Source organism: Ursus americanus, chromosome 15, assembly GCF_024610735.1.
Source record: "Ursus americanus isolate L20-20 chromosome 15, mUrsAme1.1.p, whole genome shotgun sequence".
Lineage (NCBI taxonomy): Eukaryota > Metazoa > Chordata > Mammalia > Carnivora > Ursidae > Ursus > Ursus americanus.
The window spans coordinates 24403671-24458301 of NC_142141.1; the positions used below are offsets into that span (position 1 = coordinate 24403671).

The 54631-nt window shown below is 56.3% G+C and overlaps 1 protein-coding gene across 4 annotated transcripts; it reads left to right on the plus strand.

Moving 5' to 3' along the window:
- The first annotated feature begins 8787 nt into the window (after positions 1-8787).
- Positions 8788-48216, plus strand: CAMK2A (calcium/calmodulin dependent protein kinase II alpha). 4 transcript variants are annotated; one of them, XM_087867858.1, is made up of 17 exons: positions 8788-9042; positions 13876-13930; positions 14779-14844; positions 14964-15036; positions 17882-17984; positions 19301-19384; positions 19512-19606; positions 20620-20742; positions 21115-21198; positions 22618-22660; positions 25085-25125; positions 29764-29796; positions 30776-30824; positions 37540-37615; positions 40205-40299; positions 44467-44695; positions 44945-48216. In XM_087867858.1, the coding sequence occupies exons 4-17, from the start codon at positions 15010-15012 to the stop codon at positions 44946-44948; spliced, it is 1086 nt and encodes a 361-aa protein (XP_087723984.1). In that variant the 5' UTR covers positions 8788-9042; positions 13876-13930; positions 14779-14844; positions 14964-15009; the 3' UTR covers positions 44949-48216. The 4 variants fall into 4 exon arrangements, with proteins under 4 accessions (XP_087723984.1, XP_087723983.1, XP_045671245.2 ...); XM_087867857.1 differs by lacking the exons at positions 8788-9042; positions 13876-13930; positions 29764-29796; XM_045815289.2 differs by lacking the exons at positions 8788-9042; positions 13876-13930; positions 44945-48216 and having other exon boundaries at positions 44467-44699.
- The last annotated feature ends 6415 nt before the right edge of the window (positions 48217-54631 follow it).

Sequence of the window (54631 nt, forward strand, 5' to 3'; positions counted from 1 at the left end):
GCTCAGTCAGTTAAGCGGCTGCCTTCAGCTCAGGTCACGATCTCAGCGTCCTGGGATCAAGCCCCGCATCGGGCTCTCCGCTCAGTCAGCGGTGAGTCTGCTTCTCCCTCTCTTTCTGTGATGTCTCTCGCTTTCTCTCTCAAATAAATAAATAAAATCTTTTTAAAAAATCAAATAAAACAGGAAAAGATGTTCAGCCTCCCTCAATATGAGAATTACAAACCAAGCCTACAGTGAGTCACCATTTCCCACATGTCTCACTAGCAAAGATAAGAAAGTTTGAGGACACACTGTGAGCAAGGGTGGAGGAAAATGGTTCCCTCACATACTAGGGAAAGTAAGTTGGTACGATCTCTAAGCTGGATAATCTCCCATCATCCGTCATAATTACCAATAACACCTACTCTTTGACCAAATAATACCAGTTCTCGAAATTTATCCACAGACACTTGCACACATGGGAAAGGTAATTCCAATGCACACAGAGACGGTTAGTCATTGCAGTGCTGTTTGTAATATGGATGGAACTGTGGATTGAACTAACCTAATTGCCCATTGATAGGGAACTGGCTGGGTACATCCTAGGACAGCCATATGATTAAATAATGAGGAGCTCTTTATGTTACAATATGGAAGGAATATCTCCCAAATACTGACTGTGATTCTGACACTACATGATTCTAATGCTTTACAACCTGGTGAGCCCGACTTATTTCAACTCTGGAAGGCGCACCTCTCCTGAGGCCAAGGTCCTCATAATCCGCTGGCAGGGGTGCTCCTGGGTCGCCAGCCCTGCCCTGTCCCTGAGTCAGGCCATGCAGCCCCCGTGAGTTTGAGCAGCCCTGCAGGAGGGCTCCCCAGCCAGCACGGTACAGACGCGTGAACCTGGGCCTGTCCTAGCGATGCATCTGTTGGGCCTGTCCTTACCTCCGCCCCCTTCTCTGTCCTAGGGGAGCCTTCTCGGTGGTGCGCCGTTGCGTGAAGGTGCTGGCTGGCCAGGAGTATGCTGCAAAGATCATCAATACCAAGAAGCTCTCAGCCAGAGGTAGGTGGCGGGTCCACTTATCGCCCGCCCTCTGGGGCTCTTCCTCCCTTGACGCCTTGGGTTAGGAACCGCGACCTGGCTCTGTCCCCTGGGGGATGCTGCAGCGGGGAGATTCTTGTTCCTGTGAGTATTAGAACAGACCCCTCCCTTTTCCTTCCTTAGGGGATCTAGACTGGAGGCCACAGCCTCTCAGACAGGCCAGGCTCTCTGCCTCTCACCCAGGTGAAGGCTAAGGTGCCAGGTGGGACTTCCTTTCCCTGCCCTTCTGCCATTTGCTTCTTTGCTCATCTCCAGACCTGTGCACCCACCACTCCCTTCCCTGGCTCCTTACAAGGCTGGTCCTTTTTCAACCTTCAGGTCTCGGCTCAATGTCACATCCTTTGAGAGACTTCCCTGACCCTTACACCTGAGAGCATCTCCCCCAATTTATATCTGTTATTACTGGTTACCTTCTTGGTGGCTTTCCCCCAATTTGTATCCCATTCACTGGCTTGGTCCCTTGCTTAACACGCATCTTGACTACAAGCTCCAAGAGAGCAGGGACGGAAGGCTCTCGTTCCCTGCTATCCCCAGTACCTAGGACAGCACCCAACTCATTCCCGGGGCTCTACCAGTGTCCACTGAGCTCCAGGTGCATTTGGCTTCAGCCACACAGGTCCGCCCTCTCCTCCCTGAATATATTCCCTAGAACAGGGGCTCCCAAACCAGTCCTCACCCTGGAACCCCCGGAGAGCTTCCAGAACTCCTGATGCCTGGGCCCCACCCCCAGCAGTTGTGACTTCATCCATGTGGGGTGTGACCTGGTTTGAAAAAATCCCAGGTAATTCCGGTTGGGAAGTGGTCCTAGACCAGCAGCGTCAGCATCACCAGGAGATGGCTAGAAATGTACATTCTTGTTTCCAGACTTAAGGAATCAGGATCTGTCTTTTAACAAGGTACCCTGGTGATCCGTGAGGATACTGGAACTCAGAAAGCCTGCCCAGGAGCCTTGCTTCTTGCCCTTAGCATGTGTTTAGAGCAGTAACGGTAGCGACCATGGTCAGTGCATTGGGGCAGGTTATCTTAAAAAATCCAGTGCCCACTCTGAATGCTGTCTTAGCTGCCTTGGGGAGGCCTGGGGGTGGAGGGAATCCTGCTGGGTGCGGCGGGTACAGGTGCAGCATGGGACACGTCATGGGAGGGGCTGGTGTAGTGGCCAGGTGTTCACCTGGCATAGCGGCAGCTGTGTCGGGGCCGGGGCCCAGCAGGGGTGGGGTTCCTAGACGCTGGTACAGGATGTTCACATGGTCCCCTGCAGGCCTCCCAGCAGGCCCCGTGTTGGACCACGTGTTGCTGCCTTTCATCTCTCTGGCTCAGTGTTGCTGGGAGCCCAGCACTTTCTCCTGGTTACTGAACTCCCCTGTAGGCAGCCAGTGTCCTGAGGGGAGAAGAGGCTGGGCGCGTGGAGGGTGGTTCTCTGAGGGCTGGGGGCCGAGATGGCACACATTCAGCCTGGAAGCTGGTGTGGAAGGATGACATGGTGGAAAGTCTGGAGCCGGAGCCGGGGGCAGGGAGCCAGGGTGGGTAGGGTGGCCGCAGGAGTGTGGCCTCATGTCCAGATGCTAGGATCTGCCTTGCTTACTGTGTGACGAGGGGCAATCAGGCGGCTTCCTGTGCTTTAGGTCTCTCGTGGTCAAAGGAGATGTCCCAATCCCTGAGATACAAGGGGGCAAGATTAGAGCCATGACTCGGGGTGACTGGTTGAGGTTGCTTCAAAATGAGGGAGGGTCAGGAGTCAGGGTCCTCCCTGGAGGCCGGAGCACTTGGGTCAGTTCACGGCATTCTCAGAGCGACACCGCTCCCCGCCTCCTGGTTCTCTCTCTCTCTCTCTCTCTCTCATACACACACACACACACACACACACTCTGACAGGAAGAGACAGATGTGTATGGGGGACAATGGAAGGGGCACTGCCTCTTTTCTGGAAGGTGCCTAAGCATTCCTTGGGCAGTGAGGACTCTGGGCCGTGCCAGGAGGAAATCAGCAAGTCCCCTGTCTTTGGCAATTTCTTGAGCCTTTGACATCCTTAAAGGAAGGTGGCCCAGGCCTAGGTGAGTGTGGAGGGTGGGGATGGGGAGGTTCTCAGGGGAACCTTCTCAAAGAAGTCTGCCAACTGCCAATGCTTCTCTCCCCAGTGGGAGAGGAGGAGCCGAGCTGCTTCTAGCAAGTTCCTTTGTTTGCCACTCATGGTGCCTGGGGAGGGGAGCGATTTGATGCTGAATATTTGGCAACATACCCTAAGCTTCTCCTGCTGGCACTCCCAGGGACTTTGGCAGCTCCTGGCGGGGCCTGGCCCACCTGGGGCGTCCGTCCTCCCCCCAACCCCAGGGAGCTGAGGCTTCCCCTTCCCCACCCGGGTCAGCCTCTTCTTCTGTTGAGTGGCTCCCCAACCCAGGAGATATTTTTCATATGTATTTTAAAACTACTCTTTTAGATAAAACGCTCATAGTGTAAACAATTTTAAGAAGTCACAAAGACATGGAATGGAAAGCGAAAATTTTGCCTGTCTCAGGCCCTGCCAGATCCTCTTGGGAGCCTTTAAAAAAATGCGGCTGCCTTATTTACACTCTGGAGGGCTGGAGTCAGCCGGTGAGGCCCCAGCTCCCGCAGTGTCGATAGCTGGTGCGCTCAGCGGTAACTCCCTGCCAGGGGCTCCGTGGGCTTCCAGCCACAGCCTCACCCAGCGCACAGAAGACACTCATTACCATTCTAGGGGACGCTGGGCACATGGATGCGGCCCGTGCAGCCAGGAGTGAATGACGGGGGTACAGAGACCTCCACGGTAACCACTGTCCACCCGAGTGCTGAGGGGTCACTTCCTCAGCTCCCTGGCAATCAGTCCCAGGACATGGGGTGAGAAGCATGGCATGAGCTAATCCAGGCTGCCCCTGAGCCTCAGGTCCGTGCTGTGAAGGAGGCAGTGAGACAGAGCCATCCCGTCCTCCTCGTCTTATTCCCCACCCCTGCTCGGCACTCTTGGCCCCTGGGATTATTCTGCCAACCTCCCAGGATCAGGGCCCCTGTTGAGGCCTCTAGAGGGTCTGGGCATTTCCTCTTCCGAGACCTGGAAGTCTATTTTTTCCCTGGTTCCTGTGCCTCGGGCCAGAGTCACATCTGCCTGCTGGAGCACTCCCCCTAAGCCCCCCACCCTGGCTCCACTTTGCTGGCGGAGCCTTCCAGGCTGCCCAGTTGTATTTCCCCCATGCTCTGCTCCGTCTTGCCCTGCCCTGCTGGCACTATCTGGCCCCAGGAACCTCACCCTGAACCTTACTTTCACTCATCCCTCCCTGCCAAGCTCTTGGGCAGGGCAGGGCCCCTTCACTCCAACACCCCGGAGGCCTGCCCCTAGGGAGGGAGGGAGAAGGTTCACAAGGTATCATAATGAGCATTAGGGGCAATCCTGGGCGGGAGGCTTCCCTCAGGCCTTTTACCATTGTGAGACTGTATCCAGCTGAATGGATTGATCTATCAAGTAATTAATTATGAGAAGGGGAAGCAATATAGTAATTTTCAACATGGGTTGAAATCCCAGCTTTGCCATTTCTTAGCTATGGGTCCTTAGACAAGCTGTTTAGTGGCTCTGGGCCCTGGGGCATGGCCGTGACTGACAGACAAGGTCTTGCTCTCATTGCACCTGCTTTCTAGGGAGGAAGACTGTAAAGAACATTAAACATGTAAATACTCTAGCAACGAGTTATAAAGAAAACGAGATAGGGTAGTGGGGAAGTGATGGACCGGGAGGGACCCTCAGAAAAGGCAGCCAGGGAAGCTTTCCGAAGAGCTGATATTATGCTAGACCTGCCTGAGAAAAGGAGGCAGCTATGAGAAGACCGAGGGGAAAAGCATTCTGGGCAAAAGGCCCAGCAAGTGCAAAGGCCCTGGGGTGGGAAGGGGGTTGGTGTGCCCGAGGCCAGAAAGGTGGCCACTGTGGCCGAAGCTCCAAGGGCAAGATGAGGCAGGACCAGCGGGGCCTGGCTGGCTGTGGTGAGGAGTTTGGATTACAAGTACAATGGGAAGTTCGAAGAGTTGTTGGAAAGTTTGAAGCCAGGGAGTGACAGCATCTAATTCATATTTTAATAAGAGGTCTGTGGCTGCCAAGGACAATTGGCGGGAGTGGGGAGGGCATCCAGGAGGGGTTCCTCAGAGCTGTGGGCTCTAATGAGGCTTGACCACCTTATTGAGTGACTTTGATAACGGGACAGCTCTTTATCACTGGGCCTCAGTTTCCTTACCTACAGAACAGAGCAAGGCCTCAGAGGTCAAGAGAAACACAGTCCCTAATTTCTTTGAGGAATGTTAGAAAACAAAAACATGTCAGAGTTACAAAAACTGCTGAAGAACATATATGTTTGCATACATTCAACAAATTAATGCTTTTAGCATCGAAAGCTGCAATGTGGGGTGATTGCACTATGCACAAGACGATTAGTTAGCTGCTGGTGTTTCCGGCAGTGCGGGCTGGCCATCGGGCCCGAGTCTGAGGCTGTGTGACCCGCGTGTCCTTTCAATGCTGTCAGTGTAACTCTGCTCCTGGGTAACCTCAGGTGGCGGGGAAACATCAGAATTCTGCTGAATGTGTAGCCTGGACCAGCCTCGTCCCCTGAACCCAGAGCCCCCAGCCCCCTCTGATAGGCCCCACTTGACCCGCCCGATCTCTGGTTCTGCTGGGGATGATGGGGTGGGGGCAGGGTTGTAGCGCCAGGAAAGGGTCCTGCTGTCCTCAGTCCACTGAGGGCCCCCAGCAGCCCTGGATGGACATGCCCCTCCTTTGTGTGGGAACTAGCCTCCTGCCATCCTGGAGGATGTGGAAGCAGGCTGGGAGGCCGGGGGACCAAGGGGGATGTCCCCCAGTGTAGACAACCTCCCCTCCCCCAGCCTGTAGCCTTCAGCTGGGGAGCTGAACTATACTCTATGGAAACAGGAGTGGACTTCCTGCTTTGCTGACGAAAAAGCCACATTTCAGCATTGCTCTTGGCTTCTGCAGCCCGGAGAGGAAGGCCAGTGATTGCTCTAATAAAGGGGCAGGGGAAAGGGGAGCTGGCTGCCTGGGCACAAGGGCTGGGACTTTCTCCATCCTTATTGCCCTCCTTGGTGGCCGCCTGCTCTGAAGGGGCTAGTCAGAGACTGGAGTTCTAATCCTGGCTCTGCCTCGAGTGTCTGCGTGAGTTCCTATGCGCCCCGATTCCCATTCAGAAATTGGGGGCAGGTGGAGGTGGTGGTGATGAGTCAGGGCGTGGAGAGCAGTAGGGCACAGTGAAGCTCACCCCTGCAGTCTGACTGCCTGGGGACCAAGTGTGGCTTCACTGATGGCTGCAGGTGTGACTCTGAGCCTCTAGGAATGTCTGTTTCCTCCTCTGTAAAGTCAGAACGTGACAGCCCCTCCCACAAAGGGCTGTGGTGAGAACAGGAGATGGATACAAAGGTGCTCTGCACAGTGCCTGGCCCAGTGAATATTCTACTGGCTCCCTTTGTATCATGCTGGTTTTTAAAATTAAGGCATTAGCTATGGAATTGTGAGAAAAGCATCAGAAAGTAAATTGAGAAGTGCATAAAATGGGGACAGTGATGCCCTCAGTGCAGGGTGGTTGGGAAGACTGAAGGGAGTCATGGGTGGGATTGTCCCCAGGAGCCTCAGAGCGGGAGACCACGGGGGCAGATCCTGAGCAAGGCCTCTCTTCCTGGGGGTGTGGACAAAAGTCCTGGAAAGCAGGTGGGAGAGCTCCGGGTAAAGCCCCCAGGCAGCCACATACGGGTTCTAGTCTGTAGATTCTTTGGGGCTTTCTCTGCCTCTGGCAGAAGGGAAGTGGCCTCTGTGAATTAATACAGCTCTTCTCCTGCCGAGAAATATACACTCCCCTAAAAAGGGTCATCATTCAATGGTTTAGTCTTTAATTCAATTATTTCTTGAGCACTGACTATGTGCCAGGCATATAAGTAGCATCTACTCATATAAGCATATGAGTAGATGCCAGGTGTATAACAGAGACAAAGTTCTTGCCCTTAATGGTGAAGGTGTCCATGAGACAAAGTGAGATGTGTGGCCCCGGGGCCCTGAGAACACAGAGGAGGGGTCCCTACCAGCCTGGCAGTCAGGACAGGCTGCCAGGAGAGGGTATATCTGAGGATAGGTTGGAGTGAAGGAGTGGTAGCCAGTGAAGGACCGGTGGGAAGTTGAGAGGGAAAGTTCCAAAGCTGAGAGAACTGCACGGGTGGGTGAAGACCCCTAAGCCCAAGCGGGAGGTCTGAGCAGGGTCTGAAGAGATGCCATTTAGCAGTTCAGTCTGGCTGCAGTGCCGTGCGAGGGGCAAGGCTGGCGGCAGGGTGGCGGGAGCCAGCCCCAGTGGAGGGGGGTGCGTTCCAGGCTCTGCGGATGGGGCTCAGGGATGCACTTCATCTGAGAGCCCCGGAAACCACGGCCCAGAGAGAGGAAGGGACTTCTGAGGGGCCGCAACCCTGCCCCCGCCACCCCACATCTGCTGCATCCCACCGCCTTCCTGGAGACCCCCGGACCCCTGCCAGAAAGTCCGGCTTATCCCGGTGGGGCCCAGGGGCTGCCCCAGGAGGTGCCGATCCTAAGAGGCCATGAAGGGGCCGACACGGAGTGGGTGAAGTTTCCTCCCTCACCTGGGACTCAGCTGGGTGTCTGTGTTTCAGACCATCAGAAGCTGGAGCGCGAAGCCCGCATCTGTCGCCTGCTGAAGCACCCCAACATCGGTGAGCTGTGGGGCACGCGCGCGCGAGGGGTGTGGGTGGAGCCTGGCCCTGCTCCCCTGCCTGAGCTGGTGGGTGTTCTGGGCTGGGAGGGCAACTGCTCTCTTCTCTGGGGATGGCGGCAGCAGTGATGGGAAAGGGGGTGCCTTTGATGGTCTCCACATTTCTCAGAGACCAGCTTGGTTGGGGGGAAGGTGAAGAAGGGGCCCTTCCTCCTAGCCCACGCTGCCGGCAGCCTCCTTCAGAAAAGCTGTTTCAGGAAAACTCCCGAAGCTCCGAGAGAGACGAAAATAGGCCAGGCTTGGCCTTGACCGTACGGCCCACTCCCCAAACCTACCCCAAGCTGAGTCAGCCTGGCACTGCGGCCTGCCCACCTACCTGGAGCAGCGGCCTGCCTGCCCCCTAAGGCAGGCGCCATGGTGGCCCCGGCCCCAGGCTGCAGGGGAGAGGTTGGGCCTAGACCACGCATCCCTGCCTGACCTCCCCTCTTCCCCCATGCATGACTGGGGGTCTGCATCCCTGCCCATCAGGGTTCTGAGTTGGGGTGGAGAGGGGAGGAAGAGCGGTTTCTAGATAGAGGTCTGTCAGGGAATGGCTGTGTGACCTTGGGGAGGAGCCCTGCCCTCTCTGGGCCACTTCCCCCCATCTTCACAAGGAGACACCCTCTGTATCATCTGAGCATACTGTTAAAAGGCAGATTCTGGTTCAGTGGGTTTGGGTGGGACCCAAGATTTTGCACTTCTGACGTGCTCCAAGGTGATGCCAGGGCTGCAGGTTCACAGACCTCACTGGGGAACAAGGCCTAGGGGTTCCCTAAGCAATATCCCGACTTTGACAGCTACCACGCCTTTGTCCTTGGCGAGGAAGCATCTCTGTGCCCAGAGCCGCGAGGGTTAACTCCTGCTGGAAAGAAGCATCTCCATCTGCTATTTATACCCCAAAAGGCACCTCCCCTTCCGTGTGCCCAGGGAAGGGGAGCAGAACTGTGCAAACAGCAGCCAGAGGCTCCAGGACCAGAATCGGAGGAGGGGCGGCAGGGCTGCTGGTGGGGAGCAGCTCCGCCTCTGCCCCGACCCTTGACCTGCTTGCGGACTCACCATGGGGCCTAGGTGGCTCCTGCCCTGCTCAGGGCCTCTGGCCGCCCAGCGGTATGATGGAGGGGTTGTGAGGGAGCTCTGACTACAAAGTCCCATGGTTCTTAGAAAGGCTGGCAGCCCCAGAGGAAGGAGGAGGGGAGCGCGTGTGCGGTAAGTGTGCACATCGCAGCTGTCTCAGGTCAACGCTGCCTGCTCCCCCTCTCAGCACCTCCCCCCTTGCCCCGCTATACATGGGGAGCAGTACCTTATGGGCTCTGGGGCTGACAGACTGCAGCTCAAATCCTGGGTTTGCTGCTTCATTGCTGTGTGACCCTGGACATGTTGCCAAACCACTCTGAGGCTGTTTCCTCTTCTGGAAAATGGCGATGGTACCGCCTCATGGGGTTGTGATGATTAATTAAAGCATAGCCCCATGACGGTCCCGAGGTAAGTGCTGCTCGCCTTTTTCCTCAGTCTACACCTTCCCACAAAACAACCTTAGCCCAAAACATAACCTCCATATGCAATCTCACTTGTCCGAGCCATCACGGTGTTTGGGGGACTGTGTTTCACGGGGTGGTTGAGAGAATGGGGTTTGCCCCTGGGGGCCCAATCCCGGCTCTGCTGTTCACTAGGCGATGGAGCGCGCACGGGCCCAGGAGGGTCGTCGTGGGGCCACCCTTTACAACAGCTGGGCGGGTTAAATGAGAAATCGCAAGGGAAGCACTTAGCACAAGCCGGGTCCGTGGTAAAGTCGCAGAAATGACACTTCACCATCGTCATCATGATCAAGGCCTTTACTCCTTCCCTCCTTCCTTCCTTCCTTCCCCCGGCCGCAAGGGTAGCTGGGGCCCCACCGCGTGCCAGGGCCTCTGCTGGGGGCTGAGGCGGGCACGGCTGAGGCACAGGGACGTGGAGGGCAGAGCTGAGCCCCAGACCAGGAGGATGTGGGGAAGGTCCCCGACGCTATCTCAGGGCTGCGAGGGCCCTGGAAGGAGCTGCTTCCTGAGCCTCAAAGCATCTCACTTCTAAGTGATTATAATCCGCCCAAAGAAGGGCAGAGAGGTGCAGCTGCAGATGCAGGACCTGAGAGGCGAGGCCGTGCCCGGAGGGGCTCGACTGAGTCCTAGTCAGCCTGCTCGGTGACTCCAGCCACACTAACTGGCTACTCCCCGTGTGTGGCCCCAGCCCCGAGGGGACCAGGTCAGGGAGGCCCTGGCTCAGCACAGGGTGGGGTCCAAATGTGCTGTGCATGCAGGACAGGGACCGTGCCCCACACTCTACCATCACCACCTGCTGATGGGGCCGACCCCAAAAGCCACCGCAGGGAGCAGGGGACAACCTGAGAGTTTAGCAGGAGATTGGGGGTCAGCAAGAGAAGTGAGGCTGGTCGATGAGGAAGACGACAGTGTCTTCCTTTGTCAAGTTTCTCCCAGTGCCAGGGAAGAACTGCGTTGAGGGCTTTGCGAGCGTCATCGACTAACCCCCCACAGCAGGCCAGTGGTGTTACCACCAGGGGTAGAAAAGGAGGCTCAGAGAGGCTACCTAATGTGCCCAAAGTTACCCAGCTTATAGGAGGCCGAGCTGGGAGGTGAGCCCAGCAAGACGGACTCCAGAGCCCAGGTTCCCAGCCATCATTGAGCTTCCCAAGTGGACATCAGGGGTGTGCCGTCGGGGGGCAGTGGATAGGGGAGCAAGCACTGCCCTTCAGTTTCCAAGAAAAAGACGAATCACTGCTGGAAGTATGAAAGGAATGTCAGAAATTCGTGAGTCCAGCTATAGAAATGAAAACTAGGTTACGGATTTGTTGAATCTATGGCAATATTTTAAAAAGTCAAAAACTGGCAACATAGCTCAATGACCACAGACATGTCAGTCTCTACGAGGTGGTGAGACCCTTTCATACCCCGTGGCGGCTCTTGAATCTTTCTTCTCCTCTTGGGCTTTGGACTGCTCTTTCTCAGGGCAGCCATCCCTGGTGGGAAGGGAGGTTTCATGGGTCCTGTCTCCTGGGTTCTGAGCTGTGATGGTGCCCCCCCTCAGGGACGAAAGCCCACCCCAGTGCCGTTATGCAGGTGGGGGCTGGAATCCAGCCTGGGTCCCCCTTGCCTGGCTGCTTAGAGGGGCAGCCTTTTTTTTTTTTTTTTAAGATTTATTTATTTATTTGAGAGAGAGAGAGCACAAGCAGGGGGGAGGGGGAGAGGGAGAGGGAGAAGCAGGCTCCGTAGGGAGCCTGATGCAGGACTCGATCCCAGGACCCTGGGATTATGACCTGAGCTGAAGGTAGCCACTTAACCAACTGAGCCACCCAGGCACTCAGAAAGAGTCTTTTTAAAAACTTCATCTTGATACACTAATGATGCAAGTTTATTGTAGATTAATGAGAAGACAACTTTTAAAGTATCCTCTATAAACTTGGTACTTAGAGCTAATACTGTATGATACATATTTCCATATGATATATGATGTCTGTACCTTCTCAAGTGTTTCTATACATATTGTCTCAGGTCAGGTTTCTTAGAAGTAGAGCCTGAGGCAGGGATTCAGGTGCTTGTGATCTACTGTGGGAGCGCTCCCAGGGGAGACCTGCAAGGGACGGGGTGAAGCAGGATGGAAAAAGGGAAGGAATTGACCAAAGATGTGGCCTCAGGTCAAGTCTAACTTTCACCTGATTCCAGGTGTGTGTACAGGGTGCAGTGGGGAGGCCTCTGGAACATAAATCTTGTTTTGGGCTTGTCCCTCCCTAAGGCAAGGAGATTGGCCCTTTGCACTGACCCTGCCTTCCCACATTAGTCAGTCATTGGCTGCAGGTTGCAGGTAACCTTGTGCACCAGGCGCCTCCGTCCGTGGTGGGCAATTCACCAGTGAAGGGGAGTAAACGTGGGCTGTCAGCAGCCACCTCTCCCAGAGGCTGCAGGCTGGCCGTCCCATCTTACGGAAGGGGACCTGGCCAGGGCACGCAGAATCTACAGGATGCTCGCCTCAATACACATGTACATGTCAAAACCCAAGCCTACCTCTGCGTTGAAATGTATTAAAAAATTGAAATAGGTGAATAGATAGAGGAATGCTTAGAAATGTAGTAAAACAAGTGTAAGATTAATGATAGAATCTAAGTGGTGGGTCCATGGGTGTTCACTGGAGTGTATGTGTGAATTTTTTTATAATAAAATGTTGATTAAAAAACTAAAGCAGGATTATATAATATGCACTCTTAGGCAACCTGCTTTTTAGTTTTGCTTTACAAAATATTTAAAACAGGGGCGCCTGGCTGGCTCGGTCGGTAGAGCAGGTGACTCTTGATCTCGGGGTCCTAAGTTCCAGCCCCACATTGAGCATAGAGTTTCCTTAAGTATAAAATAAAATATATTTAAAACATCTTGGGGCATCTGAGTGGCTTAGTCGGTTGAGCATCTGCCTTCGGCTCAGGTCACGATCCCAGGGTCCTGGGATCGAGCCCTGTGTCGGGTTCCCTGCTCGTTGGGGAGCCTGCTGCTCCCTCTTCCTTTGCCTCTCTGCCTGCTTGTGCTTGCACTCTCTCTCTCCCTCTAATAAATAAAAAAATTCTAAAAGAAATAAAAATAAAACATCTTGTAGTCATTTAGAAGTACATATCATCATTTAAGAATTTAAAAAATTTTTAATTTAGATTTGAGTTCCAGTGGTGCCTGGTTGGTTCAGTCAGTGGAGTGTGTGACCCTGGTCTCAGGGTTGTGAGTTCTGGCCCTGCATTCAGAGTTTACTTAAATAAATAAATCTTTAAAAAAAAAATCGTGTTCAGGTCCTCCTCCATCTCTGGTCCCCTTCTTCCCCCCTCCCATAGTAGATACCTACACTGGTGGATTTGACGCCTGCCTCTCCAAACTTTATGTGCAGATGGGAGAGCCGTAAGCCATTGAGGGGACTCAAGACTGAGTCAGAAATACATGCATATGGCCAGAATTCCGATGGTACCAGGGCTTACAGTGAAAACAAAGTCTCACCCACCTACTGCTCCTGCTCTCCCAATTCCTCTCCCCAAGGTCCTCCAATGCCCACTTTTTGGTATCCTTGCAGAGAGGCTAATGCCATTAACAGGCTTAAATACATCTTTTTAAAAAGTACCACGCACTGTTTTGCACTTTGCTTTTGTGCCAAACAACATAATTTGGAGATGCTTCTGAACCAGGGGATACGTAACTGTCGTATGATTTTAACAGCTGTGTAATCTTCCGTTGTGCGACATGTCCTGATTCTCTGAGCACACACCCCGCTCTGTGGACGTTTTTAGGCTGTGGCTCAGAGAAGGATGTGAAGCTGTCCCGGGAGAAAATGAGGTTGGCTGGCAGGGTGCAGCCCCCCAGAGTCAGCCCCGGGCCTTGGGCCCTTCCTTCCAGAATCTCAGGGGGTAATTTTGAAAGCTCTGGGTTCCTGGTAGTCTTGCCCCTGTCCTTGGTAAGTGAGGAATGAAGAGAAGGCGGTTTCTCAGCGTGCCTAACTCAGGGACCGCTGTCCTCCCAACAACAGCGGCTCTCTTATCCACACCTGGATCAGGGCTCTTCCCCTAGGGCCACCACTGGATGAACACCGACTGTGTGCCTCATGGAATTCTCACAACGAGCCTGCAGGGCCAGGAGTTTCATTCTCATTGTCCAGGCAAGAAAAGAGAGGCTCAGAAAGGGGTAGCAACTTGCCTGAAATCACACAGCAAGCAAGGAGCAGAGATCTGAGCTATTTCCATGATGCTGGCCTGCCCAGCAAGGAAGCTGAGGGTTGGAGGAAGGAAGAGGCCAAACTTTGACCAAAGCAGAGAGGGGTCTTCCATCTTTAAACCCGGGCCTCTTTTGACGAGGCCCGAGGTCAGTGAGCCATCGTTTACTTGCGTTTGTCAAAGCACCTGTTACCTGGCTTGTGCTCAGTGACTGAGAATTGTCATGTTGGCCGTTGGAGGGGTGAGGTGAGAGGGCAAGAGGGGGTAGGAAGCAGTGCCTCCGGGTTAACTGGCTGCCTGGGCCCCTCCCACAGTCCGGCTCCACGACAGCATCTCCGAGGAGGGACATCATTACCTGATCTTCGACCTGTGAGTTTGCGCCCACCCCGGGATGTACAAGGGCTCTAGGGGCAGCCTGAGCAGGGATGACCTAGCTGGGCCCCTTGGCCTCATTCCTAAATACCCCCAGGCTGGGCTGAATTCCCTCTTCCGAGACAGAAGTTTCCCGAATGTGGTAGGCCTGCCACCCAGACAGTGCAGGTGGGTCTCCCTGAAACGCCAACACACACTTGTTACTTTCATTGTCTTATTGTTTTGTTTCTATTTGTGGCCAGCGATGCTGGCTTTCCATGTCTAGTGGCAATATCAAGTTTCCTTTTGGAGTAATTTAAGTTTCGAAAGCCAGTCAATTGAGTGAAAAACAATAATGAAATGATAGATTCTTGGGTTGGCAGAGAAACTCAGTGAAGACACTGGTCCCATCTGCAAAAAGCAGTTAATCATGGGGAAGGCTCTGGCTGTGTGGGTACATGGGAAATCTCTGTGCCTTCTGCTCAGTGTTGCTGTGTGCCTCAAGTTACTCTAAAAAATAAAGTTTATGAAACCAACAACCAACCAACCACAACAACCCCAGCCCTTGGGCTTCCTAATGAACCTGAAAGATACGCTCCGAGTGTCCCACCCCCTGTCCTAACTCCAGCCTGGACCCAGTGGCAGAGAAGGGCAGGTGATAGATGGGAGGGAAGTCAGTGGAAGGGTGGGCCAGGAGCCAGGAAGAGGCTTGCCCCAGGAGGCATCCCTGGGGCCCCTGGGGTTCCTGCCTTTGGGCTGAGATTCTGAGGTGCCTGGGTCTCACCCTTAGCTTCCTGGAGACTCTTCCAGAAGAGGCAACACCAGGGGCCCTCTGTGGGAAGGTGACTCTGTGCCTGTTTCCCCAGGGTTACCGGTGGGGAGCTGTTTGAGGACATCGTGGCCCGGGAGTATTACAGTGAGGCCGATGCCAGGTGAGCACCATGTGCAGCCTGGCGATGGTGCCTGGGGGCAGGGCATCTCCCCCGCTGGCTTCCCAGCTGCCCAGGGGACGTCTGCCTTCACACAGGGACCCTCTCCTCTCTCTCCCCAGTCACTGTATCCAGCAGATCCTGGAAGCCGTGCTGCACTGTCATCAGATGGGCGTGGTGCACCGCGACCTGAAGGTGAGTGACCCACCTGAGGGGGCAGCTCCCCCAGGAGATTATCAGAATCCCTTGAATCCCCCTGAGTTGGGCTGGGGGGGTGACATCTTGCCCACTGCTCAGATGAGGAAACTGGCCACAGGGAGAAGTATCTAGGCTTAGGATGTAGTCTTCTGAGTCCCAGGCCCACGACGTGCTTCGGGCCAGACCAGGTAAACTGTCCAGACTGGCTCTGGAGGGGTCCAGGTCCCAGCCAGGCCACTCTCCAGCTGCAGGGTCTCAGCTTGCTGATGGTGGGGTTGCCATGGCAACCTCTGCTGGGGTTGCTGATTCTGTCAAAGGAGACAGCACAGTGCCTGGTGCACAGAAACACTGGGATTCTTGTTTCTGGGTCCCTGGCAGGTGCAGGGAGAAGAAACACAGGCTTTGGGGCCCCCGGAGTCCTTCCTCTTGCCACCTGAAGGAGCAGAAGGACAGGCCTAGGCAGATGTGTGATCTAGGGTTGGCGGCAGCCCCGCAGCCTTGCCCGATCAGCACAGACTCCTAGCTCTCCTCTGCTGAGCCTCAAGGCTTCGAGGCTGGCAGCTCGTAACATTCCCCTGACTTTCAGAGCAGCACACAGAGGCCTACAGAGTCTAAGGGACTTGCCCAAGAATGTGCCGGTCAGTTGTGCCTGAGCCAGGACTGGAGCCCTGGCCTTCTGACCCCAGCCCCTGGGCCTGAGGGGGTCCGGGCCAAAAAGCCACTCAGGGCGGTTCCTGCTCCTGCAGTAGCCCCTTCGAGGTGCCTTTGAACCTCTGCTCTTTGGCCTTCGGTGACTCTGGACTCACTTCTTACAGGGCAGCCCCTTGCACCACTGGGAAAGTCTCCTTCCATTTTTCTTGCTGTGGCCTGTGAGCCCCAGTTCTGCCCTTTGGGGCCACACAGATCAAGATCGAGCCTCCAGCTCAGGCCCCAGAGGCACGTGGGCAGCTTTGGGGTACCTCCTCGGTCTTCTGCAGGCTGTTCTTCTCCGTCCCCACCCAGGACAGGCCCTCCAGGCCCTCCTCAGCCTGGACACCTTCTCTGGGGACACTCCTTGGGCATCGTCCAGTAGGTCTGGGTCCCTCTCCGGGGTGCGGTGCTCCGCCCAGAAGCCCTGCCCACCTCCGCCTCTCACAGGGGAGCTCCCTATGGCTCAGTGTAGACCGACGGGCAAGCGTGCGTTCCAAGAGGGTCCTGGCCAGACGGCAGGGCGGCTCTCCCAGAGGGCCTGTTCCCATTATAGCTACGGCCCCTGCATGGGAGGAGAAAAGAGGAGAGGCAGTGAAATTTAGGCCACTCTGGATAGATTAATTAGTGGCATATTCATCAAATCAGGGCAGGACGGCTTCCGAGACCCAGGACACGTTGGGAACGCAGTCCCCAGAGGATAAAGGAGGACTTCGAGAGGGGCAGACGGAGCTATATTTGTTTGGGTCCCGCCTAGCTTTGGGCAGTGAAAGGTCAGAGGTGGGACCCTGTCGGAAGTCCAGTGGGGAAGGGGGTCAGAGGACACCAGTGTCTCCAGGGCCGCGGAACCCATGCCCCACCCCACCCCAAGCAGAGAATCTGAGTGCCGGTGCTCATGGAGCGTGTGCGGCGGGCCGCCGCCAAGTGCTCTGCACGGATCATCGCGACTAATCCGTGCCCCCGAGGTGGGCTCCATCCACTTTGCAGAGAAGTGAAATGGCTTGCCCAAGTTCCACAGCATAGAAGTGGCGGAGCTGGGTCAGAGGCTAGGACTACCCAATGGCAGAGTTCGTTTCAAGCCCCCCTCTGGCCCGTGCAGGGGGATTTCCTGTTCTCTGCACCCAGCAGAAGCCAGAAGCCTTGGGGCTCCTGAGGCCCGGTGGCACGTACGAGGCCCCCTGTCTCTCAGCCCAGGGTGGTTGAGAACATGGCTCTTGAGCCAGACTTTGCCTCAATTCTGATTCTATGTCTTATCAGCTGTGTGACCTTCCTCAAGCCACTTAACTTCTCTGAGCCTTGGCTTCTTCATCTTCCTACGTATGACAAATACTGACGAAGCGCCTGCTGTGTGCTGCCGCCTGCCTTAGGTGCTGGCGAGATAGTGGTGGACAGACAGATAAGGAGCGTCCTGTCCATAGAAGGGACAGATAATGAACAAGCACGTAGACAGATGGGGAAAAATTACAAATCGTGATATCTATGAAGGTAGCAAGTTGCTAAGGCAGAGGATACCTGGGGGCTCCTCCTTTAGATAGTCATGGAGCGATTGTTTGAGGGGCGACATGAAGGGGAGAGCGGGTGGAGAGAAAAGGCCCGCTCTGTGAAGCTTGGAGAAGGAGCGAATCAGACAGGGGCAACAGGAAGTGCAAAGGCCCTGAGGTGGGAACAAGCAAGACTGTCTCAGGGAATGCTGGAAGGCCACTGTGGGACAAGGGAATAATAATGCCCATCCCAAAGGTTGTTGAGGTGATAAGTGAGATGATACATGCAAAACACCTAGCCTGGTGGCTGGCACGTAGTAGGGGCACAATAAATGTTCCTCCTTCTTCCTTATTGTGGTGACAGCTGTTCTCCCATCTCCTTGCCCCCACGTCAGCCTCAGCCCCAAACCCCGAGGAAAGGCAAAGGAGGGGATGGGTGGTGGACAAAGCCTCCTCTGTTGTGGAAGACAGAGGTCTTGGCCGCAGGCAGTCCCCTCTCTGGGGCCTGGAGCTCAGGGCGCTGGGGCTGGCACTGGAGCTGGGGGCAGGGCACCTCTGGATTGTCCAGCCACTCCTTTTGTAGGCTCAGGCCCCCCGAGGTGAGGTTCTGAATCTGCTCACTGTCCTCTGGCTCTTTCTTCCCCCGTTTCACTCTTCTCCCTGGTCCTGGGAAGCCGGAGAATCTGCTGTTGGCCTCCAAGCTCAAGGGGGCTGCGGTGAAACTGGCAGACTTCGGCCTGGCCATCGAGGTGGAGGGGGAGCAGCAGGCATGGTTCGGTGAGTGGGGGCAGGGGCTGGCAGGGGTGTGAGGGGCCAGCCTCGTGTTGACACACTGGCCTCTAGGAGCCCCCTGCCCAAGCGGGGGCAGGCGGGAGATGGCTGTTGCCCGAGCCAGAGCTCTGGGAGCAGAGGTCCCGCCGCACTTGGCCTCTGGTCAGCAGGCATCGCCCATCCTGTCTCCATGGCGTCAGGTGCAGGGATGTGGCTACCCTTAAAACAGTACACGGCTTCTCTACATGCACCCACACCACCACTGTTGGCTGGGGGCTTCCGTGTGTTCCCCTAACAGCCTGGGTGCCAGAGCGAATTATCCTGATCTTACGAATGAGGAACAGAGGCCAAGGAACTTGGAAGAGTTCATGGGAGATTACAAGGGGCAGAGCCAGGATTTAAGCTCAGATGATCCAGCGTACTCAGAGGTTTGGGCATAACTGAGTCCTGTGAGCTGGCTGGGGAAAATTTCAGTGGGCGCTATCGATCCGTGGTTAAGAGCCTGGGTTCAGGCTCCGACTCTGGCACTTCGGAGGTGTGTGTGCCTTTGGCTGAGTCATTTCACCTTGCTGAGACTTCGTTTCCTCATCTGTAAAATGGGGGTGATATAGCATGGTCCTCAGGGCTGTGTGAGGAGGAAGTGAGACCAGGCACAGAAGCGCTCTGCCCAGTGCTGAGCACACACAGCAAATAGTTGTAATTGTTCTTGGGATTCCTTGCTCGAGTCCTGGGGGTGCCTGTGTATTTCAAGCGATCCCCCCAACGTTGCTGGGAGGTAGAAAAGGGAGGGATCCTTAATCTCTCATTTGACAGATGAGGGAACTGAGGCCTTGAAGGAAGAGAGACCCGCCAGCGGACTTAGGGCAAAACCAGAGTTGGGGCCAGGCCTCCTGCTAGCCCAGGACCAGCTCCTAGAAGGGTGGGGAGTGGGCAAGGGTTCAGCTCAGCCTTCAGAGGACATGGCAAGGACACTTTGTCTAGAGTGCCACCAGCACTCGATAGTGGCCACGGGAGGGCTGTTAGCAGTGTATGACGCTGAGGCAGGACCCCACGGGAAGGACTCTGGGATTGACCGATGACTTCTGCCATACGCTCTGGAGTAGGGGTGGTGACAGGGGCCCTGTGCACTTGTCAACCCTGGTCTAGAGGCTTTGCTGCCTTGCCAGGCCAGAGCTTCCTGCCCTCGACCCACTCTTGAGGGCAGAGAGTGTGGTCCCCATCTCCAGGGCAACCTCATCCCTCTTCCAGCAGGACCTTGCCCTGGGTTGCTTACGCGACAACCTCTGTGTGTGTGTCTGCCTGTCTGTGTGTCTGGGGAGCAGGGTTCGCAGGCACGCCAGGATACCTCTCCCCAGAAGTGCTGCGGAAGGACCCGTACGGGAAGCCCGTGGACCTGTGGGCCTGTGGTGAGTGATCCCAAAGCCCTCTCACCCCCAGGCGCCTGCCCCTCGGGTGCCCTCTCCTTTCCCACCCCTCCCCTCTTCATCGCTCCTCCTCACAGGGGGGTGAGGCTTCTCCTGGTCCTCTCCCCAGGGGTCATCCTCTACATCCTGCTGGTTGGGTACCCCCCATTCTGGGACGAGGACCAGCACCGCCTGTATCAGCAGATCAAAGCCGGCGCCTATGATGTGAGTGTCCCTCCTCTGTCCAGCCTCCCTGCCAGCCCCTGCATCCCTTCTGGTGCAAGCCAGCACCCAGTGAGGTCAGAGACCTGAGGTGCCTCCCTCCTGCCCCCCAGTCCCCTTAGGCCCCCTGCCACTGTCTAGCTGTGGGTGGGAGGAGCTGGAGGACTGACCGCGCACGGCCCCGGCCGCATGGTTGGGCCTCTGCATGATGGCGTTTAGCCTGGGGCCCCAGAGGCAGGAGCAGCACCAAGTGGGCTGAGAGGTGGAGAGTAGGCCCCAGAAGCCAGACTCCCACTCTCTCTCTCTCACACAAATAATAACACACACACTAATAATAATAATAATAGCTAACACAACACTCTCTTAAGTGCTTTATATATCATTAGAGCTCAATCTCATACCCATCTATGACATAGGTACGATTACTATCCCCATTTTACAGATAGAGAAGCTGAGGCACAGAGAGGTTAAATAACTGCCCACACTGCACAGCTAAGAAATGGTAGAGCTGGGATTTGAACCCAGGCAGTTTGGCTCTAGCGTCCGTGTTTCTAATGACCAAGCTCTCCTGCTTTTCAATAAGCTGATTCTGTCAAGCCAGGTGTCATGTGTTTGTATCATATTTAAGCCTCACAACATCTCTAGGGGCAGCTGGAGGGTCACAGGTCTTGTCCAAAGTCACACAGCCCGGGAGGCAGAGCCAGGACTTGGACCCAGCCTATAACCACCATAACCTATAACCTATAGCCACCAGCCTCCTGCTCCCCAGAGAAGGACCAGCTTCAGAAAACCAGAGGAAGCCCTGCTTTTCCCCGGCCCCGCTCTGGTTTGTCCTGGGGACGAAGGCCCCTGCCCCCCTCTGGTTCCAGAGGGGTCCCCACATTGAGGATCCCAGCTCCTCCTGGTTGTGGATGGGCAATAGCACCCCTGCCTGCTCCCCTGCCAGTCAGGGGCTGGGGGATCGCAGGGGTGGCCTGGGGTAGGCTGGGCAAACCTGGCCCCTCTGCCCCTTCCAGTTCCCGTCACCGGAATGGGACACCGTCACCCCGGAAGCCAAGGATCTCATCAATAAGATGCTGACCATCAACCCGTCCAAGCGCATCGCGGCTGCCGAGGCCCTCAAGCACCCCTGGATCTCGGTGAGCCTGCCTCCGGGGGCCCTTTCCGGGAGCGCCTCCCGACGCCAGGGTCCAGACCCCCGCGGAGTCCTGGCCCTGCCCCCGGTCCTTCAGGCCCAGCATAGGGTCGAGGCGGCTTCAGCCAGAGACGCTGCCCTGCCGTGGTTCTCAAGGGGAAGTGGCGATGGGAGGTGTTCCGTGCTGGCCTCACGACAAGGGGTGCCACTGGCGTGAGATGTCCGGTGCCGGGGTGCTTAGCTGCAGTGTTTACTGCGTCCCTGGAACAAAGATTTGTTCCTCGTAAGATGCCAACCTCATCTCCATAAGATGACCCCTGAAGGGTCCTTGGACGGGCCTGCCTCCCACTCACAGACCTCTCCCCACTTCCTCTAGCACCGGTCCACTGTGGCCTCCTGCATGCACAGACAGGAGACCGTGGACTGCCTGAAGAAGTTCAACGCCAGGAGAAAACTGAAGGTAACAGGTCCTCGCCCTCCGTAGCTCCCGGACATGGAGTAGCTTGGTTGGGTCTCCGCAGAGGCCAAGAGACTCACTCACCAGTTCTTTCCTTCACTGAGTCAACAAGCACGTCCTGAAGGCCTGCTGTCTGGGCTGGGGAGTGAGCGGGTGGAAAGGACAGACAAGGACCCTTGAGGCCGGGGTGACCATAGCAGGGCCAAGAGCCAAGTCTGGAAGGACCGAGGAAACATCCCAGGAAGCCTTGGCAAGTGACAGTTAGGCGGATGCCCCAAAGGATAAGCAGGTATTAGCTGTGTAGTCAGAATGGACAGACGTTCCAGACAGACAGAAAACTCGTGTGCAGAAGTCTGGAAGCCTGAGCGTGATCCTGTAGGGGGACTGTAAGTGTTTTGGCGTGGCTGGTGAGAGGTTCTAGGGGGTGAGATGGAACGGGGCAGGAGGCCAGGATGGGGGAGAGGCCCTGCTGCCAAGCATTGGAGAGGACAAGCCAAGAGACATGGATAGGGGTCATGGCCCAGAGGAAGCCACAGTGGGACCCAGGTGGGCCGGGGGCTGCCAGCCTCTCAAGCAAGCGGTGTGTGCTCCCAGGCTGTGCTAGCTCCTGGCCTAGAACTTGCCAGAGGCCCCATGAACAGGCAGGAAGAGTAACCGAGGAGTCCCCGGCCTGCTGGAGCAGAGAAGCCATCAGAACGCTGAGTGACAGATGCGGAGGCCCCAGCTCCTTCGGAACCTCCTCACCTACTGCTCCCAGGCCTGACATGGTGGCCCAGAAAGGGGCACGGGCCAAGCGGGTGGTGGCCAGCATGGTGCCTGGAGAACTAAGTCCACCCGCTCCCAACTGGGAGTGGTCACAGAGGAAGTGTCAAACTGTCTTCAAGTCACGGACTGTCAGACTCAGAGAGTGTCCAAGTCAGATAGTGTCAGAACCAGGAGGGCCATCCCCTAGGCCCCTTGTGGAGACAAGAGAGTTTCTCTATATCGACCCTCCATGGCTGTGAGCCCAGGAGCCCCGGGAAAGACGAACTAGTGATGAAGTAAGGTACTGAGCGCCTGGGAGAAGGTGAAGGGGGCCCAGGAGGGCAGGGTCTATTGTCCTTGGCCTTTGGGAGTCCCCACCAACAGGTGTCCCCAAGCCCTTCCACCACCTTTGGCCAGGACAGTGGAACCTATTAATATCTGCTGCTAGGATTGCCCTGTTCTAGGAGCTGTGCCAGCCAAGGCCCAGCTCGCCCCGACCTCCCCGGGGGAGGCAGGCATGGTCTCCCGGCTAGGGGGTGAGGGCAAATGGAGGGTCAGGGCAGAAGGATTTGGCTTTGTGTCTGAAGGCAGCACCTGCCTCCCCCCCCATTTCTCTGTCTCTCCTCTCCCCCTCACCTCCAACTTCCTGTCCCCCGTACCCCCTCCTTGTCTTTGCAGGGAGCTATCCTCACCACGATGCTGGCTACCAGGAACTTCTCTGGTAGGTGGTGGGACTCGAAGTCCCAACTACACCCTGCACAGGTCTGCTGGGAGAATTGTTGGCTACCTGTGGGGCCTCAGGCCAGGGGCCTGGGGAGAGTGAGGGCTACAAAGGACCCTAAGACTGGGACTTAAGTCACCTGCACCCAGAAGTGCCGAACCCAAAAGGTCAGCAAGCCAAAGGCCTATGAGGAAGGGTTAGAGGTTGAGTCTGGCTTCCCAACCTCACAGCAGTGCTGGGATTCTCGGGTTGGGCCGGCCCGAGTGGGAGGCCTCCCGAATATCGGGGTATAGGTCCAGTTACTCCTAGGCCCAGGGAGTAAAAATACTCCTGTTCCCCGCCGGTACTGAGCCCCGCGCTAAGCAGTCCCCATGCTTTCGCTCAGGTGGCCTTTGTGACAAGGCAGTGGGGGCCATTGCTAGGCAGAGGGAGGCAGAGACGCTTTTAGTGTAGCTTTGAGTTTCCCCAGAGCAAGTGCCCTTAACCAAGATGGGTCACCAGAGAGCCAGGGTAGTAGCCTTTGGCTTGGGCCAGAGCCGGCTGGTGAAGGCAGGGCGTGCCCAGCGACCTGCAGTATGTCGCCCCAAAGAGAAAAGGAAGGGATTAGCGTCCGGGCTTAGCCAGAAGCTCCCCTTGGCACATTGGAGAGCGCCCAGGCCAGCGCCTGCCAGAGGCTTCTCTCTGGGGAGACAGGACAGCTGACGGGGCAGCTGAGCAGATATAGCAAAGCTCACCCGAGGGGCCCTCTGACGGCCTGGGCCGGCCAGACGGGGCTGCTGGGGACACGTGACCAGCTGCACAGCCAGGGCTCGGCGCCGGGAAGCTACGGCTGACTTTGCAGAGCGCCCACCTGCCCGTTTAACCGGCCGGAGGAAGGAGACCCAGAGGTGGGAAAACAAGGGAACTTCAGAGGTGGGCTTGGCCCACCGCAGGGACCCACCGCCCCACTCTCTCCCCAGACAAGGATCCTGCAGTTCCTTAACCTGAAAGATGAGCCGCCCAGACAGTCGGAGTCTTTTTTTAACCTCTGAAGTGCCCCTAGAAACTCTAGTCCAGAGCTCACAAAATGGTGCCCGTGGGTCAGTTCCCGTCTCTGGACAGGCTTGTGGGACCAGTGGTGTTTTAAACACAGTGGTGTTTTTGAAAAGAGTTTCCAGCCATTAAAAATTAGGAGATTTCACAGAAACACCCAGATTTCTGTCTTTTCTTGAAAATTAGAACATGTGACCTCATGGGACCCGCAGTCCTATGGTCGTGGGCTGGAGCTGAGAAAGCCCCCTTAAAGCTGGAGGGGTGACCGTTCCCCCTGTCCCACTGCACACCCCAGCCCAGCCCATGAAGCTCGTAGAGGATGGACCGCCATTCCTCTCAGCTTAGGGACCCAGAGACACCACCCCTGCATTTACTCTGCAAGAGGGACTTGTCTGCAAGGGTCGCAGGTGGACTTGTGAGAGGGACTGGGAGGCTGGGCCAGCATGAGCCTGTCCCTCTGAGCCCCTGGGGCATCCATGTCCCATGCTGCCCCCTCTCCCCAGGCTCGCCATCCCCAGGCCACCGGGAGAAGGACTTACAGTGGCCACCATTTACTGAGGAGCTACTGCATGGTCAAGGGCTGTGCTAAGCCCTTCCGACATCTCCTGTCTCCTTTAACGTGAGACATCTGAGGTCCGAAGCAGCCAGATGCCAGGCTGGGCAGGGCTGGGCATTCATGCCAATTCCTGGCTGCGGCCCTCACCAAGGGCTCTGGCCAGGAGGCAAGGAGGGAGGGAAAGAGGAATGACAGAGGTGGGGCCTCCCTGAGAGCCATTGCTCTGCTTTCCCAGCCACCACAGACACCGCCCGCCCTAGCGCGGGGCTCTGCAGCTGGAGGGTAGGGAGCGTCTGTAAGGGATGGGCGCTCTGGCAGGGGTGGGCCCCGGAGTGGGGCATCTGCTTCTTCTCACCGGCAAAACAAGGCTCGCAGCTGTCCAGAGTGAGTAGGCAGGGCTGACACATGACCTCGGCAGCAGCATGGGGCTAAAATTAGAGCGGGCCGGGGCGGGGAGGGAGCGGCCAGCCCCGGGCCAGGCAGCCAGGCCTCCGGGTTGGCCACCACCAGCGCGGGTTGTGACCGGGATCCAGAGGGAATCCCCAGGCTGCAACAGCAACCCCACGGGCCTGGGACGCGTTTGTCACCCCCTGGCAACCCATGGGGCCAGAGGGGCGCACTCGAGATTGCTGAGGACGGGGGAGCCCAGGCCCACCTCGCGGGCCACCGGCAGTCCAGGCCCCAAGGAGGAAGGAGGAGCAGAAGGAGGAGGTGTCCCCCCGATCACTGAGCCGGCTCCGTGCTCTCCGCCTGCCCACCGATGCTGCTGTTCCTCACCCTGTGGGCCTTGGTGCCCTGCCTGGTGTTGGTAACCCTCTACTTTTTCTCCTCCGCAGGAGGGAAGAGTGGAGGAAACAAGAAGAACGATGGTGTGAAGGTAAGCCCCCGGGAGCCCGGCAGGGCCTGCATCTGGCAGCCTTTCCGCCGACCAGGCCTGGCTTTCAGGGCTGGGGCGAGACCGGGGCCTTGCTGATGGTGTTCTGGCAGATGTGGTCGCTCGTGCAATTGGGCCGTCCCCAGGATTGGGGGAGGGGGCAGGGGCGGGGGAGGGCTGAAAGTAGATGGGAGAGACAGGTGGCCTGGGGTTGAGGCGGGCACAAGGAAAGGAGCAGGTCTGAAGGAGATTTCTGTGGTTCTCTGGGATGGGAGGACTGGCAAGTGAGAGGGTACAAAGAAGAGACAGAGCTGATCATGAGGGGTGACCTCCTCCTTCCCGAGTGTGGGCTGGCTGGATTGGGCCCCCGACCCAGTGTGCACCCCAGTCCAACCCACAAAGCCCATGGAGGATGGATAGCCATCCCTTGTGGCTTTGGGATCCAGAGGCACCCACCCCTGTCAAGGCCTGCCAGTTCGGTGCCAAGAAGCCCCTCCTCCCCTGACCCAGGCCTGTCCTCTGTCCCCACCCCTGATGCCCGAGCTATCTCCTTCCACAGCCCGCTGACCCCTCCTTCCCTCCTTCCCTCCTCTCTCTTCTCCCTCTGCTCTCTGGGGCCTGCCCCCGCTCTCTGCAGCTCCCTTCTCCCCTGCCACTGGCTTGCCTTGTGGGTTCTCCTCTCTTGAGACCCTGCCTTTTTCTGGGCTCAGAGCCCTGCCTGGCCAGGACCCCAGGGCTGGGCTATGCCCAGGATGCTGGAAGGTGTGGGATGCTGTCCAAACACAGCCACCCAGGTGGGCTGGTGGCTTCATGGCTTCATTGTAGCAGTATTTATGGTCTCAGGCCACTGGCTTTGGTTTGGGGGGTGCACGGGAGGGGATCTGGGCTGGCTGGCTGAGGCCAGGATTTGGACCTCCCTGCTGCTTTGAGCCCTCTGGGGACTTGAGTTTCCTCACAGGTACAGTGGGTAAGGTGGGAGGGGTGTGGACTCCACGATTTCCAAGATTTAAGCTTTAAAAACAGAAGAGAAAAAAGAAAAGAAAAGAGAAAAGAAAAAGACCACTCAACCCTATCTAATCACTTTTCGTTCTCATCTTGGGTACTTGAGGAATACAGAATTATTTGGTTATCAGCCAAAGTCAGTGGTTTTCAAACGGAACTCTTGGAGCCTGAAGGTTTTGGGGAGGCATCCTTAGCAGCAAAAGCGGTACAGTGGGATAGTAAGGGGGGGGCTGAGCAGAGAAGGTTCTGGGCTTCTCGCACCCTCTGCAGCCAGAACAGCTCCGGGTAACAGACATCATAGTGGTTAGGGAGCCAGGCTGGACTTTGCAGCTGGGAACCTCGGCTGGTTATCTGAATCCCTTGAGCCTGTGTTTCCTCATCCGGGCCATGGGGGTAAAAGGGATTCCCACCTCCCAGGGCTGCTTGTGCGGATGAAGGAAGATAACGCTTATTGAGGATTTAGCAGGGGCTGCTGGCATGGGATACATGCTCTTGAGATGCTAGCCAGTATTGTCTGTTGTGTTCTCTAGATTGGACTTCCAAGTAAGGGTTCTTTGAAAACAAAGTTTGATCGAGGAAGTATTTGGAAATACAGATCTAAAGCCATCCCAGTTGATAAAGTTAACACACGCTTATCCCAAATCCTAGGACAGAATCCAGAATTGAGTTCGGGCTTACTTGCTGTTTTGGGTTACCCATGAATCAGACTCTCTCCCTGCTCTAAATGGAAAGGGTAATGGGGGGATGTGCAATTTTGGGGTGGTCCAGTTTGGAACAGCTGGGGCCCTCTCGGCCATAGCGTGTTGACACTGGGGATGCTGGGTTCCCTGGGAAAAATCACAGTTGGGCGATATAGGGCAGAAGGCACATGGGGCAGTGGGCTGTGGTCCAGGTCAGTGGAGGAGGAGGGAGCAGACGGAGGGTTACCCCGTCTGCGTGGCTCTTAGGTTGGCCCTGGCAAAGCACTGCCACAGAGCCACGGGTGTGAGCTCAGGGCTTCCCTCAGGCTGGGCCTTGGGACGAAGCTCTCTTCTGGCTCGTCTCCAGGCAAGGCCAGGAGGCAGAGGCTGTCTGAGGGCAAGGACATCGCAGAGCATGGTGGAACTTTGGCTAGCCACTGCAGGGCTGACCAGTGGGCACAGCTGAAGAAAAAGCCACTCCTTCCCGTAGCATCAGGATGGACCCTGGGTGACTTCTCAGGGTGGCTCGGGCGTGGATGATGAAGAGAAACCAAAGGCCATTCCTGGCCAGACTGTCTCTTTGTAGCTCAGCTTCCTGCCCCGTTTGGGGGGTGGAAAAGGAGAGAAGCCCAGCAGGAAGATGAGAGTAACCAGGGACCTGCCCGGGATTTGGGGAGCCCGGCATACAGTTTGTTGCTCTGGGGGTCCAGTCATGTGTTTCCCTACGAGTGATGCTGGACCCCAAGTCAAGGAACGTGGGCTTGCCGGGCCCCATCGTCCCCTCCTTTGGAGACCTGGGTCAGCAGTCCCACCATCTGTGCAAGGGGAGAAGGGCACGTGTTTGCTGGCGCCAGCGAGAGGCTCACGCTGGAGTGGGCCTTGGGGAGTCACGCCATGAGTTCCCTTAACCAACACGCGTTCAGCCCCAGTGGGGAAGTACGTACTCTTCTCTCAGCTGGCCCCTGCAGAGCCCTCCACCTTCGCTGGAGGGAAGATGGGCTTCGGAGAGCAGAGATACAGAGTACTGTACTTTATGGGCTTGTAGGGGCTTCGCGAGGCTAATTTTGACCCTACTTAATTTCTACCATCTTTGCTAACCCTAGAACCATGCTTCTACACGTGGTTCTGAGAGATGTGACTCTACTTGTGGTGAAAGACCCTGGTCAGTATGGGGTTATTATTAGTATCATCATCATTTGTGATCCAGGGAAATCGAGTCTTTCTGTTCCCAAGGAGCGCTGACCCCCCTCCCAGCCACCTCCTAGCCTCTACTTCTATGAGGAGCGGCCGACTGCTCCCACCCCTCACCCCACTCACTGCCCCCTGTTGGTGTCCCATCCGTGCCATCGTGACTCCTCTCCCCCATGTCCCATCCTGTCACTGTATGTCCGACTCGATGCAGTCTCTGCTCTGTGTTCCCTCTTCGTGTCCCGCCTGGAACCCTGGCCCCCATGTTCCTCAGGTTTCTGCTGACAGCAAGCTGAGGGCCTGTCCCCTCCCGTGTCCACGGTGCCTGGCCGGGCTCCAGCCAGAAGTGAGGCCCACCCTAGCGGCTGGCTGCAGGCTGCTGGCTGTGGGGGTCCCACCATCTACCCAGCTGGGGCAGAGGCAGGGGCCGTGAGCCTTTACGCCGGGAGATGCCCGGTGAGCCACTTCTGCCACTGGGGGCCCTGGAAGGAGAGTACAGGATCTTGGGCTCCTGGCCCTAGAGGTTCCTGAATCTTGAAGTCAGAAAGCCCAGAATTAGACCTAAGGATCCTCAGAGAATAGCCAGTGCCTCCCCCAGGGCAAAGGCCCACCCTGAGGGCATGTCCAGTCCGTCCCCCCTCCCCTCCGCAGTACAGCAGGGAGAACAGCCTCCAGGCCGCTCCGATGGAAGGCGAGCGGTGCAGAGCAGTCAGGCCGCGGTGTGTGGAGTCCTGGACAGAAGAGAAAGCCTGCACGCAGGGGTTCTAGCCCCCGCTCTGCTACCAGCTAGCTGAGAGGCCTCGGGCATCACGGCCCATCTCTGGGCCCCCGCCTCCCATCCGTGCAATGCGAGTGTCAGTCTCAGACCTGCAGCCTTCCCTGAAAGCGAGTCTTTACGACTCCTAGCCTAGAGTGAGAGAACGAGAAGACAATGTGTCCTCTCTCTTTCTCCCCTTTCCTTGGTTCCACGGCCAATAATACGGGTGAAGCTGGAAATCCTCCAAAAGCTGGACTAGAAGGGCTCAGCTGTGCGTCTGGCTGTGCCTCAGTTTCTCTGTCAGCCTAAGGGAGCTGAACAGGCCTGTCGCTGGGACGCTGGGACCACAAGGAGGATTTCAAAGGCCACTTAGAGGACTGGTTTCCACACCCGGGGCCTGCTTTGAAGTCACCTGGGGTTACTGTTTAAAATGCAGACGCCCCACCCCAGACCTAGTTACCGAACTCCTTGAGGGGGTCTGGCTATGTTTCTTTTCGACAGGTTTCCCAAGTGACCGTGACAGTCAAGCAAACCAGGAGCGGGGTTCATTTAGTAGACACACATGGGGAAGCTGGGAGAGGCACTGGGCCTCATCTCCAGACCTGAGCACGCTTTAGGCCTGCAAGAGCTTTGGCTTCCAGAGGCCTCAGGCAACTGGCGTCCAAGACCCAGGATTTGTTGCCCCCGTCAGAGCTTGGTGTAGAGGGAGCCCTGGTCCAAGGGAGGCTTGGCCTGGAGCTTGTTGGTCGAAGCGTGAGCCCCAGGCGGCTGTGCACGAGGACCCAAGAGCTTCAGGTGGAGAGAGGACTGGCCCTGCTAGGGCGGCCCTTGCTGGTGGCCCTGACTTCTTGCCCCAGTGCACGCTGGCAAGGGACCGTAGAGGATGACCCCGAGGCCCATCACCCTTCCAAACCTCACCTGTCGTTTGTTTCTTTGCTCCCTGCCGTTTCTCTGCTCCCTGCCGTTTTCACGCTGTGTCTTTTCCTGTCCCATCTCTTCTCCTTGTTTTTCCAGAAAAGAAAGTCCAGTTCCAGCGTTCAGTTAATGGTGAGTGTCTGCCGTCTCCCAAACGCCGGTAAATGCTGGGCCTCAAACCCTCGCTCCTGCCTGCCTCCTGCAGGCTGCACTGGGACCCGGGGCGGGCAGAGGGTGCTCAGGGCGTGCTTGGTACGTGTGCCTCGTGTGACAATCTGTGTGTTGTGTGTGCGTGTTGTTTGCGTGTTTCTGTTGACACCTCCAACTCCATGGCCCAGACCAGCCGCCTGGCTGCAGACCTGAGAACCCCCTCAGGTATGAAGGTTGATTTGAACCCCATCCCACGTCCAGCCCTTGGCTTCTTGCTGCTCCCCGCCCTTTGCTCTGGAACTCATCTCAGGGCTTGGTTCGTGCCAGTGGCGGCGCGGGGGGCTTGGTTTGGCCAAAGGAGTGGGCGCCAGAGAGGCCCTTCTTGAGCTTCTCGACGCTCCCCAGGGCCCGCCGGTGGCAGAGGGGCCACCAGCCCCTGCCTCTGTCTCGGGGTTCCCGTGGCGGCATGGTGGCCCACATCCCTCTTCTTCTGACTCCATGGCTGTCTCCCCCGGTTGTGTGGTTTTTCTCCCCCTGAAAAGCCCAGCCTCTCTCACGCTGGGCCTCCCCACCTCTCTCTCTCCCTCTCCTGCCAGTGTGTGTATTCCTTCCCCATTCTGTGGCCACCATGAGCCTCTCTGCTCTTCCACACCTCCTCTTCGCTCCCTCAAGCAGACGGGGCCAGGGAGCCCTCCCAGCCCTTCCAGAAAGGCCAGGGTTCTCCTCACATCCATTCCTTCATCCGCGCCCCCCGCCACCAGCCACCTGCTTAGCTGGGCCCTTCCCCTCCTTAGGCTCGGAAGTCTGGCAGGGTTTTCAGGGAAGCATCTGGATGGCAGAGCCGGTGAGGCTTACAGAAACCGGGCCGCAGCATCAGGCAGCTGGGGGGCAGCCCCCAACAGGCCGTGCCTCTTCCCGCTTGCCAGCTAGGCCTCACCGCCCCCCGTGTTCTCTTCGGCAGGAATCTTCAGAGAGTACCAACACCACCATCGAGGACGAAGACACCAAAGGTAGGGGGGGCCTTGCCTTCAGCGTCTGGGCCCCCCGGGGCTCCCGGCAGGCCCCCTTCACTGACAGCCCCGGCCTGAAAGGGCCCCGGGGCCAAGCTTGGGTCCCGCTCCTCCGCAGAGCACCTGGCTGTAGGGCCTGGCAGCCTGGGCAGGGCCACCGCACGGCACTGTTTCCCACGTGAGGTCCTCGGTCCGCGGCGGTCCGCGGACGGACTTTGCTCACTGTAGGGCTGTGTGCACGCTTTAGTACCGTTTTGGGAAACCGTTAACCTATTCAAGTCACAAATGTATCATAGTGGCATACATTTTCTTTTTGAATTTTTAAAAAAGGAGTTGGTTTTAGGGGCGCCTGGCCGGCTCCGTGGGTGGAGCGTGTGACTCTTGAGCTCGGGGTCGTGAGTTCAAGCTCCATGTTGGGCATAGAGCTTACTTTATTTTATTTTATTTTATTTTATTTTATTTTATTTTATTTTATTTTATTTTATTTTTTTAAGATCCTATTCATTTATTTGACAGACAGAGACAGCAAGAGAGGGAACACAAGCAAGGGGAGTGTGAGAGGGAGAAGCAGGCCTCCTGCCGAGCGGGAAGCCCAATGCAGGGCTTGATCCCATAACCCCGGCATCATGACCTGAGCCAAAGGCAGACGCCCAATGGCTGAGCCACCCAGGCACCCCTAGAGCTTACTTTAAAAATAAATAAATAAATAAATAATAAACACGAGTTGATTCTAAAAACATGAAGTGATAAGAGGAAGGGAAGGGAACGCAAAAATTCAGAAAATTCAGTTGACTAGAGTACAAGAAACATTGACTAAGACCAACCCCCAAATGCAGGGGTTACTGTAGCCAGTGGCTGACAGTCCCCACAAGACTTCAGATGGCGGAAGGAGCAAAACCCCAGATAACTGTGACCTGCTTAGTAAGAGGGGAGCTAATAAAGGACAGTAACGGGAATCGTGGCCGCCCTTTGGGGGCACTTGCTGTGTGCTGGACCCAGTCCAAGTGCTTTCCATTGACCTGAGCTGCGAGGTAGGTACTGTGATCCAGCCCATTCTGCAGTCTGGGAAACAGAGGTTGAGTAAATTGGCCCAAGGTCCCCTAGCTCCTAAGCGTGGAATTAGGATTTGAACCCCGGGCAATGTGGCTCCAGGGCCCTGTCTCATAACCGTGGCTCAAAGGCTTTGGTGCATGGCCAGAGGAGAAAGGATGAGTGTATCCTTCTGCTCAGGGGACACCACACCCTTGGACGAGTTAACGATGTCCTGCTGTCCCGCCCGCACCCGCCGTCCTCGTCCCCCAGGACCTGGACACTAGCCAGGGCGGGGGTTCTCACAGCGCATGTCGGAGACCCATAGGGCATCTCTGCAACTTAGAAAAACACCACTGACCTGGGGAGATTGCCGCTGGACCAGCGTAGACATTTTTCCATTTAGATACTGGCCCCTAAAAGAATACATTGAAGGGGCAAAGAGCATTTTATTATGTAACAAATACTTTTGCACGGTGCCACATTCTATCTCTAAAGGCAGTTGGGCACACCGAACACCATGACTACCGTCCCAACTCTGCCCGGATGGAGGCCTTGGAAGATCGGCCCCACCCCGTGTGTGTCCCTGTGCGGTCACTGCCAGCCGGGCCGTGGGGGACAGTCACGCCATCGCCACCACCCTGCACTAGAGCAGATCAGTCTTCCATGATGGCACTAGGGACGGCCTTTAAAGACCGATGATCCTGAAGAAGAACTCCCCATTGGGGTCAAGTGCATTCTAAATCCCTCAGGTGTGATTTTCCAACCACATTCCCAGCCCTGCCCCTGTGGACTCTGAGTCCATCGGTTTGTGGTGGGCCAAGACATGGCATTTCCAAGACTTTCCCCACCTTCGAGGCTCGCTGTCCTCATGATAAGAGGCACTGGGATTTTGAAAAGACCCGTTATGGCCTCATAATGCTGGTCTCAAAGCGGACAGGGGTTGTAGAGGTGAACTGGCTCTGTGTTTCTTCACTGCAGTCCATTTGCTGGGTGACTGTGGACAACTTACTCGACCTCTCTGAGCCTCAGTTTTCCTTCAGTAAAGAGTTGATGATAATAGTATCAATCTCAGAGGACTGCTGTGCGGATGAAATGAGTGTCTGCGTATAAAGTGGTTTCACAGTGTTTGGCGCTGGTAATGGTTTAATAAATTTTAATTTCTTTTTTTCAAACTGGAGCTGATGGCTGAATGACAGGAAGCCACATGAAATTTTCTTGGAGCATCAGTTTTACTCAAAGATTATTTTAACACAGATATTTATATGTTAGAAATATTTGGAAAGGAATGCAAAATTTGTATGCATTGTAAATGTAAATGTGACCCATTGAAGACATTTCCACCTGGAGAAATGGCTCTGGGTGGCATCCCTGAGGCCCCACATCTGCTGTCATTAGCCTCTGCTCTAGAGAGATCAGGATGGGAAAATTTGTGGAATCTTAAATTTTAGTTCACCTGTGCCCCTTTTACAGAGGGGCATCTGAGGCCCAGAGAGAAAGGGCACATCCAGGTTATTAATGGCAGAACTGGGGCCCCGTTCCCTGCCTCAGTTTCCCGCAGGTAAAAGGCCATGTCTGATAGAAGAGATGCTGGCTCAGCCAGGAGCTTCTTCCTGTGTTTGGCAGGAGAGGAGCCCTGTGCCTTTCCCAGCTTCTTCAGGCCTCAGAGAAAGTTTCAGAAAAAAATATTTTCTGGTGTTAATTTGTTAAGTCTTCTCACTAAGTGAGAATAGCAGCTGTTGGGGTAGATTCTGACCTAACATTAAAGTTAATTAGAAATGTCATCCTCCAGGGAACATTTTCCCCTGAGCAAAGAAAAAGACATTAATATTTCAGAGCATCTCAGGCTTAATGCATAGGCCTCTGGCCCTCAGAGCTGCAAGGACGGGGCTTTGCCAGGCTTCCTTCCCACTTCTCTACCTCCGACTGGTCAGCTCCATGAAAATTAATTTCCTCCCCAGCCCAAAGAGCTGCCTCAAAATCTAGACAGAGACCTTCTGGGAAATACCAGCCAGGACTGCTGATCCCATCTTGGCCTCAGCACACTGTGTGACCTTCAGAGAGTACCTTAACCTCTCTGGGGCCTCAGCTTTCCCATTTGTATGGGAGTACTCCTAGATTGAATGGGTGAACACCTGGCAGATGAAAAATGCCAGAGGTTGCCGCTGAGAAACTGCTGAATGAATCTCTCACACACAACAGGACTGCTGAGGACATGGAAGAGACCCAAAACCTGAGTGAGTTTCTCCAGATCTAAGGAGCACCAGATTCCCAGATCTTCTGTCCTAGAGATGAAACTACTAGATTTCTGCCCACTAGACTTCCGCTGTTGGCAAACTTAATGTCCTGAGTGGGTAGAGGCACAGCCAAGTTAGGCATTGTCTCTGGATGCATTAATAGAGGTATAATGTCCAGAATTGGGGAGGGGATAGAGAGTTCTACCCCAGACCCGATATTCTGCAATATTCAAGCCACACTGAGGATTGTGTGCTAACACTCAGAGAGGCATTTAAACAGCTCAAGGACCCTCAAACAGTGGATGGCCAGCTTAAGTCAGATCCTGCAAACCCTATCCTGGAGGCTTTCAGCCCTAGAAAGAGAAGACTAGTAGAGGGAGAGGGCATAGGGTCTGGGGAAGCAGGTGCACACTTTGGGGCCCCAGAAGGCAGAAAGGGGAAGAGAACTATAACAAGGCGCTTTCGGTGGGGAGAGTCTGACTTAGAAGAAGAAGGAGGTGGGTGCAAAGGGAGAGATGCCCAGCAGTGTGTCAGGCCGCCCGGCAGGCTGCAAGCCCAACGTTCCAACCAAGACGGAACCATCGCGTCTCAGGCTGCTGGGAAGCATCCCTGCCATGGCTAGAGACCAGGGGCTGTCCTCAGGGAGAACTTCCAATTCAGAGATTTCCAGATGATAATAATCATGTTATTCATGGACTGCCAGGCACTGCTCTAAATGCTTTATATTATGCATTTATTGACATAAATCAGTTGATAGAAAGGGCTTGGAACAGTAGCTGGTTCTCAGTGAGAACCACGTATGTGTTCATTACTTCTACTGATGCACCCGTAACTCAGTCCTCAGAACCACCCGGTGAGGTAAGTACTTTTAGAAGCTCCGTTATACATACAGGGAAACTGAGGCATGGGGAAGTACCTTGCCCAAGGTCACAGTTACTAAGTAGCAGAGTCGGGATCCAAACCCAGGGAGTCTGGCTCCAGAATCCATGCCCCTGACCACTTTCCTAGCCTCTCTGGGACGGCAGCGAGAAGCAGCCCACGGGAGTTAGGGCATGCATTAAGCACAGGCTGGTGGAATGTCGGGCCGGAAGGAACCTTTAGGTCTGTGCGGAGGAAGCTGGGAGGCTGCACAGGCCTGCCAGGAGTGTGTGGAACCGCCCTGGGTCATCCCGCTGATTCTGCGCGGAAGTGGGGTGAGGTGTCTCCTGGCAGGGGTGGGTGTCTCCCTGCCCTCCGTCTCCATGAAGGAAGGCAGAGTTGGGCAGCAGGCCAGGCTCTTGGGCTCCAGGGAACAGAGACCCCCTGGCGCCTTCGTAGATCCCAGCACACAGGGCGAAGACAGCAGCCTCAGGCCCTGGTTCGGTCCACCCCGTGATTCATTCACTTCTGCCTCCCCTGCCCCCGCCCCAGACAAGGCCGCAGAGTGAGCCCGCGGAGCTCACGGTCCACAGGCTCATTCCCAGCCCCGCAACTCTTAGCAGAGCCAGGAGAGAAAGAATTAGCCCCTCGCTGTGCTACTGACCCTGGAGACAGGGACTGTTCTGTCTAAGGAGCACCCACCATGTGCCAAGAGCCATGCTGGGCACAGGGCCCCTGCCCTGAGGACAGTGTGACGGGCGTTGGAGCCGCAAACTCTCGTGGGCCTGGTGGGGGCGGTCGGCCCACCATAGCAGACCCGCCAACTGCTCTCACTTGCGGTTTGCTCACCTCTGATGTGGAAGTGACAGCCACATGAAGTCGAGCCGTGAGGTTTCCAGACGCTGCAGGCTGAGCACACGGCATAATGCCTGGTGGGCTTGCTCGTGCAGTGAGGAAGGCCTGTGGGGCCAGGTCTGTTCCAGGGCCAGGCGTCCAGTGCGGCAAGGGCAGCCACGGCCCAGCTTCCATGGAGCTCGGATGTGAGCTAGGAGATAGACATGCGTACGGGCCTAAGGGAGCATGGGGGGTGTGGAGGTTCTGTGGAAAAGGCCCTGGGCTGGGAGCCAGACTCTGCACCCAGGTGTTCTATGTCCTTGGGCAAGTCAACCCCTTCCTGGGCCTCCATTTCCCCCATAGTTTGCAAAGGAGGCCGAGTGCCTGGTCCCCGCGGGTTCTTTCAGCCTGGATGTTGTAGGATTCTGTGTCCTCTGGGCCTAAGGTGAGCAACCCAGCATCAGCTGGCGTGGGGTGGCACGGGCAGCGGTGAGGAAAGGGACAGGGGCGGGGCCTCAGCCAGGCGTGCTCCTCCCCCTCCGTCCCAGACTGAGACAGGGCAACGTGCCCATGTACCTCACCAGACCGCTCCGTAGGCCAGCCAGCTGACGGGGTTGCAAGTGAAGCTTGGGCCTGTGGGGGGGAGAGCCCGCCCCAGGGAAGCACGCCAGGCTTCTGGTGGGACAGTCCTGCCCAGAGCCAGGATGCCTGGCTCCGAATTCCTCCGCCCCCGAGGCTCAGTCTCCACGTGCATCAGGTCGGGGGGCGCGGGCCTTGCTGGCCTCCCGGGGTGTCTGTGAGGAGCAGGTGTGGTCACCTGTGTCGGAGGAGACAGGAAGTGGCGGCGCTTAAAATGTGTACCTACTGTGTGCCAGGCGCTTCTGCCCACCACCTCCTCCCCCCTCATTACCTCATCACTGGGGGGGAGGGGGGGCTGTCGCCTCCGTCGGGCGGCCCAGGAAACAGCCTTGTGGCCTCGTGGCTCAGCTTGGGAGGACCTGCACCGGGACTGACGTGAAGTCCGTCTGGTACTCAAGTCTGGGTTGGGCCCTGAAGGGATGAGAGGTGGTTGTTTCCATTTCACGGCTGGGAAAACTGGGGCTCAGAACAGCACACAGCTAATGTGAAAGCTGATGCCTAAGCCTCTATCAGAAAGACCAGGGATTCATCCTGTTCCAGGGGTGGACAGCGGACGCCAGGTCTCAGCAACTGGGATTCGTTATGCCTAGAAAGTTCTGAACCCCTCAGTGCCTGATTCCTACAGGCCCCCAAATGGAGCAAAAAGCTCACTCAGACCTAAGGGATGAGTAAGCCCTAAGACCTGCCTTCAGGGCCCCAGTTTGGCTGCTAGGGACAACTGCCGCTGTTGGCCCAGTTTTGATTCAGGCAGCAAAGCAAGGGGACGGAAGGAGAAGCGTATTTTGCAGTCAGCCTGGCTTCCCCTCAGGCCTAACGTCAGAATGTCCACCAGGCGTGCTTCACCGAGACAAAGGCTGCCAATCGGGACCCTGGCTCTGCCCTTTGCAGCTGAGGGAACTTTCCCACCTTTCTCTACCTTTCTGGGCCTCAGTTTCTGCTTCTGTGAAATGGGAGTAATGATACCTATCTCCCAGCGATAATGGGAGGCTAATGAGACCATCTCCACGAGGCCCTCAGGTCCTAGCGTGGGGTCTGGCACACACCAGGGACGCAGAAAGTGGTAGCTGGGGCTTCGTTACTATTACTATCACTTCTCTGTGTCTCCTCCTGCCTTACAGTGCGGAAACAGGAGATTATTAAAGTGACAGAGCAGCTGATTGAAGCCATAAGCAATGGAGATTTTGAGTCCTACACGTGAGTCGGCTGGGTCCATTCTGCATGTCCTGCCTGGATCACTGTTCAGGGGGTGCTGATGGCTAACTTGGGGGTCCTCGTCCCTGACCCTCATTCACTCTGCATGTGCCGTGAACCAGACTGAACTCATATTTCTGTTTTGCATTTAGACTTTATGCTTTAACGAAGCTTTCTGTTCACAATACTGTATCTCGGTCCTCCCTCTTCTCCTCCTCCCACCCTCCTCATCTCTGTTCCCCAGGAGGAACTCCAACAAAACTCCTTTGCTTCCCCACTACAGCATGGGCCTCCTCAGGAGATGAGCGGGGAAGGAGGGGAGGGAGGCGGGCCTCTCCTCAGACCTGCTGCACGGGCCTGCTCCTCGCCCTGGACCTCCTCAGGCCTCTGACCTCAGGCTGGCAGGGGCAGGCAGGAATCCATAGGGTGCGTCCTTCCGTGAGCAGGGGTGAGCAAAAGAACCTCAACAGAACCTTCAATCCTCTGGGGAATAAGGCGGAGTGTCCAAAAATAACAGAAAGTGAAACAGATGGTAGGAGACGTCCCCTACCCACCTGGACCAGCCTTTCATGGGTGGCTGTGTGCAAAGGCTGGGCTGGAGCGCCCCCTAGTGGCCACCCACACACTGCCTGGTCTGGCCCGGAAGCAGGCCCCGGCCTGTCCTCAGCCCACCCCAGGGAGAGGGAGGATTCTGGACTGCGGCCTCAACAGCTCAGCTAGGGCTGACAAGACCCCACATACGCTTTTTGGTGGACAAAAGCTGCCAACTCAGGCCGAATAACCCTTGCCTGTTGGGTTCAGGTGAGGTCGAATAACCAAACTGGGATTTGGGTCTTGGGCAGGTGGTTCCCGGTTCCCACCGGGCCCAGGAGCTTAAGTTTGTCTCCCAAAGGCTTGGCAGGCCGGGTGCGTTTTAACTGTGGGAGGGTTTCAGCAGCAGCAGTTGGCAAAGCCCCAGCAATCTACTGCCTCTGTCGGAGGATTAAGGACTCTGGAAGGTGCAGGTGTGAGACTGAGGCTGCATGGACGTGTGTGTGCATGCACTTGTCCACACGTGCACGTTTGTGACTGTGTGCATCGGGGCGTGCGCAGGCGTGTGTGCACACGTGCATCTGGGTAAAGCCGAAAAGCATAGAAACATGCCGTTAAACGGGTCTTGCCGCCAGCCCTCAAGACAGCTAAATCAGCCACGGAGGAGCCCAAGACTATCTCTAGAAGGATACAGCCAGGGAGGGAGGGAAAGAGAGGCGGTTTCTGTGGACCCCACCACCCCCCCATTCTGGGGGGCCATTTCTGGGGACTCCCCTCCCACCTCTGTGATGTTGCTTTCTCTGGCACATACAGCCTACTTTAGGTTCTGACTTGACCTCTGGAGACTGTGGTCCCCTGAGTCTGACCCCGTGTGTAACCCTCACTCACTGAGCCTCAGTATCCCTAGGTGTATAATGGAGTTGGAGCAGGTGGTCTCTGAGTCCCTTCGGAGTCAGGGACCCCAGAGACCTCCTGGAGAGGGGCTTCTCCGGTGAGGGTGCTCAGTCTCCCCGACACTCAGAGCTCAGACCCCCAACTTTAAAGGCAACTGATGGGTCCTGAGCATCTCATATGGTCTGAGCAGAGGTCCCAGCCCCTGGCTAATCCATTTGGAGAATCTGAGGTGCTGAGTGGAGAAGTGAGCTGTCGGGGTCATAGGGACAGGAAGTCAGGGAAGAGCAGGGTTGGAGTGCCCGGCACTCACCCACCACAGTGGCCAGCTCAAACAACCCTGGGCCCAGTACCTGTCCTCCAGTGTCTCCGGTTCCTCCCCGGCTTGGGAATCCGGGCTTGTCCTGAGGTACTGCCTGTCCTTGGCCGCACTGTCATTGTGACGGGGGTCTGTGTTGTGCCCCAGATTCCAGAGGCCTGGGGGTAGAGGAGACGGTTTTTTCCTTCCACCACCTGGCTGTCAGGGTTCCCCAGAAGGCTGAGACCGGGAAGGGAGCTCTGAGCTGAAAGTACATGCCTTCCTTCCAGGCATGACTTCTGGAAGGCTATTTTCCTCATGTTACAGAAGAGGAAACTGAGGTTCACACTGAGAGCAAAAGGGGCACCTTGAAAGAAGCAAAACCCACCCTGCAAAATGCACCTGCTCTGTGAGCAGAAGTGACTTTCGTGTGAAGGAAAAGGTCCTCCTCCCAAAGAAGGCAAACCGGGAAGAGCCCCTCTGGCCCCGCGGCCCTGGGTGGGGGGCTGAGATTTGGAGGGGAGTGCACAGGCTGAGTTACCCGGCCAGCGCCTGGGTGCTGCGCGCCGCGCTTCGCGGCTCTTCCTTGGTCATGTTAAGCCACTTGCTGGGGGTCTTATAACCGGTGAGTGGCAAGACCAGGACCCGAACCTAGGCTTCCCAGTTCTAAGTGGCGCCCCCTGGTCGGCGGTGGGCGCCTCACGGTACAGTTCGCAAGCCCGTTCCCACCCACCAACTCCACTGATCCTGTGACATGAGCGCAATCACTCCGACGTCACAGGCCCACCCTCCTCCAGTGCAGGCCCCTGGAGTTAGAGGGTGGCCCCAAGAGGCCACCCCAACCCCTCTTTCCTCTGACTTCCTCCCCCTAGGAAGATGTGTGACCCCGGGATGACGGCCTTCGAACCTGAGGCCCTGGGGAACCTGGTCGAGGGCCTGGACTTCCATCGATTCTATTTTGAAAACCGTGAGCAATCCCTTCTCTCTGGGGTGCCTGTTGTCTGCTCTCGTTCCATGTCCTGCCGGATGGCACAGCAGGGTGACGGGCAGGGCCCCCGGGGCGGCTCAGGAGCCAGCGAAGAGGAAGATCCCGTATGGACAGGGGTTGGTACCATCTTGGTTCCCTCTCATAACCTGGGCCCATCCCACTGCCAGCTGTCCCTCCTGTGGCTGAGGATGGGGACCTGGGACAAGTGTGGCAAGCCCCCCAGCCCTCTCCTGCCCCCGCCCCTGCCCCTGGGAGGGCGTGGGCAGGGCCTTTATTCTCAGTTTACAGAGGAGGGAGCCCTTCCTGCCTGGACATGTACCCGCGTTACAGCCATCTAGATGCCTGGGGCCACCCCCACTGTCCCTCTGGTCACAAGCAGGCCGGTGGGCTGTTATGCCTGTGGGCGGGCTGTCCGGGGAAGAGGAGGGGACCTGAGCTCACACTGCTGTGCCCCTGCCTGTTTGTCTAGGTCTCTGTCCGCATGTCCGTCCTTCCTGGGCCTCTCCTCTGCAGGAGAGACCCTGGCAGCTTTGCAACCAGGGGCTGTCAGCGGGCTGAGGCTGGGCCTGACCTAGGGCGCTTTCTGCCTGTGTCCATGTCTCACCTTGGCCAGGGGTCAGACAGGGACGAACCAAAGCACGTGCAGGTCAGACTCACGTAGCTCAGGACTAGAGGAAGGCCCTGAGAGGTGGCATACCCAGGGCACCCCAAAAGGAAGGCATATACCATTGAGGCTCCGCAAGATGGCTTCCGGTGCCTGTGGGCACCCCTTGAAACAGCACTGGTCGCACAGTGAGAAAGCCGGTCCCTTTCTAAATTCTCTTTCACTACGTCCGGCTTCATCGGGGGAAAAGCTCGGCTGGACGCTAGTTAAACACCTCTCTCGCACTGCCTCATTTACCCCCTCATCCAAGAGAGAACAGTGTCAGGCTCGGATCCCTTGCAGGCAAGAGCATGGAGCCAGGGTGACATAGCTTTATTTCGTGGACACTGGACTTATGATTAAAGTTGTATTCTGTGATACTGGTTGCTCATTATTGATTGTGCTAGAAAGTTTTCTTTTAAAATAAATTTACATAAATTAATAAAGTGTATTGATTCAAGGAAGTATTTTAATAAAGTACAGGTAGACGGCAAAAACAAAGGTGGCGTTTAAGTGACCGAAATAGGGTCTAGTCCCGCTCTACCTCACCCAGAAGGGGAAACTGAGGCTCAGAGAGAGGAAGTGACTCCTCTGCAGGATCCCAGAAAGTCAGTGGCAGAACCCAGTCCTGACTCATTCCGTCCCATCCCTGCCCCGGGTGGCCCCCTCTCATCTGAGTGTTAGCAGTCCCCAGCTGTCCACTCCTCTCTTGCCTGCACCCAATCGGACTGTCCTGATAGGCTAGAGGGACCCAAGAGCACCCCAACAAGCTGACGAGAAGGAAACTGCCTTTTCCCTAAATCAAACTCTGATGCCCCAAGGCTAGCAGTGGAGGTTAAATTTTCATGTGAAGAGAGATGGCTGGACCCCAAGTTTTCCCCATCACCCTGGAGCTCCGTGGCTGGTCACCATGGCCACCTCTCTACAGGTCTGTCTCCTGGAGGTGCTGGTTTTCCAGAGCGAACTCCCCAACCCCCACTGAGCAAAGACCAGACTGAGCTGGCTCTCAAGGCTCAGACATGGCAAAAGGAAACTAAACACACAGGGAAAGCTGCACTAGCTCTTGGCCTGCGTCCAGGCCACGGGCCCCCTCCCGACGCCAGCCCCTTGGACTCCAGATTTGGATGCCGAAGGGCCCATGAGTGCAGGACCTAGAGCAGCTCCCTGCCCTGGGCCAAGTCCCACCATCCTGTCTGTTTTCTCTGCTGGAACAGGCCGTTTCTCCCACGCTCCCTGCAAGGGTGGATGTCTATTCAGAGACACTGCATTAGGGTGGCATTTCTTTACAAATGTCCCCCAGGACCCCAGCCCTCGCCGGCAACAGCAAAGGCCCAGGGCTGGAAGACCCTCGACAATGCTGAGCTCGTTTGTCTCTTCTGAGAGTATTCTTTTTTTAAATAATAACTTTTTATTATATTATGTTAGTCACCATACAGTACGTCCCTGGTTTTTGATGTAAAGTTCCATGACTTCTGAGATTGTTCTAGATTGTCCTAATTCAGTCCCATCTGGAGACTGACTTCTTTTAGGTTCTATTGCGTTTCTCTCAGGAAGGGGCCCAGCTTGGGACACGTCGGATTGCTTCTCTGGACCTCAGTTTCCAGATGTTTCATGGATGCGTTGAACTAGACGGTCTTGAGTGCCTCCAGCCCTGGTTGCTGTCGAGGATGCTTACGGAGGCCTCCTTGAATTTTGTAGGAGGGCCACTGGGTGACCTCTGACCTCTGAGGTCACTTGCAAGCCTATAATACAAAAGCTCTACATTCTCTCGGAGAACCCCAAATTGTAATAATCTGTTAGTCTACGTATGTAAGACTCCATGACTTGGTGTTCTGCAGCCAAAGCCCAGGTACGGTGTGATGATAATATTAGGGCTGCTTTCAGTAGTCCTGGGAAAAAGGACATTTTACACTGTCCAGGAAACCCATGGCTCACAAACCCGGCTGGTCATCCGAATCAGAGGGTGGGGAAGGGGAAGGAGGCTTTTGAATAGTACGGATTTTTGAATTGTCATCTTCAAGAGAGGAGATGGGCAGTGTATATTTTAAACTGGTTCTCTGTGGGATTTGGATCTGTATTTAGGCTACACTAAGAGAACGCATGAGGGTTCCCCTGAAGCCTGGGACCCTGGTGACCCCTGTCCAGCCCCTCCCTGGGTCATTGTCTTTCTGTGCTTTTGTTTTCTATCTTGCTGAAAAAATGGAGAGTTCCTAGAACCAAAATAATTAATAATAATAACTAATAATAATAACAGTGGCTCATATTTTGCATAGAGAAAGCTGGCTTCAGGTACTTTTCTCAGTTTTGTCATGGTTACAAGAGTTATGCATTTCTGCCTGACTCTGGAAAGCTCCATGACCTCACCCCATGACCACCAATTCCATCCTTACGATTCCAAGATCCTAGGAGTCTACAATATTACTCAGGCTTCCATAATTCCGTATGTTGGGAGTAGGGGCAGCAAGTCGGGGGTCCACTGGCCGGACCTAGACTGCAGATATGCTTCATGGGCTTGCACAGGGTTCTACGTGTGAATTAGAGGCCAATAATAAACATGAGGCATTTTCACGTAAAAATCCAGATTTCTAGAGTCTCCTGAAACATCAGGTGTGGCTATGTGGGTTCCACTTACAGCTGACCCTTGAACAACACGGGTTAAAACTGTGCAGGTCCCCTTATACACACATTTTCCCCAATAAATACAGCACAGCCCTGTCAGTGTACTTTCTCTTCCTTGTGATTTTCTTAATAACATTTTCTCTCCTCTAGCTTACCTTATTGTAACAATATAGCACATAATACAAGTAACATACAAAATATGGGTTAATTGACTGTTGATGTTATCGGTGAGGCTTCCAGTCAACAGAACGTTATTAGCAGTTAAGTTTTGGGGAAGTCGAAAGTTATACGTGGACTTTCAAGTGTGCGGGGGTGGGGGGGGGCTAACCCCCCCCCCCATGGTTCAGGGGTCAGCTACTCAGAGAGCAGCCACCAGGGAAGCTGTGGACAGGGTGCCCTCTGTAGGTGGGACAGGGTGAGCTCTTCACCACAGTCTCCACCACTCCCTATCACTCGCTCCCTGACCCAGAGGCAAAGGGTCCGCTGCCAATTTAGCATCTTATACTCCGCTCATCGCCCTTGTTTATGTACTTGGTTGGCCTCTGTAGGAAACTGGGTTTGAGACTCTGGTCTAAGTTCATCTGATTCTACAGTCATAGCCCTATAGCTCTGTGTGTCTGAAAGACTGATTCTAAAATCCCATTCCCCTGTGTTTAAAGAATTGGCATGTCTGAAATCCATTGTCTCTCAGCTAGGATCTGCTCTAGCCGTCTAGAAGTTCTGTCTTGACTCCTAGCTGAGCCCTGTCACAGAGACCCTCCTGTGGCAATGAGGCCAGCAGGGGTGCCTCTGCTGAGAGGGTCGCTGGGAGATGGGGAAGCGAAGGAAGGGACGCAGGAGGCCCCCAGTTGCATCTCCTCTGCCCCCTCCCGTCCCACCTCCAGTGTGGTCTCGGAACAGCAAGCCCGTGCACACCACCATCCTGAACCCCCATATCCACCTGATGGGCGACGAGTCGGCCTGCATCGCCTATATCCGCATCACGCAGTACCTGGATGCGGGCGGCATCCCCCGCACGGCCCAGTCGGAGGAGACCCGCGTCTGGCACCGCCGGGATGGCAAATGGCAGATCGTCCACTTCCACAGATCTGGGGCGCCCTCCGTCCTGCCCCAGTAAGAGCCCCTTCTTCCTGCCCTCTGTCATCTGGGACGGTCTAAAGGAATGGGGTGGCGTCAGTCTGGAGGGGGCCATGCTGGGGAACTTGGCTGCTCGAAGGCCATGGGGTGGGGGCTGGAGGACCACAGGGAGCAGACCAGACCTGCAGGTTCCCTGGGGGGTGGGGGAAGCTAGGTGGGACCTGAGGAAAACAGGACACCCTCAGAAGCAACCACATCACCCACCGCACATACCGTTTCTTACAGTTGAAGGACCAGGCTGGGGGCCCTGTACCGCAGAGATTTACTCTTCGTTCATGGAATGTGGCTGCTGGTTCTCCCACTTGGATTTTGCTGGAACTCCCCCAATCACATCACCCCACTACCACCATCATCACCATCACCGTCACACCTGCATCAAGAAAACCTGCCTGCTCACAAAAGCTATCACGACTTCTGAGCAAATGGCACATCTCCCTGCCACCACCTGTCACTCTCGCTCTGCGTCCCCTGCCAGGGCGGGGTTTCCTGAGGCCTGGGTGCCCTGGGTGCCCTGGCTGCTGGCTCTGAGGACTCCCCGTCCTGGCTATCTTCTTGGCCTGGTCTTGCCTTGGCTGTAGGCCAGAATGCCCAGCTGTGTGTCCCCCAGGGGCCGAGGAGAGCGAGGCACGGAATCAGGAGGAATGTGGCACCCGCCCCCCATCTCCCTGTCTCTCCCTTCCAGGGTCCCTCCAGCCCCATGAGCCAGCCTCCCCTGTGGGAGAGGGTGAGAGAGGAGCAGATGCCAGGAGCCCCCACTTCACACTGCCTCCCCAGCTCTTCTCCCATCCTGCCCCGTCCTCCTGTCCGTGCGGACCCTTCCCCCTCGGTGCGTGGAGCGCGATCCTCTCAGGGTGCCCCCACTCTTTCCTTCCGCCTTCAGCTGATGTTTACCTCCCACAGTAACGCCCATTCCACCCTTCCGTCCGTCCTGGAGAATTCCAGCTTCATCACATCGGAGGGAGAGAATCTGATTGCTTTTGGGGGGCAAAGAAGGCGACGTTTAGGTACCACTTCTCCTTGGACCGCATGCCTTTTATAGCCAGACTTCTGTGTGTTTCGTAAACGGATTTTGCGTTCCTGGATATTTATGTAATAACTAAACCTCTCAAATTATTGTGAGGAGGGTCGGGTCAGGTTGGGAAGGGAGGTGGGAAGAGGGGTGAGGGGTAGGTTTTTTCTGTTCTAGGTCTTCTTTTTTTTTTCCTTTTTTTTTTTTTTTTTGTTTTTTTGTTTTTTAATGTCATCTCTGAGATGCACTCTGTCACCTGTGGTTATCTGGGGCCGAGATGGACTCAGCCCTGGGTGGGGGAAGAGCCTCGCTGACATTTTGGTCCCAAGGTTCCTTTCAGGACTGTAGAAACACCAGATGTTAGTGCTGAAAGACAGCAAATCAGGGCAGAGAGAGTGGGGGAGGTTGTCAGGACAGAAATATCTTTTTTTTTTTTTTTTTTTTTGCTTGCCTCCCAAACTGAGGTTCCTACTAGGACGCTTCCCAGCTTCCCAGGATTTCATCCCACCACATCTGTGTGTGCTCCCCCAGCTCCCCCTAGTCTTTGGGGGTTCACGAGCATGTGTCTTCATTGCCTCTCCCCTCCATCAACTGCTGTTCCAAGCAGAGCACTGGTATTTCTCCTCTTCACGCCTCATCCTGCAGCCGTGGGTTCGAATCTCTTTCTTTTCCTTCTCTTTCCCTCTTCCCTGGGACTGACTCTGGCGTGGAATGCCTTGGCTCATCACTAGATCTACTGTCTGCACTGTTTTCTTTGCATGACTTTATATGCAGTAAGTATGTTCAAAAAAAAAAAAAAAGAAAAGAAGAAAAACACTCAGCAAAACCAATCTACATGTTTTGGACAAAAAAAAAAAATAGAGGTTGTATTCTCAGTGTCCGACTCGGAATTATGTTGCCGCCTCTCTGTGCTTTTTGGCCTCTGTGTGGCCGTGTTGCCAGCATGAGATACTGTCCCCTCTGGAGGATTTTAGGGGAGGAAGAGCCGCATCCCCAGGGATTTGGAGGAGGTTCTGGTTCCCCAGAACCTCTGGGGAGCCCTGGGTGTTGGCTGGAGGACTGGTGGGGATGTTCGATCCAGGACTTTCTGAGTTTTCCCTGATCATGAGAGGTCTGCTGGGCCCTTTTCTCAACAGCTGCTGTCCTGGGGACAGGCGAGGCAGGCTGGGCTGGGGCTGCAGGCCAGGAAAGAGGCTGCCTGGGCTTCCTGCTCTCCAAATTGGTTGATCGCTGGCCTCTATCCTTGGCAGACACCCTGCTGCCGAGGCCCAGGGGGCAGGCACTTGGCCCGCCCCAGGTCCAGAGGGCTTCCCAGTAAGGCCCAGTGATCCCAGAGTCCCAGCGGCAAAACCGCCTGCCTCCCTCGTGAGCTGCCGGCTCACACAGCAACCCCCAAGCCCCAGGTGAGGGTGCGGCCTTCACAGGGGATGCTGCATTACCAAGACCAAGTCTGGTCCCTTTCTCAGCCTCAGTTTCCCCATCAGTTAAAGGGTTAAATATTCCCGCCCAGTCTATGTTGCAGGGCTGATGGGGGATCCAACAGGACGGTGAAGTGAAGCCCAATATACCTGTGAGAACTGACAGGGTTAGTCACTGGCTGGACTCCTGCTTCGTTCTGGGACTGGCCAGCCCCCCTCCATGCCCCCACCTGCCCCTCATTCCCCTCTTTGGTGCCTGTCAACTGCTTATCAGCAGTGGACTGCGGGGAAAGAGCCATGCTTTGGGGGTTAGTAGGATTCCATTCCCAGTCCTGACCAGACTTGCTGTGTGACCTCGGGCAAGTCCTTTCCCTGCTCTGGCCCTGGGTTTCTCCACCAGGCGGAACTGAGCTGAAGGACCCCAATGTCCTGATTCTTATTTGCTGACATGCTTCATGCCTCCTATCCACTGTGTCCCATTCCAAGTGCCAGAGAAATGGAGGCAGGGCCCCACCCCGGGAGGAAACGGCCCCCACGAGGAAGGCCACTCCTGTGGGTGGGTAGTCAGCCAGTGTGGAGCACAGGCGTGACCCCGAAGCAGCACGCAGGGGAGGCTGGCCGACAAGCGGCCCGGAGCCCACCCCTACCAGACAGTGAGACTCTGTTCCTCTAGAACATTCTGTAGATGCAAAAAAAATCCAGACCTAAGACCAGACCTGGGCTCCAGCATGCAAACACCTCTGTAGGAAAGCATTCCCCCAGGACCGTGCGCACCGTGGCGCTGGTCCTGGCCTCCTGTCTTCCAAGGGGAGACCCTTTGGGGGATGTGTTTGTCAGACTCCCCGTGCTGGTTTCTCTGTTACTATTTGTTTGGGGATTTGTTTCAGTTCTTTTCTTTTCTTTCTTTCTTTTTCTTTCTTCTTCTTCTTCTTTTTTTTTTTTTTAAATATGTGGCTGTGAACTTGAATGACCACTGCTCAAAACTTCTGCTATTGGGTGGGAGGGGGGAAGAAGGGGTGTCTGTTTTACTGGTGTTTTCAGTGCAATAAATAGCTACCAACTTCTGCGCACTTGCTGCTGTCTCGTCTTGGTCAAGCACCGGTGCTGGGTGTGTTTTGTTTCTTTGTTTCCTGTTCAAGATCTCGCCATTTGCAAAATAAAAGCCAAGGTCTCCATTCTGATTGGGCCAACTTGGTCTCATGCTCAAGGCTGAGCCAATTACAGTGGGATTATGTCTGCATCCTGGGCCCCAGCCTTAGAGCGGGTTGAGGCCAGCTTTCTCTCAGGCATATGAGGGGCCCTTATCCAAAGCAAGGGTGGGGGGGTGGACATGGGTTGCCACAAACAGCCAGCAACAAAGTCTCCTTCAGGGGCCCGGGGCAACGTTCATCTCCCTAGGCCTTGGTTTTCCTGTAAAATGAGAATTTGTTCCAGAAGTCCCTCCACACCTATTCTCTTCCCCTAGCCCAGCCTCACAGACAAGCCACCAGGCCTAAGGACTCCTGGAGACTGGTTCAGAGAAAGGGGTAAGGGGAGAAAGCCCTCAGTACCCACACATTATCTATGGACTGGGCCGGGGGCCTTGGGGCCAGAGAGAAGGATGCCTCCTCCATTGAGGAGGCAGGGAGGCCCCTGCCGCAGTAGAGGCCAGTTTGGTTCTCTGCGTCCAGGCTGTCCAGGCGGAGCCAACATGGTGATGCAGAGGCTTTGGCCCTCGGGCCACGACAGGGTGACCACCTGTCCTGGTTTGCTGACACAGGATTTTCAGTGCTAAACCTGGACGGTTCCAGGCAAACCAGGTGAGCTGGTCACTCAGCCATGCTGCCGCCTGTTACCTGAATTCCACAGGGGGGATGTGCCTGGTGGAGCCTACAGTCCCCTCTAGACCGTGCTCGGGGTGTCTAGGACTCCAGAGTTCCTGCACCAGCCACTTCCAGAGTCCATCCTCACTGTTGGTGTGCAGAGGGGCCACGAGGTGTGTGCCCCTTGCACACACATGAGGACCTTCACAGTGAAAGCAGAGGCCAAGGCTATGAAGGGCCATGAGCACGGGCCTCAGGGCTCGTGCTGCCATTGCAGATACCCGCCAGCAGGTGGCAGCACAGGAACAGGTCACAGGCAGCACCCAGGCCCTGAGCCTGGAGCTCCCAGTCGACTTCCAAGACCTACCCTTTAACTCTCAGAAAGTACCAACTCCACCCAAAACACTACTATCACCTGCCAGGAGCACGACCCTTCAGAGTTCACAGAGGGCTTTCACAATACCTCTCGTGTCAGAACAGCCCTATCCTGAAGAGGAAGACGGTGAGATCTAGAGGCAGAGAGGCTTCCAGCCAGACGGAACCAGGGCCTTGGGGTCCCAATCTGTGTTTTCCTGTCTCTGAACGGCCAGCAAACTGTGACTGGGGTCTTAGGAATCTCCTCTCTTTGACCCTCTGTCCCTTCCAGCGACCGCCCGCAGTCCCTACCTCCCCACTGCCCATTTACTACGAAACCCACTGGCTCCCTCCTTCTCTTGCTCAGTGCACAGCAATGCCCCCTCAGCCTTCAGGACACAGCTCCCCTTGGGGAAGCCTTCCTCACACTCTCCCAGCACATGCTGAGTTAGGGCCCTGGGTGGGCTGACCCAAGCCCTGTACCCACCTCACCAGAGCACTCTGGGCTGAAGGCACATAAGCAGGAGTCTGCAAAACCGAGCGCTCCTTGAAGGCGGAACAGCATCTCGCCCTGCTCCCCACGTGTGCAGGGGCTAGCAGCGTGCTGGCACGGAGTAAACTCCTGGCGGATGAGGGCTACAGGGATGAAGGAGGATGGAGAGTGCAGGGGTTGAGCCACTGGGCAATAACAGCGGCTGACTTTTGCTGCACACCACGGACCTGGCACGCCCTACTCTCTGGCGCGTGCTCACACGGTCCTCAGGTTGCCCCTCCACCGGCCACTGCTTTTCTCTTCCTTTCTTTCTATGAGCAAAGACGTTGTAGAGCAGAGGGAGGGAACCTGACCGGGATGGCCCAGGGTGTGAGGGAGGGGGGTGGGTTTTGGAATTTCAGCCCCTCTAAACACCTGCAGGGGCCTGCTGCAGCCAACTGGGCTCTGAATAGGGCCCAGTGATGAGCTGGACCTGTCTTCTGTCCCCAGAGAGTGAGAGCCATGCGGTGAACCAGAGTGCAGGGTGGGCTGGGGCGGGGGCTGGACCTGGAGGTGCGAAGTGTATTGGAGCCAGAGGAAGGAGCAGGAGAAGCATGGCAGGAACTGGGGGTGCTGGGGAGACTTTGTGCCCATGCTCAACAGAGTGAAACGGGGGGGGGGTGGAGGCAAAGCAAAGGCTGAGAGCCCAGAACAGTGGCTCAGGTAGGGGTGGGGAGAGACGAGGCTAGGGAGGAGGCTGTGGGAGGCCAGAGTGTCAGAGGGTGTCCCAAATCTCCTTTGTGGTGGATGTGCTTTTCCGGGGTACAGGCGGGTCCCCAGCAATGGAAATGGCCCTCCGGACTGGGCCACAGTAAATCTTTTAGGAAGGTGCTGAGAGTGTTTGCGCAGGGCAGGGTGGGGCAGGTCCAGTCCTGTGGGAATGGCCCCTGCTCCTTGTCCTTCTTCCTGGGACGGGCTCCACCCTCCCTTCTCCATCTGGACCTACCAAGTTCTCAGAAGCCACTTCCCTCTGGGCATCCTGGCCCCACCATCCTTTCCTGAGCTTTGGGCCACAGCTAGGAGATGGATGGAGCTATCTAGAAGGAGACTACCCTTTCACCCAAGAAAAAGGGGAGAATGATATCAGTCTCTCCCAGTGTGACCTTGAGTGAGTTACTTTCCCTCTCTGGACCTCAGATTTCTCGTTATTACAATAAGGGGGCTGAGCCTGTGGTCCCCAAAGATGGGAACGGTGCTGGCGGCTGCAGAATCACCTAGGGAGTAGGCTAAAAATATGGATGTGTAGACCCCACCGTCAGAGGACAGGACGCGTGAAGCCTGGGCAGGCCTCCAGGAAGCTGTAGTTTCAGCGAGCAGTCAGTTTGGGAATCCTGCGCCAAGCACCCCATTCCCCAGTTCCCAGAGTTGCACTGGGAGCTGGAAGAGCAGTTATGAGCCAGCCCCACCCCAGGCTTCCCGCTTCCCCATCCACTCCCCTGACGTAGCTAGATCAATATTGACCATTGGCCCCTCCCCGGCCCCTGCCTCCTGCCACCCCAATTCCTAAAACTCTGTGAGACCCTGGCCCTGGGTCAGCAGAGTCAGGGTCAAAGCCAGCCTTGGGGCCCCGGAGGATTTCAGTGGCGCCCCACTCCGACAGTGTATCCGGACCTCCTGCTGCTTTGGCAGGACCTCCCTGCCCACTGGAGAAGCCATCTGAGCTCTTAATCGTTAACTCCGTCCAGCAAGAGGGGGCCAATCCCAGAGCCCAGCTCTGAAGAATGGGCACTGCTCCCCTCTGTGGCTCTCCAACCCATCCATTTTACGGATGGGGACACTGAGGGCCAGCCTCCAAGGCACCTGCCATGGAGCTGGAAGTTACCAGCTCCCCTCGGCCTTCCATCGTTGCCCCACCCTGGCTCCAAGCACACCCATCCCCACCCTCCTCCTCCCTTTGCTGGTTGGCGGCAGTAGCTGGGCCTCAGTTTCTTCATCTGCACTAGGGACAGCGGGCTCGTGAGAACCATCCCACCTGCAGGGCTTCTACCTGCCACAGTTTGCAGTAAGCACTGACGGTGTCGTTTTTTAAATTATGCACTGAGAACCTGTATTATCCCATTTCATTTCCTGCCGGGGAAGCCATTGTCCACATCTTCCATCTGAGGACACCGGGGGTCAGAGATGAAGCAGCAGAGCCAGCTGGGTTGCCCAGCCAGTGGACAGTGAAGCCAAGACTGGGCTCCGACTGGCAGAGTTCAAGCTTGCCTTGGCTCCTGTTGGCTATCGTTCTCGAAGGGAGGCTGCTGACAGATACTGTGGACATCAGGGGAAGAGGCTTTCTTTCCCTCCAAGAGAAAGTGATCCTGGATGCGGCGTTAGGAGGAGGCCTCAGCGTGGCCAAGGGGGGCGGGCTGCTACCCTGTCCTGGGGGAGAAGGTCAGGCCGCAGGAAGTCAGGCGAAGACGGAAGGGGAGTGGGGGGGTGGAGTGCTGGCCAAGGATCCACGGGCGGGCAGGCAGCCCTGGACGCCCTTCCAGGGCAGGACCAGCGTCAGCAAGGCCTCAGGCCCCAGAGGGAGTGGCCTGGAGCTCAAGGAGCCAAACTTTCCATGAGCCATGGGCAAAAAATGAGTCTGGAGAAGAGTGTCCACCGCAAAACCGTAGGCTCAGCAACCCAGGGTCATGTGAAATTCAGAGGGGCTGGGGCTGTCTTAACTCTTTGCTGGCTGTCCCTAGAACCCCCAACATGTTGCTTTCGGTTGCTGCTGTGCTGTGCAAAATTGTGAACGGGCACCGCGGATCCCCAAGGCCACACAGCCAGGGAGGGGCAGAGAACCCAGGTCTGTGTGGCTGAGCAGCGCTGGCCCCCCACCACCATGCCCTGCCATGGCCCCAGGTGCCTTGGGGTCCGGGGAGAGCGCTGGAAGTGTCTTAACTACACAGAGATGAAGGGGGTTGTCTCAGGAGGCCGTGAGCATCCCATGCACGCTGAGCTGGGCTGTCACAACTCACCAGGTATAGGGCTGAGCCAGGCTCCCTGAGGACCCCAGGAGCCCACACCTGGTGGGGAATGGAGGGCGTGTGGAGGATGGCTAGGAGTCCCATGGGTGAATGGGGAAGACACTGGAGCCTGGGCCTGCTCAGGGTACCATACACGGTGAACTTGGCTGGGGTGATAAAGGGGACCACAGGGGGCAGGGCCTACTGAGAACCAAACACAAAGTAACCGTGTGACCCCAGTGTTGTCTGTTGACCCTGACTTGACCTTGGGAATATGGCTGACTCTGATGGTGTAGAGCCCTCTCCCCTGCCCGCTCCTGCTCTCCTTCCTCCCTCAGCCTCTCAGATATTTACTCGCACAGATCATAGGCTAGAAGTGACTGCGGGTGGTCAGTGCCCCATCTCAGTGCTTCCCAGTGCCCCCCAAGAGAACACCATCTCTGATGGGTCCTAGAACATTCCTAGAAGAGGAATGAAGGGCCCCAGGGCACCCTCTCCACACTGGAGCCAAGCACAGATGCTGCCCCCCAGCTCTTCCCTGCCAGCCTCCCCAGGTCAGGGGGCCATGGACACAGAGATCAGCTGAGAAGGGGAGCAGAGCATTGAGCGGGGGTGGGGACCCCGGGCCTGGCCTCAGCTCCTGTACGTTCTCAGCATGGGCCAGGGCCCTGGTAATGCCCAGCCTCTGCAGAGCCGTGGGCCTGCCAGCTACCCTAACCGAGCCGCGCTTGTCAATCAGCTGCTCATGTTTAAATGGGGAATGTCTCACAAAAATCCAAACTTCCAACTTCTCTTAAAAAGCCGGGGTATCTGGCAAGCTGAGCCCATCCTTGTGAGGGGCAGCCTCCCCTGAAGAGGTGTGCTTCCTTCTCTAGCACCCCACGCTCCCCCCCCCCCCCGTCTGACCTCGTCTGACTCTCCCCCATGCTCGCTGGGGGCCAGCCACCACGCCCCTGCTCACACCTACAGCTTCGCTCACCGGGCTGCTCCGCTTGGCTCTGCCAGCACTGCGGTTGTCACCTGCTAGGGCATTCTAGGGTTCCAGGCTGGGGGTCTACTCCCAACAGGGCTGATGTCTTCCTTGAGCTGCCCTCTATGCTGCCATGGGTTCCTCCAGCCGGGGGGTCCCTGGTCCCCAATCAGTTCCCACTGCCGTCGGCCGGGCTGGGTCTGTTCTGAGCCAGGGTGACTTGAAGTCAATAAAGGGACGGGGATGGGGGCCGTTGGGAGGTGACGCTGGTGGCAGAGGCGGGAGAAAGGTGAGGTGGCAGGACCAGTTGTCTGGCAGCGGTGGAAATGGGACAGACAGGAAGATGGGGCAGCAGGACAGACAGGAAGATGGGGCCAGGGAGGACAGACCAGGAACCTCAGGGCCCGGGCGCTGGAGTGGTGAGCGAGGGCAAGAGCAGCCAGAGAAAGTAAGGCAGGGGCACAGGAAGTGAGGCAGGGGTAGGGTGTGAAGCCGGTGGGCTCCCTAGACTCTTGGAATCCTCCGATCGCAGACTGGGAATATGGGAGAAGAGAAGCCCAGACTTCTAGGTTGCCCATTCTGGACGCTCAGGACCGCAGGCTGCAGCCAAGACGCTGGGCAAGGAGTCCTCATAGGACCATGGCCGTCCTGGGGCCCGGGGCTTGTCCTAGAGGGAGCCGGGAGGGCCCTGAGGGGACTTCCTCTTGGGATGGGGCCACGGAGCTGGCGCCGGGCTCTATGAGCAAGGCTGAAGCCTGCCCCCAGGGTGTGGGAAGAGGCATCTTGAATCGTGAAGGCCATTCTTGCGCCCTCAGCAAATTAGCAAACCCATGCTCTTCCTCCATCTAGAGCCCCAAACAAAGAGGAGCAGGAGGGGGCCTGGCCCTT

Coding starts and splice junctions, on each gene's coding strand:
- CAMK2A (XM_087867858.1), top strand. CDS start 15,010: ATGGGCGTGGTGCACCGCGACCTGAAG. Junction 21,199..22,617: donor ACGCCAGGAGAAAACTGAAG/GTAACAGGTCCT, acceptor TTGTCTTTGCAG/GGAGCTATCCTCACCACGAT. Junction 40,300..44,466: donor TCGATTCTATTTTGAAAACC/GTGAGCAATCCC, acceptor TCCCACCTCCAG/TGTGGTCTCGGAACAGCAAG.